We start from the raw sequence: 68,210 nt of genomic DNA, 5'->3' as shown, positions 1-68,210 counted from the left end.
GGGAAGAATAGTCACAGGGGTCAAGGTCCAGGGAGAGCACTTAGAAGGTCAGGGGTCAAGGGGCCAGGGAGGGTCCTGGAATTGGGGGGACATGGAATCATAGGGTTGTATGGCCATGGAATCCAAGGTAAGAGGTCAGAGGATCACACGCTGCCTGTCTGCATCAAAGACAAACTCCATGGCGAGAGCGAGTTGTTGGGTCATAGAGGGGTTGTAGGTCACTGATGAGGTTTCCCTGCCTGGACAGCAGGGCTAGTCCGGGTTCTCTGAGATCTGGTTTCTGAGGAAAAAAAAAAAAAAGAAACACAGGAAAAAAAGCCCTTTGATCTGTGTGTGGGCGGGAGGTAGATGACATTACCCCCAGACTACAGGGAGTACTGAAGGGAGGTGGCCAAGCATCCATAGAACTCCCGCGTCAGGACTGACTCAGTCATTCTGACACAGGAAGTTGGGTGGAACTCGCCCTCTTTACAAGACCCTTGACTCTCCCAACCCAAACCCAAGGTAATAGCCCTTCTCTGGCCAAGCTAGAAGCTTAGCTAGACCTCCATCTTGGTGGAGCTTGGGTTCTCAGGGAGAATGCCGTCTCCTCCCAACAAGGAGACCCAGCTGGGCAGCAGCTGCCCTTGCTGCCTGCGGGGGTGCTTTATGCAGGAAGGCCTGGGCAGAGCCGGTTAATGGGTCTTTGTTTATTTTGTCCTGTTTCTCTTTGTTTTTTCTTTTCCCGGGCCTGAGAGCTCCCTCTGGAATTTCTCTTTAATTAGACACTTCTCCACGGCATTCCTCTCTGAGGGGGTGCACATCTCCGCCCTGCCCATTCGAGTCTGTACTGGACCCTCTGCCTAGGCATCTACACATGTCCCTGCCTGCAAACAGGCACTCACAGGCACTGGGGGTATCTGCCCCCGCCGGCTGCATGAGTGTAATGTCTATGCAGGAGGCTCCAGTGTCCAAGGCCAGTTAACAGACATGAGCAACATGGAAAAGGCAAACAATGGGATCCCTGAGCTCTTGGCCACCTCCCCAGGCATATCTGGGAGACTATTCGCACACCTGGACCCTCCTCCAAGCCAACCAGCTGGGGATGGGATGGGGTAGGTGGCCTCCTCTGAGCCATGTAACAGGCCTGATCTCTGAGGTGGCTCCTGAAGACTTCCTGAGCTGGGCTATGTGTGGAGGAAGCCTGACCCCCACCCCCCCAATCTCATCAGATGCTCACAGACGGGGCCAGAAGGGTCACTGGCCGCTCCTTTCCCTTCCAGGTCAAATATTAACTATGTGGCCTTGAAGAGAGGGGAGGGACCAGGAGCTGGCCAGAGGAAGAACAGGAATTTGGAGCGTTTATTTAAGAGGTAAAGGTCAGCACTGTAGTGGGCAGAGCCCAGAGGGGGAGAATGGCGTATGAATAGAGAGAAGAGGGTCCCTGGACCACAGAAAGGGCATCAACTACTGGTTTAGGGGCTGGGGCAGCAGGAGGCCCCAGGCAAACTGCCCATGCTCCACTCCTCACTGTGGAGGCACACCTATTTACCTTTGGGGCCTCTTATTTGCTTAGTGCAGGAGGGGGGAGCCCTATGGTGAGGAGGAATCAGTCCCTAGGATTGGGCAGGAGGAACACAGCCCAGGTCAGAGGAACCACTCAGAGTGTGATGCATGGCACACTTACACAGGTTTACACAAGAGTCACATGTGTCCAGAGGAGGGTGATGTGCATGCAAACAGGTATATACACATATACATATGCAGAGGAGGGCTGTGAACACATGTACTCAGGAGAGTCATACACACACACACATTCACAGGAAGGTTTGTGCACACATATGTTCACATAAAGGGCCTACCACATGTATTCATATGTATTCACATGTAAGGTTATAATTACATGCCCATTCATTCAGCAGGTCACACAGCCTTAGAGGTTGACAAAGATGCTATAAACCCACATATGTGCATATGAAGAATTGTACACCATTCACAGTGGGTCCTGCACATATACACATATGTGGAGGGACTTGCACACAAACTCATTGATACAGTGGTTCAGGCACTGTCATGTTCACAGAAAGTTCAAGTACATGTATGTTCACAGTCCTCAAACACACAATTACATCTATGCAAATGTACATACAGATGTACAGGCATATGTACATACAGGGGTCTGGTTCTCACGGCAGGCTTGGAGGCTGCAAGTGTCCACGGAGGGTGAGATTAAGAGCAGAACCCCAACTTGCTCTCCAGTGTCCTAATTCTAAGGCCAGACTGTGTGTGTGTGAGATGGGGGGAGGCTTCTGACCTCAGACCTCAAAAGGGATGGGTTCATGAGTCAAGGCTGCTCTGCAAGGGAGGGAAGAGGCCCCTAGTTTAGTCAAGGGAGGATGGGATGGCACAGGGAACTCGGCTCTCCTGCTCCCCTGTATGCTGCCGTTCTAGATATGGGAGTTGGGCCTAAACTGTTGGGAGAGAGGGCGGGGTTAAGGGGCAACAAGGCTTCAAGGTCTCCAGTCCACACCCCACACTCCACGCCTGGTTCCATAGTTTGGGTTGCTCCCCAGGGCCAGCCCCCTTGGACTCTGATCACCTTCCCCCTAAGGCAGATCCTAGGGCAGAGGGAACTGAGGAGGGGAGACCCCTTCCCCGCCCCCCCCCCCCTCCCCCCGGCCCCAACCTCCTGAAAGATCAACGTAGGATCAGCAGGCTCTCAATCTTCATTCCAGAGGTCCACCTGCTTAGGGGGGAGGTATCTCCCTCTGCCCAATGGGATGGTGGTCTCTCCTGGCCTGAGAGCCCCTCCCCCCTGCCTCCTTCCGCCACCATCTCCTCCCGTATCCTCCCCTTTCCTCGGGTCTAACCTCAATCTCTACTGCTGCAGCTCGAGGACAAGCTCTCCCATCCCGCCTGACATCAGGAGACGTGACCCAGATCCCGAGAACACTGTTCGCCAAGCGGCCCCCGCCCTGCACCGATCCCCGACTCCACGTTCGCAGGTCTGCGCCCAGCGCGGCTGGAGGCCTGGCCCGCGCCCCTCTCCAGTCTTTATGAGGGACTGGGGGGCTTGGCGGCGAGAAAGGCCGGGCCCAGCTTGGAGGGCGGAATGGATGTGGGGAAGGCCTGGCCTGGCCCGTGCCCACCTAAGCCCAAGCACCTCCGCCGCCCGCACCCCCTGCCTCTCTCACCTTTGCGCTCGGATCCCTGGCCATAGAGACAGCGACGCACAGCTCCGCGGCCCCAAAGCACCAGCTGCAGGATCAAGGGGCCGCGGTCAGACGCGGGGCGGGGTGGAGGCGGAGCCGGGGGTGGGGCGGGGACCTGGAAGGCGGGGCCGGCCGGGTAGGGTGCCGAGCAGGTGCTGCTGTCTTCTTTCACTCCCCCCACCCTACACAGTTTACAGCCAAGGCTAACGAACAGCTCTCCCGCAACTGGCGCCCCCGCCCCCAAGGCCCGCAGCCCCAATACTGCCCCCTGGTGGTAGCCTCCCTACCTCCAGTGCCGTCAACGGCTTATAGTCCCCCTCTCCCTTCTGGGATTTCCTCCTGCCCCACCTCAATCCCCTCTCTTTAAGCCTCCTCTGGGGGCCTAAAACTCCCCCAAAGCCTGAGAGCCCGAGGCCTGTCCTCACTTCTTGCCCACCCCCCTGTGCCCCCCCCCCCCGGTGCTCTCTGCCTTGGGTGCGGAGGGCCACAGCACGTGGAGACCAAGCATTGGGTCAGCTCTGAACACAGAACTGGGTCTTGATTCTCAGCTCCAGGTCCCCATCGCCTGGTCTGTCAGCCGGACGTCTGGGTGGGTGAAGGTCAGGTCTGGAGGGATGAAGTAATAGCTTGACCAGAAGTGCACTCAGAAAATGCTGTTTTTGGGGATAAATACGCCACAATCATTATTTGTGCCTGTCCACTCAACCAGATCTTAACTGGGGTGCGCCTCCTCGGGACTACTGGGTCAGAGACACCTGCCTTCCCTTTCAGCTCACCTTGGACATCTTTCTCACTCCAGACCTTTCAGTGAACCCCTAGGCAGCAATAGCCTGTCCTTCCTAAGCTCAGTCACCTTCCTCAGCAGCAATCTAGGAGGCTCTCTCAGAATCAACTCCCCAACTCCTTTAATTCGAGGATGGTCCGCCCACACCATCTTGGGCCCTTCAGTTTCCCCTCAATTGAGACCATCCCTTCTTCCCACCACCCACTAAAGGCCTTTCTAGGGTTTGACTCAAACCTGAGCTCTAGCCATGACCTGGCCTGATCCTCTCGCTCTCTCATCCATGACAGTATTGATACGGGCCCAAGAGCGGGACCAAAATGATGAGGGCCACAGGGACATAGGTCACTGACTCTTGCATGTGCCTAGGAGTCTGTGCTCTGGAAGGACAGTGGGTGGGGGAACAGGTGAATGAGCGCTGGCTTGAGAGCGGGTGAAGATTTAAGAGGCTCTGTCATTATTTCACTTAAGGGACCCAGGGAGACACATCATCCTTCTTTTTCTGAACTCCCCAGAGCTCAGTTTGGCACTTCCTCATATGCAATCTCATAGTTCGGGCTGCTGTGTGTGACTAGACAGCAGGGCTCACATCACACTTCCACCTCCCCCAGCACTCTGCAAACAGGATGTGTGTATATGTGGAGGGGGAGGTACCTGGAGAGAAATGCTTAAAGTGTACATACACATTTACATAGAGTGTCCAGCTTAAACAAAATTGTGCATTCATTCTATCCTGAGGGATTAATAGCTTATTTTAAAAATGGGAAAACAGGGTCTAAGAAGTTAAGTAACTTGCCTTGAAATTATTCTTGTGCTCACAGAGGGAGCAATCAGGACTGGGAAAACCAGAGAAGGGAATAGGGTAGCCTGAATGGGGGTTGGGGTATTACCAGAGCAAAGGCAGAAATGTGAAGGTTTGTATTGGGGGAGTAGGCAGAAGAGAAAGAGCATGAGCGAGGAAGATGAGTTTGATTTGATGAGATGGGAGGGTTCCTAGTACTAGTAGGTAATAGAAGGGAAAAGTCAGCAAGTAGTTTGGAAAAGACCACAGAAGAAAATCCTGAAAGCGCTGAGAAAGGAAGTCCACGTTGGGAAGACTGGGAAAGACATGGCTAAGAAAAATAAATCTGCAGTCCTTGTGGGAAAGTGGGTTGGGGGTGACAATGGAGGAGGGGCAGGAAAACTGTGAACCCCATAGGAGAGAAATTAAACTGCAGGGGTGCCCAGTGGGCTAAGGGACTCATCTCCTCGTGGTCTCACAGAACTCAGTGCTGACTTGACCTCAGGAGGTGGCAAGTAGGCCAAAGCGATTTGGTGGTAGGTTCAACATCCCCCTCACCTATTCTACATGAGGCAAGCCTTCCTCCTCGAAGGTGCTCCGATGGCAGACTCAGAACCTCACCCATTTTCATCTGAACAGAACGTATAAATCACAATGCTGAGTTCCAGCGCGGCACTTGCTACACTGTAGCTGGGCAGATACTTCAGTACCTCTGATAATATTCAGGCCACAATGCATTTCTCTCTGCTGTCCTCCCACTTCAATATCTGAATCTAATGAAATGATCAGATGTGATGGCAATTAATGGAACTTTCTATATAGTAAGCCCCTGTGATTGATAATACTCCTTTTTGCAAATCAAGCTGATGAAATATGAATGAAAAGAAGAGGGACCGTGGAAGACTCGAAAGCAAACCAAGAAATTAATCCTAACCTAGCTATGAATGTGTGCCACAGGCAGGGACACAGGAGGTAGGTCATTCTTGCAGCAGGTTGTTACTCATCCTTAGTCACCACCTCGGCTGTCTCACAGGGTGGCTGAGAGGATCCCATTTGAAAACCTGGTGTAGTTCCCAAACAGAACGCAAATGTAGGTTTTGTTTTTGCTAGGCTTTCTTCCCCAGCTCTGTTGAAGGAGAGCGGCTGAGGGTAGTGCGGCACCTACACACCAGCATTTGGCTCCAGGCTTTGCACAGAGCAGTTACTCACTGTAGCAGGGATCCTAGGTGTAAGGGGTAGGTATGAATTCCTGAAACTTGAGCAGAGGTTCCCTGAGGCAAAAAACTAACTCGAGCCTGGTCAAGTTGTTCTGTTTGCTGTTCCCTGTGGCAGCATTTCTGTTCCTGTTTGGTCATCTTCGCCTCTGGTTTGCCCAGTCCTCTCCCTTTAGGTGGTGCGATCTTTATTTTGGCCACATTCCCCCTCAGGTGCTTCTTCAGTAGGGACTGTCACCAGTGCAACAAGGCTGTAGTCTCACTGTTCCCTAGTGCCTCCGAAGCCTGTTTTGCCTGTTAAGTTTTCCTCCCAGCCAGCCGTCTGGGAGTCAGACCCAAAGCTGGGCCTTCTGGTTTGACCTCTCTTGACTCCAGCCTGGGGAATGGTGAGCAAGGAGAAGGGAGTGTCAGCACATGTCCACAGAATGCTGGGAAATCACCACCCACCACCTTTCTCAGCTTTAGCTGGGTTTTAAAAAGTCACCACCTTAATTTTTTACCAGCAGAGACAGAGCTGGACAGAGCAGCCTCTGGGCTCACTGTATCAGAAAGAACAGAGCACACAGAGTTTCAAGAGATATTTGCTCAGATGTCAATGAAGCCCAAGTGCCTTAAGATCAATTTTATCATGAGAAGAGCCTCAACTCAGAGCGAACAATAGCTAGTATTTATTGAGTTCTTGCTATATGCCAAGCACTTTGCTAAATGTTTTTCATGCATTAGCTCATTTAGCCCTCACAAACTCATTACTACTCTTTAGCAGATGAAGAAACTAAGACGCAGAGAAGTTAACTTGCCAAGGATCAAACAACTGTCCTGGTGAGTCTGGGATTTGAGGTCAGGACTGAGGGCAAGGGCAAGGACCTTGAACAAGGCTGTGCTGCCCGTCTCCCCGTTAAGTTCTTAGGCAATGTCTCTGCTTTAGCCTGTGCTGTTACTCCTCCACTGGCAGAGAAAAATGCTTACAGGCTGTCTCCTTTTAACTAGCCTGTCAGAAGGGAGAAATATTGACATGGTTCTGGGACTCAAGGCCCCTGGCAACCATGTTTAGCCCTTCTATGACCTCATAACTCCTGTGAGGTGGTGTCAACCAATGTCCCCACAGCTGGTATATCCAGAGCTGTATCTGCCTGGCAGGTTGGAGGTGATCTTGCCCTGCCTCCACATTGTATGGCTTTTCCTGGACTCTAGAACAGGGGTGTCAGGCCAAGAGTTCTCTTTGCCCGATAACAGAAAGTATTTTCACTTGAATACCAGAAGGTAAGATTCACGAGAGCTCTGTTTGTGTTGTTCATCACTGAATCCTAAGAGTGCCTAGCAGGTAGTAGGTAGGGACTCAACAGTTGTTGAACATAGTGAATGAGATAATGTAAGAATGAGATTACTGAATTCCTAACTGCAAAGTATATAGCAAATTATTAATTGGTTATATAAAAATGAACTGTATACAACTATGGCTTTAAGTATTTATTCCAGAAACAGGAGACATCAAACTAAAAGACTGCCTGGAGAATCCAAATCAAGAGGAATAAAGAAGCCCTAGCCAGTCTGGTTCAGTGGATAGAGTTTTGGCCTGAAAACTGAAGGGTCCCGGGTTCGAGTCTGGTCAAGGGCACATGCCTGGCTTGCGGACTCAATCCCCAGTGGGGGGCGTGCAGGAGGCAGCCGATCAGTGATTCTCATCATTGATGTTTCTATCTCTCTCCCTCTCTAAAATCAATCATATATATATTTTAAAGGAAGAAATCAGTTTAAAAAGCAGGGAATGGGGCAGGTGAAGAAACAGGATATTCCAGATACTTAACCATCCCCATTCCCAAACAAATATTACTGAACACATGTTCAAACTGAGAAAAAGCCATTTTAATAACACACACATACATTCATAGGACTTTAAACAAGATGTAGTATAAATCTTAAAAAAAAAAAAGGAAAGGAAAAGAAAACCTGTATCTCTCTGTAAACTGCCTAGGAGCTGGTGGATTAACTGGCTGACAGGACTGCCCAGGGAAAAGAAACACAGATAATGAGGTGCACCCACACTGGTAAGAAGTAATAAATGACCACAGATCATGCTCTGCACGCCCAGCCACCTGCACCCTAATCTTGCCTTCGTGGAGGCAAATCAGGACAGTCCTTCCCTAATTTTCAAACTCACTTGTTGATGGATCAATTCTTAAAAGTTTTTATTTTAAAATGTAAAAATTATTCTTGGTTTAAAGACTTGACACATTATTACTGGCCAGTCCCCACCAACTATACTTGCTTGACAGAAATAAAAATGCAAATGTTCCAACTGAGCCTGGATGAGAACACACCACTTTCTATCTTTCACATCTGGGGAGATATTTGTGAAGTCAAAAGCAAGCTATTACTTGTACCTCAAAACAAAAACAAAATGCCAACCTTCCAAAAGGTGACAAAGGCACCACTGCCATCAGGAGATAGACAGAAAATGTACAACTGCTGTTACTGCACTGCTACATAGATGCATTTTGTGCATGGAGAGCATCTTCACTTAACATGATACAACTAATAGAATTGTATTTTCGGATAACAAGAAAAGCAGTTTAGAAAAGGCAAACAGTTACACACAAAAGCATAAACACTTACAAATACCTTAAATTTTAGCTTGCAACAAGGGTAATAAGTTTGACATACATATCCAGAAAATTAGACAAGGTGATTTTTGGCACAGTAATACTGCCAAACACACCACCACTCAGTGCAAGCTTTGTTTGCCAAGACCCAAAAGTGGCCTGACATTCTCTGTGCAATGAACAATTTCTCCCCCACTACCATCCCATTCACTGGGTGGGCAACAACAGCAGGAGGGAGACAAAGCAAGGGGACTCAAGAGGGAGAAGGGTAGTACTTGATTTGGGAGAAAAACCATGGGCTACTTGTGCTAAGAGAGAATCACACAATTTTTATGAGAACCTGAATGCAAATACTGACTGAAATATGACCTGGAGACTGAAGACGTCTACCAGGGTCTTAAGTACAAGGGTCCAAACCGATGTTTGGCCATTTATTTTAAAGGGACACATGAAGCATATTTCTGTAATGGAGAAAGACAATTAAAAATAGAGACTTTTCTTATTGGAACTGCTAAATAAAAATGTATCAAAGTGGTTTTAAATTTGATGGGCAGTTACCTGTTGAAACTGCAATACAAAAGGGTCACTTAAAAAAAAAACCTGAATAACCCACTTGTCCCCCCCCCATCAATGTACACATTAGAAAATATTTACACACTGTAATTACAAGCAATATAAGCAGTATTTTATACTTTTGAGATTTTGTACACTTTACACAATGCAAAATGAGAAAAATATGAACACTTATAAAATTACACACAAATAATGTATCTACAAAGTATTAAATTACAGAGTGAAAGCCCCCACTGTTGGGCAGATAGATGCCAGAGTTTCAAGCTTCTGTCAAATATAACTCTTTGTATCTATCTCATTAACCATAAGTGGCATTTTCTAACAATACCCTTAAGAGGTAGTATCAAGTTAATATTCTTACCAGTAAACTCAATACAGAATAAAACTTTTGTTGGTCTGACAGGGTTCTTAGGAACTGAATTTACTTAGTCTTCCCTAGAAAATCTCTAACTGCTCAATGCTTGACATGGGCTCAAAAGTTACTTATGCTATTTTAAATGATAAATTAAAGATAAAATGTTTTTTACTCCTAAGCCTCAATTCAGAGTTAGAAAGCTAATTTTCCAAAATTTATTTTCTCCTCTATCAAACTAGAAACATCAAGTCCAATTCCCTTCCCCATCATCTTTCCCCCCCACAACTGGAGACCTCAGAGTGCTCAGGATAGCTAGCAATGTCATCCAAGTCAATACTGAAAGAAAAAAAAAAAGTTGGCATTTTCTTTTACGAAAGAAACCCTCCTAAAAGGGACGCTCAGTCAACAAAAGAATTTTTCTATTACTACCAAGGGCTTCAAAGGGCCCTTGGGCTAAGACCAGCATGTGCATTTCTACTAACCCTCCACCATTTAAACTAAAGGGTAGCTTTCCAGTGTTTAAGAATTTAGAGCAGCTGTGGTTTTTAAGTGCAACAACTTTAAAATACAAGCACAAACACACGTGTATGTGCACACACACGTGGCAATGTTCTAAAGAATAAACACCATTCAGGTTTCTGCCAAGGTGATATACTCATGAAAATAAGGTTTTGGAAACTTGTTCAGATATTTAAGCTTTTACAATACAGACACCTCTGTAATATGGCTACTAAGGGGCCAGAATTCTACGATTTAGCCAAGATGCTATGTTTTAACCAGTATTTTAAAAAATGCACTGGAAATTAAAAACAAATTGCATATGAATGTTTTGGCATGAAAACAGAGCCACTGTTTTATAGCTTAACCTTTGCCCCTTAAGGGGATCTGACAATATACCTTCTATTTCTCAACCATTTAAATGTATTTAAAAAACCTAACATTTATAATCTTGAATAGTGAAGGAAAATGCGTGGATTGGAACCTCCTATGGTTTGTAGGAGTTACAAAAGAGATTTACCTTTTTTGTTACTAAACTCATTTGTAAGCTTTTCCATTAAGTTTTAAAATAACCAAAAGGGAAAATTAAACCCAACTAGAACTTGGTCTTGGTTTCCATGTACAACTTCTCACATTGGTCCAAATCTTTTCTTACATATTTCATGTGATTATCCAAGTGCCACAAATACAAAAAACAAAACAAAACAAAATAAAAAAAACCAAACACAAACAAACAAACAAAAAAACACACCACTGGCTTATAATTTAACAGAGGAGTTAATAGGGGCGATAAGACATGCAACTATAAGCTGCTTCTACTCTTCCCGCCTGTTATAGGATTCTACTCTTTTAAAAGGCCAATTGCCTTAATTAAGCAGATTGTGTTTCATATCTGCTCCAGAAATGGCAATTTCTTTTATTACCAGCCTCATACTAGATATTCAAGTGGCACACTTGCTGCCCATTTTCTTAGCATTCCACTGGATTTTGTAGTAATCCTTTCTACTCCTCTAGGAAAGGCTCTTATTGAATTTCTCTTGGTTCATATATTTGCTGTTGCATCTCCTGTTAAGAATCTGGAACCCAGAAATCATGAAGTTGCCCCTAGAAAACAGAAGGGAGAAAAAAACAGAATAAAGAAAAACCAAATTATGAATTAATCTTTATAAAACATATCATCATCAGACAATGAGTTTTAATAACAAAAGTAATAAAATCTTTATACTGTATAATTCTCTGAAAATTTATGATAATCAGATTCAAGTTTCATATTTTGTGGTCTAACAATTAAAAAATATAAAGTAAGTACAAGATGATTTCTCTTCACCAACATACACATTTAGAGGGTGATATTTAAGACGATTAAGTAAAATGTTGAGCAGATTAATATAGCTTAAGATTCCTCAAAGACTTCTCTAACAGGGCATGCATATCTTACGAAGAACACCAATAGCAAAAGAGTCAAAATGTCATAAAATAGTGAGACTGCTTCCTAATTAATATTCAGTGTTCCTGTTACTTTGATAAAAAATATAAGCAACTCCTAGGCCCTGGACCAACAGCACTGGCATTAACCTGAGAACCTGGTAGAAATGCAGATATCAGAGGTCCAACTCCAGACAATGAATAAAAATCTGCATTTCAACAAATTCCTTGTTGATGCTTATGCACATTAAAATCTGAGAAGTTTGTTTGTCAACAAGCAGGATGGCAAACTTAATAGCAGGTATTTAAACAATGCCTCTCTCAAATAAAGTCTCCTTAGATATGACACTAAAAACATGACAAAAGGAAAAGAAAACAGATAAAAGGAAAAAGGAGATAAAACTGGACTTCATCACAATTAAAAACTTTTGTTCTACAAACTACACCATCAAGACAATAAAAAGACAAGACACAGAATGGGAGAAAATGTTTACAAATTATACCTACTAAGGAACTTGTATTTAAGACTATAAAGAGCATTCTTACAATTCAATAATAAAAAGATAAAAACTCAATTAAAAAATGGGCAAAGAAGTTGAACAGACATTTCTCCAAAGAAGCTATATGAATGGCTAATAAACACATGAAAAATGCTTATTAGTCATTAGGGAAACGCAAATTAAAACCACAGTGGGATTCTACTTCCCATCCCCTATAATGGCTTTAGTAAAAAACAGATAACAAGTGTTGACAAGAATGGGGAGAAATTAGAAACCTCAAATATTCTAGTGGGAATGTAAAATGGTGCAGCCACTTTGGAAAACAGCCTGGCAGTTCCTCAAAACACTTAACAGAATTACCATATGACTCAGCAATTCTACTCCTAGGTATATGCCCAAGATGGTTTCAGTTGAGAGATATGTCCACATAAAAACCTGTACACAAATATGCATTAAAGCATTATTCATGATAGCAAGGAAGTAGAAACAACTTGAATGCCCACCTAAGAAGTGGGTAAATGTGATATATCCACACAGTGGAATATTATTTGGCAATAGAAGAACATACATGCTGCAACATGAGTTCACTTAACATTATGTTATGTGAAAGAAGCCAGTCATAAAATACTACATAGTATATTATTTCATCTACATGAAATATAAAGAACAGGCAAATCTATACAGACAGAAAGTCTGTAGTTGTCTAGGGCTTCATGGAATGGGGATAGTTGTTGGGGAATGGGAGTGACTGCTAGTGAATATGGGATTTATTTTTTAGTAATAAAAATGTTCTAAAGTTAATTTGTCATGATGGCTGCACAACTCTATATATACTAAAAACTACTGTAAACTTTAAATGGCTGAAATGTATGATATGTGAATTTTGTCTCAATTAAGCTGTTGAGAAAAAAGATTCTTGTGAAATAACCACCACTTGATGCACTTACACTTCTTTAAATAAATTAATGAATACAAAGCAAACAAAAAAAATACAAACTATTATACTGGAGTTTTCAGTTTATCTTAAGATACACAGAAGCAAGTGCTGTCATATTTTTTCAAATAATATGAAGAAATACCAGTTAGCAAAACTATTAAGAATAAATAAGACTGTTTAATAAAATGACACCTGAGTAGGCCGACAGTTCTGGATAATTTCCTGCCATTTTCCATGTATCCTGGCAACCAAGTCTTTTACCTTAAAAATATCAAACAGGGGAAAAAGGATCAGATCAAAACATCCTTACCTAAAATCAATTTAAGGCTTGATACAAAAGATCTGATAACCATGACAGGCCTACACACAACTCAATTTGATTTTGTCAAGAAATGAAAAATAAACTACTCATCTTCTGGAGGTGTTTTAAAATCAGTGATTAATAAGACTTCATCACCATAATCTAAAATAGTGAACACTTAGGACTCCATTTTCCAATTATACAAAAGATCATCCACAAAAACATATTCCCTATCTTCAAGACACACTCATTTTCAACTTGCTGGCTTTTGAACACTCAGATAGAGAAGCTAAAGGGGAGCCTTTGTTATTGGGGTCCAAGGCTTAGGCTGTTACCAGCTTCTATTTGAAAGTCTGAAGGCCACAAAGAATGGTTGTCATTTGTTCCTTTCAACATGATGAAGCTTCTTTACTAGTAAATACATGGTACATTCCTACATTTGGAGGTTTAACAAGTTTTTATGTAAAACTTAAATTTTCCTACCACTCTAGAGATTCTCAATTAGCTCTTGAACATAACAGCCTGAGAAAAAGATTTTAAACAAGTCAGGAATTTTATAGCTACTTTAAGTTTATAAAGTAAATTGCAAGATCTTTATATATATATATATATATATATATATATATATATATATATATATATATACTTTTATTGATTTCAGAGAGGAAGGGAAAGGGAGAGAGAGTAACATCAATGAGGGGAGAGAATCACTGATTGGCTGCCTCCTGCACGCCCCCCACTTGAGCCCGCAACCCGGGCATGTGCCCTTGACTGGAATTGAACCCGGGACCCTTCAGTCTGCAGGCCAACACTCTTATCCACTGAGCCAAACCAGCTAGGGCACAAGGTCTTTCCGCCCCCGCCACCCTCCATTTAGAGTTCAGTAGATTCAGTTTCTCTAAAACAATTACCACCTTTCTACTAGAGGCTTGTGGAGAGGCTCTCAACTATTTTAACTCAACTATTTCAGCAGGGCCATCCCCTAAGCAATTTCCACAGACCTCTATGTTATTCTCCACTTTCAGTAAGAGGAGCCCTGGCACCAATCTATGTCCTGCTCTTGGCTTTAAGAAAGAAAAACCTTGGGTGGTCTCCTTTTACCATGTCTGTCAGCAGTAGCCACTACCACTGATTCTACAGGCCAGTAACTCTAGTTAGTATTCAAAAGAATGTGTGCTTCTGAAACTATAGTTTCCACTCTAGGCCAAAGAGCTATCCCCTACGTGTATTTGAAAATCTGCAACCTGATACAGCTTTCTTAGTTGCTCATTTTTGTATTTAACTTAAATCTATTAAAATAAATACCGATACTAAATCCAAATGGGCTAACCTTTACAGCCAATTAATGTAAGATATAAAGTTACAAAGCTGATAGTCAACATTCAATGACTATTCAAACACAGGGACAAAAGGAATCAGTTTTGCATTATAAAAGCTAAAAGATAATTTGGAATAAAAAAATTCTTAGAAGAAAAAGTTCTTTAAAAACTGTAACTGCCAAATCATTTTATTAATACTAAAGTTGCTTTCCTAACTCTATACTCATATACTTAGCTTTTTTTACTCTTTGAATATACTAAACCTTTAAGGAAAAAGCTTAGCAAGCTTACTGCTAAATCATTTCCATCCTAGAGCTCAGACTGGATGATGTCTAGGACTGAGAAATTTGAAGAGTCCTTCTTCTTTGAACACATTCTCAGATGGAATATTCAAAGAGTAACACCTACCTTACTTCTTCTCTATGAACAAAACAAACTTTTATAACCACCATTTTAAAGCTTATATATTTACTTAAACAATGCTTTAATCCTTCAAGTCTACTTAAACATAAAGGTCTTAACTTGTACATAAGTTTCATTAGTAGTAGAAGAATTTTTCTCCTTATCTGTCAGGAATTTTAGAATAGAAAGCATAGTAAAATTTCTTCCTCAAATATTAATGTAACCAATATTAAACAAACAAAAAAACATGTAAAAAAATGAAATGCACACTTACCTTAGTTCTATAAAACAGTCTTGCATCTTCCCTAATATCACACTTAACGTGCTTTTCCAAAGCCCCACAGAGGTGCACAAAGTGTTTCTGTGCAAAACAAATGCAAGGAATGAAAACAACTCTGAAGCATTACAAATTACTAAAACTCAAAAGCATTTAAAAATTTACCATTCTCCAGTTAGCAATTTCTGATTTAACCATCCAACACAAAACAGTCGTATGAAAGTAATAACTGCCACAATAAGACTGTTATGGTTTATTACTAATGTAAAAAGATATACACAATAATAGCCTGGCCAGTGTGGCTCAGTGTTAACCTATGAACCTGGAGTTCACGGTTCAATTCCTGGTCAGGGCACATTCCTGGGTTGCGGGCTTGATCCCCAGTGTGAGATGTGCAAAAGGCAGCTGATCAATGATTCTCTTTCATCATTGATGTTTCTATCTCTCTCTCCCTCTCCTTTCTTCTCTGAAATCAATAAAAATATATTAAAAAAAGATATACACAAAAATAAAAGTAGTTTTTTTGCTACATATTGAAGCACATTAATGGAAATTAATCCTAGAGCCCAGATTGTGATGTAATGTGTTAAAAGTCCTTCCTTTAACACATTTTTTCATGAAATATTCAAGTAACAGCTAACATTTTTCTCTATAAACTATTCTAATAGTAGTTTCTTGAAAAATTAAGTGTCTTACCACAATGAGGTATCACCTCACACCTGTCAGAACGGCTTTCATGAATAAACCAATAAACAAGTGCTGGTGAGGATGTGGAGAAAGGGAACCCTTGTGCACTGCTGGTGGGAATACAGACTGGTGCAGCCACTGTGGAAAGCAGTATGGAATTACCTCAAAATTAAAAATGAATTTGCCTATCACCCAGTGATTCAACTTCTGGGAATTTATCTGAAAAAACTGGAAACACTAATTCAAAAAAATATATGCACCCCTATGACCATTGCAGCATTCTTTTTTTAAAAAAATATATTTTTATTGATTTCAGAGAGGGAGGGAGAGGGAGAGAGAGATAGAAACATCAATGATGAGAGGGAATCATTGATCGGCTGTCTCCTGTATGCCCCCTACTGGGACCAAGCCCACAACCTGGGCATGTGCCCTTGACCAGAATCGAACCCGGGACCCTTCAGTCCGCAGGCCGACGCTCTATCCACTGAGTCAAACCAGCTAGGGCTCATTGCAGCATTCTTTACAATAGCCAAGATTTGGAAGCAGCCCAAGTGTCCATCAGTAGATGAGTGGATAAAACAGCTATGGTACATTTATACAGTGCACCATACTACTGGACCATAAAAAGGAAGAAAACTTTACCATCGAGACATCATGGATGGACCTAGAGAACATTATGTTAAGTGAAATAAGCCAGTCAGAGAAAGACAAGTACCATATGAGGAAGTTAATAAACAAACTAAACTACCAAGCAAAATAAAGACAGACTCATAGAGAGCAGGCAGGGGTGCTCTGATTGGCAAGGTTGTTGCGGCGGTTGGGGGGAGAGAGAGAAAAGGGTTGAGCAAAAAAGAAAAATTAAATGTCTTTCAAGTTTTAGAAATATATAGTCCAAAACAGTCACTCTCATACATATACTTAGGTTGAATATACTAAGGTAAGAATGCAAACAGACACTTTAAAAAAGGTTTTTATTTTGCCTGGCTGGCACAGCTTAGTGGTTGAGAGTAGACCTGTGAACCAGGAGGTTGAGGTTCAATTCCCAGTCAGGGCACATACAGGGGTTGCAGGCTCGATCCCCAGTGTGGGGCATGCAGGAGGCAGCCAATTGATGACTCTCATCATTGATGTTTCTATCTCTCTCTCTCCTTCTCCTTTCCTCTCTGAAACCAATAAAAAATATATATATATTTTAAAAAATTTTAATTGATTTTTAAAGAGGGAGAGGGAGAGGGAAACATTGATGTGAGAGCAAGACATCAATCAACAGCCTCCTTCCTGCACTCCTCCCAACTAGGGATGGAGCCCAAAACCCCTGCATGTGCGCTGACTAGGAATTGAACTGGCAACCTTTTGGTGCATGGGATGAAGCCCAACCAACTGGGCCACACCAGCCAGGGCTAAATGGTTACTTTTTAGGAGGGAAGTGTGATAACAGCTATTTTAAATAATTAAAATTTGAAAAATTTATAACCTTTGATCTAGCAATTCTACTTCTAGGAATTTACCCTACACAAATGCTTACATAGGCTGGTAGAGATGTATGAATAAGCATATCCGTGTTAGTACTGTGTGTAATCACAAAAATATTCATCAATAAAGGTTTTAAAATTATATAGTTTTTAGACAGAAGTGCTAATATCTTAAAGCAGCGCTTTTTCAACCAGTGTGCCATAAGAATTTTTAAAACATGCAATACTTGACTACTTAGGGGCACTGACCCCCTTTCCCTTAGATTATGAAATAAAAAAAGTGACAATATCGAACACAATAATAGCCATCCAGTGTGAATGAATCAAAATTGTACCCATTTGTTTTGTTAGGCTGGCAAAAATATATATATTTTGGTGTGCTGCAGAATTTTATTAATTAGTTTATATGTGCCATGAAATGAAAAAGGTTAAAAATCACTGTTATACAGCCCTGACCGGTTTGGCTTGGTGGATAGAGCATCGGCCTTCGGACTGAGGGATCCCAGGTTCGATTCCAGTCAAGGGCATGTACCTTGGCTGGGGGCACATCAGCAGGAGGCAGCTGATTGGTGTTTCTCTCTCATCGATGTTTCTAACTCTCTATTCCTCTCCCTTTCTCTCTATGAAAATCGATAAAATAAAATTAAAAAAAAGAAAATCACTGTTATACAGCAAATCCAAAGTTAACTTTTATTAAATTTTCTCCTATATACAGAATTTTCATAAATTGGTACATGGAAAACAGTATGGAGGTCCCCCCGCAACACACACACAAATTAGAATAGAACTAACATATGACTGAGCAATCACTCTTTTGGCTATCTACCCCAAAAATCTGAAAACACTTATTTGTAAAGATATATGAACTCCTATGTTCACATGGTGGCCAAGACATGGGAACAACCTAAGTGTCCTTGGATGAATGACTGGATAAAGATGTGGTACACATATATAATGGAATACTACTCGGCCATGAGAAAAGATGAAATACTGCTATTTGGGACAAAATGGATTGATCTTGAGAGAATCATGCCAAGCAAAATAAGTCACACAGAAAAAGAAACATATGATTTCATTCATGGAGATATAAAACAGAAAGCAACAAATGGACAAACAAAACAAACAAAAAACTCATAGACACAGACAACAGTATGGTGGTTACCAGAGGAGAATGGAGGTGGAGGGAGGTAGAAGGTAAAGAGGGTCAAATATGTGGTGACAGATGATTTGACTTTGAGTGGTGAACACACAATGCAATATACAGATAATGTATTATAGAACTGTACATTTAAAACTTATATAATCTTTTTAAAAAATGTTTTTATTGATTTGGAGAGGGAGAGGGAGAGATAGGAACATCGATGAGAGATAAACATCTACCGGCTGCCTCTTTCACGCTTCCTACTGGGGATCGAGGCCAAAACCTGGGCATGTGGCCCTGACCAGGGATCGAAACTGTAACTTCTTGGTTCATGGGTCAATGCTCAACCTCTGAGCCACACCAGCTGGGCAAAACTTATCTCATTAACCAATGTCATCCTAATTAGTTTAATATAATTAATAAAGAATGTTCATTCATTCATTCCATCAATAGTGACATTTATTAAAAACAAAAACTATTTAAAACTACTTACCCGTTGTCCAGAAGAAAAAGAATGGGAACAACTAACTTCACCAACTAAATGAAGAAGAATGTAGGTCAGGTAATATGCCTATTAGAGAAATGAATAAAATGAACACCCATGAAATTAGCTAGCATAGATATCACTCCAGTTTACACATTGGGAAAGCTGCCCAGGAAGGATTAAGGATTTGCTAAAGTAAATTGAGTCAGTAAGTACGAAAAAGCCATGCATTTAACCCAGGCTTTCTGATTTCTAAGGCAAGTGCATTCATTTTACCTCACAACTGCCCAAGTAAAGGGCTACAAAAAAATATTCCCAGTACTAAATTACCAATAACCATCTTTTTTTTTTACCTCAATCTCAACTCTCAAGTTTACTGAAGAATTTTACTGAAGAATGTTACTGAATGATAGCAACATTCACTTTATAGTACTCTCTAAATGCCTATGCTGTATCAGTCTATGGTTAGGAAGGTGGCATCAGTCATGCTCATATGTACGCTTTTTGAGATGATCTAACTTCAGATACCTGCTTTTCAAGTTCCAAATGAAGACTGTCATCAATGGTGCCATTTGGTTGTTCAGCTCTTTTCTTCAAGACCATTTTCTTCAATAAATCAGAAGGCTTCATTTGTACAAGATACCGATGTAGGACTGATATCTATCAAAAGAAAGACATTGAGTAATATTAAGCAATACAATTGTTCTTTCTCAGGCTATTTTTTTTTTTTAGTGTATCCTCCATTCATTTTGACTTCTCTAATTTTGGCCCTTTAACTGATACCAATTTCTCTTCTATTTTAAAGTCCTCAATTGCTTAAAAGGGATTTTAAAGATTAGTACTTGTAATTGAGGATAAAAGCTTAAGGAGGAGACCAAATGGCATTATAACAGAGATCAAAGAGAGTGTATTTTCTGTGAAATTATTTGAAAGTCAGCAAAATTGAATCTCTCTATGAGTAGAAGTCACTGAATTTTTTAAAGGATTCCCTTTTGATGGCAGTAAATATCACTGAAAGGACTGAGAAATATTTGATAATGACCCTGGTGACTCAGAAGTGGTCCCCAGGTATCTGGAATCAAATCTACCTCAACTCCACCAATGCAGCTGTTTCTTTCAATCTCTCTGTCCCTGAGCACCTTGTGCACACTTCTATCACTGCTCTTACTACACTGTACCACAATGGTGGGTTTTTTTGTTTTTTGTTTCAATGACTTAGGCTATGTTTTCAAGGGCAGAGTCTCTAATTCATCCCCCTCCCCTCCAGATTATCTTGTACCAAACTGCAATTCAAACAAGAGCACTACATCTAAATCCGGTTCTATGTTAGTTTTCAAATATAACTATGAGTAGTCCCATTAGTACTATTAATGTTTGAAAAAAGCCTTCAGGACTTCTCAGAGTAGAACTTTCCTAGGACATGTTTATACACACTCATGTATCTATGTGAATACTTACTACTGAACAAGTACTGAATGAAGGGCAACAACATTTAAGCTCTACAATTTAAAGACTAATATTAAAACAGGTATAAGATGCAGTTAATGTACAAGAGTTTTGCAATTTCTAATCTTGTGATAAAATTGTTAACCTTGAAGAGTTAATTTAATAAATGACATCATATACAGCACATTATGGTTTTCCTAGCAGATTTTTTACACTATTTCATCTAAATTAGCGGTCGTCAACCAGTGGTCCGCGGACCACTGGTGGTCCGTGAGGTCCGAAAGGTTGGTGACTGCTGTTTTAAGGAAACCTTTGGAGCAGCAGTCGCCAACCAGTGGTCTGCAGTGGTCCATAAGGTCCAAAAGGTTGGCGACTGCTGATCTAAATGTCCACAACAATCCTATGGAGATAGTAGAGGGTGTGATACCATCTCCATTTCACAGATGAAGAAACGAAATCTCATTCATTATCATCCTAAAGATTACATAAAGAGTATTATGTCTAAGAGTTGAGATTTAATCCCAGGACTTTTAACTCAGGATCCATCAATTTTCCCTACACTTTACTACTTCTTCCATTTACTAGGAATACAAAAATGTTATTTATACCTGCAGATTATTGGCGTTAGGAATATCTTCACATTTCTCATCCAAAAGCTTTGAAATAATCACTAGGCTGAGGCACTGTCTCAGTTGCCTGAAATTACAATTTTAGAATGTATTTTAATCAATACTATTTGAGAAGCAGATGAATGAGCCAAAAGTTCTTCTAGTCCTGCTAACATATAAGCTTTAATAGAATAATAAAAGTTTCATGTAAAATATTTGTACATAAAGTTAGAGTTGCCTTAGTATCAGAATCAGGCTGTCAATGCATTTTCCCAAAGCTAAATATGAAACAAAAGACTCAGATCTAACACTTAAGGTATGATAAAAGAAAATAAAGGTCCCAAAAGCATTTTGTTAATGTAAACATTATACATTTAAAAATATATTTTTATTGATTTCAGAGAGGAAGGGAGAGGGAGAGAGAGAGAGAGAGACACACACACACACACATCAATGAGAATCATTGATTGGCTGCCTCCTACACACCTTCAACTGGGGGCGAGCCCGAAACCAAGGCAATTCCCCTGACTGGGAATGGAACCGTGATCTCTTGGTTCATAGGTCGATGCTCAACTGCTGAGCCACATCGGCTAGACAACACTATACATTTTAAATGTTTAATTCTCACTTTTCAATACCTTCCACGGGATGTCCAGTTAGGGACCAGCTGTACCAACCACAGAAGGTTGTGGGGATGACTGGAGAGTTCATTTATGGCCAAACAGAGTTCAGGCACCTGAAAACAAAGAATGAGTAAGATTTTTCAAACAGTTCAGTGGAATCAAATATCCAACAGATCATCTACAATGATTTTGCCATAATGGAAGCATTATTATGAAAAGAGCACTCATTTTTAGAAACAGCATGGAGTCTAGTACCTGCTAAAATGTACATAGTACACAGATTCAATTTTATCTTAAACTCTGAAACAGACTGAACAGATACCTATCTATATGTACTTAAATATTCCTTCTTGGAAGAATAAAGTGATTTGAATACAACTACCACTTCCCAAAAGTGTATAATGAGAGTTGTACAAGACCGTATATCTTCCTGGACCTGGATTCCTTGCATTTTAAGGATCCTTCGCTATTCCAGTATTTAAAGTCTAACAGAATTGCTTCAAAATAATCCGAGTAGGGTAAAGAAATATGGGGGGAGGATTCAGATGAGACAAGATAATGTCTTGACAATAACAAAGCTGGGTGATAGGTAGTTAAGGGTTCATTACACTTTCTTCTATTTTTACACTTTGAAATTTTCCACCAAAAAACTTGAAAAACATAATTTTTAAAAGTCTAAAAAAATTATGTTTAGCCTCAATATGGCTGTAGAAGTTAAACTTATATTTTTGTATGTATAACTCACTCCATCATTTCTTTTCGGTCTCTGCTCAAAGGTCACTCTAGAAAGGCATTCCTTGACTGCCTTGCTATTCTCTATACTCATGTCTTGCTTTATTTTTATTTGTAGCCCTATTATAACTTGACATAATATTATATTCTACATTTACTTTTTATTTATTTTTAAAATATTTTTTAAATTGATTTCAGAGAGGAAGGGAGAGGGAGAGATAGAGAGAGAGAGAATCATTGATCAGCTGCTTCCTGCATGTGCCCTTGACTAGAATTGAGCCTGCAACCCTTCAGTCCGCAGGCCGACACTCTATCCACTGAGCCAAACTAGCTAGGGCAACTTTATTATATAACGCTCTGACTAGGGTAAAACTACCATGAGGTCAAGGGCTTTGTCTTTTTTAACAGATGTATCTCTAGCATCTACATTAATGTTTGGCCCACAGTAATTCCCCAATAAACACATTTGGTGTGTGTGTGTAAAAAATAGTTTTAGAGACGATTCAGTTATAATGAATTTAAATAATACAGTCCCAGCAAAGACAGTCCCTTCCTCAGTTTATTTTTCATCTGCCCAAGATCTTTTTTTCTTTTTTTAAAATATATTTTATTGATTTTTTACAGAGAGGAAAGGAGAGGGATAGAGTCAGAAACATCGATGGGAGAGAAACATCGATCAGCTGCCTCTTGCACACCTCCTACTGGGGATGTGCCACAACCAAGATACATGCCCTTGACCGGAATCGAACCTGGGACCTTTCAGTCCACATGCCGACGCTCTATCCACTGAGCCAAACCAGCTAGGGCCTGCCCAAGATCTTAACTGAGCTTAGAAACTGTTCTGCATGCTCTGTGAAAGTCAAATTTTGATGTTACACAAGAAAACCAATACTAAACTTTTAAATAATATTACCTTTGTGTTCCAATCTCTGATGTTTTTCATCAGGTTTATCAGGAGACTTTGAAAGTCCACTAGAGGAATCTGCTTCAGCTGTTTTTCCAAACTCATTTTAAATAACATTAAAATCAGCAACATTATTTCGTGATCCTGGTAACCTTCTGGATGTATTGATGTACATAAGCCTAGAAACTTTGACACAAATGCAGAGACAAAGCTACTTGAGATAATTTTTACTTAAATAGTTTAAAATAACAACTTTTAAATAAAAAATGCAAGAGAATTGTGTAGAAAACAAAACATCAGTTGCCTAGGAAAAAAAATACTCATGTTAGTAGTTGAATTAGGTGATAGGATTAAGTATTTTCTTCCATATTTTCTCATTTTCAAGATTTTCCTTTTTCTTTCTTTTTTTACATATATTTTTATTGATTTCAGAGAGGAAGGGAGAGGGAGCAAGAGATAATAATGACAGAGAATCATTGATTGGCTGCCTCCTGCACGCCCCGCCCCCTACTGGGGATCGAGCCTGCAAGCTGGGCATGTGCCCTTGATCGGAATTGAACCTGGGACACTTCAGTCTGCTGAGCAAACCAGCTAGGGCTCAAGATTTTCTTAATGGTGCAATATCATTGATTTGATCCAACCACTAAAAATGCTTTAACACCGTTATTCTTAGTCACTGAGTTATATTGTAACATTTTTTCTTCATACATCTGAATGCTAAAAAAATTATTGGTTTAAAGATATTAGTTTCAAAAAGCTTCTTGGTAAAGTATTCCTAGAACTATGTTAAATATATACTCTGATCTAAAGATCCCTTTCACTCCTAATATTAAAAACCAAAATAAAAACAGCAAAAATTATCTTTAAAACAAAAATTTCAGAGACTGGAAATCACCTGGTAAAACATTAGTTATTTTGTTTTAAAACCATTAACCACAAAAGTAAAGGGTTCCAGCTCTGATTTAAAGACACACATAAGTGTTTTACCTACCTTAACCACATTTAAAATGTTGGTTTCAGGAAGAGTTGAAAAAATCGGCTTACAAGATGATTCTTCACTTTCTTTTCCCCCCAATGTCATTTGTGTTTCAGAACTATCGAAAATGAATAAAGCAAAAATGAAATTAGGTACAATATAATTATAAGAAATATAACATCAAAAATGTATATTATATTGAGGCATAATTTACATTCAATAAGAGGAATATGCCCATTTTAAGTTTTGATAAATATATATTACTAGTGTAACCCCTATCCGAATCAAGAAACAGGACATTTCCATTACCCCTAAAAGTCCCTTCTTGTCAGATGCAAGTCAATCCACTTTCTCTCACTCCAGGTAAATACTAATTTGATCTCTATCTCTATGCATTAAGTTTTTCCTTGAACTACTACTTATTATAAGGCACTATCCTCATTACTTTTGGTGTCAGAGTTATGTAGATGATGGCTCTGACTACAAAAAGAACTCTTAATATTTAAAAGCCTCCTATGACTTAAAAAAACTGCCACAGCAATATAAAGAAACTGTAAGCCTCCCCATTGAGGTAAGTGAAGAGGAGACATATGAACTTGGCCTTCAAAAGATAGGTAAGATCTGGCTGGGTAGCTCTGTTGATCCTGTACATCAAAAGGTTGTGGCTTTGGCCAAAACCGGTTTGGCTCAGTGGATAGTGTCGGCCTTCGGACTGAAGGGTCCCAGGTTCGGTTCCAGTCAAGGGCATGTACCTTGGTTGAGAGCACATCCCCAGTAGGGGGTGTGCAGGAGGCAGCTGATCGATGTTTCTCTCTCATCGATGTTTCTAACTCTCTATCCCTCTCCCTTCCTCTCTGTAAAAAATCAATAAAATATATTTTAAAAAAAAAAAAGGTTGTGGCTTTGATTTCTGGTCAGAGCATATGCCTAGATTGAGGGTTCCATCCCTGGCAGGGCATGTATTGAGGCAATTGATTGATGTTTCTCTCTCTCTCTCTCAAATCAATAAAAAGCATACACTTAGGTGATTTAAAAAAAGATATTTCCTTGTTTAATCTGATTAAAAAGTCAAGAGGTATCAAGATACAGTATGCTGTGAAGAATTATACTACCAGTCTAGAGTATAAAACAATCACTTCTACTTTTAGTCCTTTTTTTTCACAAGTGTTTTATGCATTTACAAATAAATATGAGTATTTCCCCCCACACACACACCTTTCATACAAATGTTAGCATACTATATACTACTCTGTTGTGCACATCTCTTTTTCACTTAATATATATCATGGAGATACTTGCATATCTGAAGAACTTTTTATTTTTTAAATATCTGCTTGGTAGTCCTGTTTCCCTTGCTAGCTATACACCTTAGGCAAGTTACTTAATATGTTTCTATGCCTGACTTACCAGTAAAATGGGAATGAAAATACTAATAGTTGTAGTGATTATTAAATGAAATACTACATATTACGCCTTAGAACCATGCTTTGCATATACTAAGCAATATGTTTTAGGAGTTGTGATGATTATTATTAATGTACCATAATCAGCCCCCAATAGATGGACTGTCTTTTAAACAGTGTTTCAGTAAGTAAGACAGTTAATATTTTGGCAGAGAAACACTAAGGATGGAACTGAAGGGTCAGTCTGAAGAAGAACTAATGCGATAATGGCTAATGTATAGAAAGAACAAGCAGATATTTTGGCTAGAACAAAGTGAGAGCAAAACAGAAAACAGGTAAAATATTACTACTGTGTTTTTGAATTTTAAAAAAAGTTTCTATTTTTCCCTTGTTAAACATGATGGCTTTAGATGAAGATAGAGGTTAATGTATCTAATTCAAGATCCATTTAAACTTTGAAAGATTTTTTTAAAAAATCAAGAACGGATATTAAAGTTATTAAAAGAATGACTATTAACTATTCTTATATAAAAATTAAGAGAATGTTTTTGGCATTAATTATGAAGAGAAAACTTACACTAGATTGTCTTCATTAAAGTCTGGCTGAAGTTTCTCCAGAGGAAACAAAAATCTAAAATCAATTCCCATATTGAAAAACACAGCTGCTATATCAGACAATGATGGGATCCAAGGCCAAACTGGTGAATCACTGAAGGTATCTAGTAGAAGAAAATATTTTATCTCAAATCCTGAGTTCACAAACTCACAGTTGCAAGGTGATAGTCTGCATGTGAAACATGGATTATTATAGTGATTTTATATGACAACTGGTAATGATATTTTAACAATATAGTTGTATAGAATGATCATATAAAAATTACAAAATTTCAAATAAATATGAAAGAAATGACATTTATGAACAAAGTATCTGAGAGAGGATGGATAAAAGGGTGTAACTCAGGAGGAAGGAACACATTTTTAAAAGGCAGAAATAACAATGGTAAAATACCAACTACTATTCGCACAGGGTGATTTTACCATCACCAGTGTCTATGTGTCACAATCCTCAAAACAAGACAGCTAGATCACAATGCTTGTTTCATTATAAGAGATCGCAAAGGTTTTGAAAAAGCAATTGTCAATTTTGCAGTAGACACTATCAATCACCTCAGTGCACAATCAGTATAATACTGTTGCTCACCAAGAGCCAATTAAAGTTAATTGACTAAATAAATAAGCTTGCAACTATTTCTACTTACCTAGCACAGTAAGCCATGACTTGGTAAATATTAGGTAAGGGCTGCCACTTGCAACATCTTATACAACTAGAAAAATGCAGATACTCATTTTTGATGGCGTTTCATTATTAAAGACTTTAGATTACAAAAATAATTTTTATTCTATATTCCCAAATATCCTACTAGTAATTTTCAGCAATACAAAAAAAGACCATGTACATATCAACCAATAATTCATACTGCTAATTACCATTATATACTCACCATTTCTAATTGTTATTTCCATCAATGTACTTAAAATCTGCACGGACACAATACAGTCTGTATGAACTGACATCATCTAAGTAGATGAATGACAGTATTAAGGAGAAGAAAGAAAACATAAGCATTTACTATTTGCCAGCCACATATACAACAGGTGTTTTATGTGCATTTCATTTAATACTTATAAAAACCTTATGAAGTGGTCATACATCACACATAGGAGCAAATAGGCTCGGAGAGATTAAATACTCTACCCAACGTAATACATGAGCAGCTGGAATTTAAATCCAGGTCTCATTCTGAAGTCAGGGCCTTTTCCATTCTCACATGTTATTTTTAAAACCATTTATAATAAGACAAATACAACATTTGAAACTATAAAATAATTTGAGTTCATATCATGCCACAAAACTCAAAAACCATAAAGGAAAAGGCTGACAGCTTGATCAATTCACAGGCAAAATAATCAAACAAAGAACTAGTAAAAATACTTGAAAAGATACAAATATGCAAATTAACATACCAACGTACTTTTAAAAAGATGTTCAGTATCACCAGTAATCAAAGAAATACAAAGAAAAACAAGATGTCATTAGTTGACTTCAAGATCAGTGAAGACTGAAAATATTGATAATACTCAGTGTTCAAAAGTGTACTAGGAAAGAGGTAGTATGCCCAGTGTGAGTGTACTTTGGGAAAATTAAAAAAATAATTTGGTAATTTATGCAAAGCTATTGTCTTTATAATTATTTTTTTTCAATCCTCACCAGAGGATGCTTATATTGATATTTTAGAGGGCCAGAAACACTGATGTGAGAAACATCGATTGGTTGCCTCCTATATGCGCATTAACCAGGAATTGAACCCATAACCTAAGTATGTGCCCTGACAAGGTATCAAACCTATACGGGACCATGCTCCAACTAACTGGGCCACCCAGCCACGGCTGTCCTTGCACTTGGACCTAGTCGGCCTTTTTACACAGGAATTTATATGCAGAGGCATGTAATTAATAAAATTTCATAAGATAATTCTTTGGAAATAAAAGCATAAGTTTAAAATCCCCCTTTCTCTCTGTCTCTAAAATTAATGAAAACATATTTAAAAAACAAAACAAAAACCCATGTGAATTCCCTCTGAAAACAGTAAAAAAAAAAACCAAGTAAACTGTCTTTCTGGTCTACTACATTTAGATCACAAAGATGTAAAACATTTTCACAATTAAATTTACAAAATATTAATTAGGACTATAGCATTAAAATGAATTCTGAGCCTGGCAAGCGTGGCTCAGTGGTTGGGTGTCGACCTATGAACCTGGAGGTCACAATTCGATTCCCGGATGGGGCACATGCCTGGGTTGTGAGCTCGACCCCCCTGGGAGCTTGTGGGAGAGGCAGCCGATTGATAATTCTAATAATTGATGTTTCTATCTCTCTCTCCCGCTCTCTTAAATAAAAATAATAATTAAAAAAAGACATGTAAAATGAATTCTGACATTTATTTTAAAAAACTTGTAAATTGGTCTCTCCATCATGAAAAATGAATTTGGAATTGGAAAGGAGAAATGAGACACAGAAAAGGTTCTTAAAAATAATTATTAGTTTGGTTTTCAAAGAATAAATATGAAGAATATAAAAAACTGCTTACACAAAGATATGCTTGTATGCAATCATTAGGGTTTTAAAAAGGCCATAATGATGGGCACACATCAAGATGAAAATTAACATAAGCTAAATGCAAAGTCTTACTCCTAAGTTTAAGAAAATATGTATTACATAATTAGAGAATAGAGGCCTGTCATGAGAGCAAATCAAATTCTGAACTGTAATAAATAGAAATATGTGGGTAGAGTAGATAAGTAAAAAGCTTCCTAGAAACTGCTGGTAAGAAGGACCTTATCTGAAGCATAGGTCCATTTATACATGGGGAGGGGGAAAATATACTTTATGAGTGACACTGACAAGCTAAAGGTCTATCAGAAAAACCATCAGTAAAGAGACTTGAAATTTAGTAACTGTAGAATGGTTAGTGTGGGGAGAGAGGACAGTCCTGATAGTTATTTAAAAATAACTTAAGGGCTTTGCTGGGTAGATCAGTTGGTTAGTGTCGTCCCTATACGCCAAGGTTGCCAGTTGGATCCCCAGTCAGGGCACATGTGAGAATCAACCAATGAATGCATAAATAAGTGGAACAACAAATCAATGTTTCTCTTTCTCTCTCCAAAAATCAATAAATAAAAATAAATGAAGTACTGTAATGACAGATGAGGCAAATTCTGGGAAGCTGTAGAAAAGATACTTAGTACCACTAGATAAAAACTGTAGGAAGACAACTTTTTATTTAATTAGGACTGTTAAAGAATTACTGGGGTCCAAGTAGTCAGTTACTGGAAACAAATGCTTCTGCCCCATAGTCTGCCCCACCTGTTCTTCTCTTTGTCTAGAATGCTCTTCTCTCACGTAGTGACAAGGCTCATTTCACCACCTTCTTCAAGTCTTTACTCAGATCTCACCTTATCAGTAAGGCCTTACTGATACCATATACACTGAGTGGCCAGATTATGATCTCTGACACATAATAATCTGGCCACTCAGTGTATGTGTGTGTGTGTGTGTGTGTGTGTGTACACACACACACACACACACACACACACACACACACACACACGGCCCAGTGCATACAATTCGTGCACGTGGGTGGGGTTCCCTCAGCCCAGCCTGCACCCTCTCCAATCTGGAACCCCTTGAGGGATGTCTGACTGCCCGTTTAGGCCCAATCCCAATGGGCAGTCAGATATCCCTCTCACAATACAGGACTACTGGCTCCCAACTGCTCGCCTGCCTGCCTTCCTGATTACCCCTAACCGCTTCTGCCTGCCAGCCTGATTGATGCCTAACTGCTCCTCTGCCAGCCTATTTGCCTCTAACTGCTCTCCCTGCAGGCCTGGGTCCCCCCCAATTGCCCTTCCCTGCAGGCCCGGTCACCCCAAACTTCCCTCCTCTGCCGGCCTGGTCACCCCTAACTGCCCTCCCCTGCAGGCTTGATTGCCCCCAACTGCCCTCCCTTGCAGGCCTGGTCCCTCCCAACTGCCCTCCCCTGCTGGCCTGATCACCCCTAACTGCCCTCCCTTGCAGGTCTGGTCCCTCCCAACTGCCTTCCCCTGCTGGCCATTTTGTGGCAGCCATCTTGTGTCCACATGGGGGCAGGATCTTTGACCACATAGGGGCAGCCATCTTGTATGTTGGAGTGATAAGTCAATTTGCATATTACTCTTTTATTAGATAGGATAGAGACCTGGTGCACAGGTGGGGGCCAGATGGTTTGCCCTGAAGGGTGTCCTGGATCAGGGTGGGGGTTCCTTTGGGGTGTGGGGCGGCCTGAGCGAGGGGCCTGTGGTTGTTTTCAGGCTGGCCATGCCCCCCGGCCACCCAAGCGGAAGCCCTGGTATCTGGGATTTTTTATCTTCTATAATTGAAACTTTGTAGCCTTGAGTGGAGGCCTGAGCCCACCAGAGTGTGTGGAAAGTTTGGCTTCCTCCATTGCCTGGGAAACCCAAGCCTCCTGCTTGCTCTGTGGCCACAGGCATCTTGGTTGGGGTTAATTTGCATACTTGCTCCTAATTGGCTGGTGGGCATAGCGGTATGATGGTTAATTTGCATATTACTCTTTCATTAGATAGGATACATATACACACACACACACACACACACACACACACACACACATATATATATATATATATATATATATATATATATATATATATATATATATATATATGTATGAGCCCAGTGCATGAATTCGTGCATGGGTGGGGTCTGGCCAACCTGGCCAGGGGGAGGGGATATGGGTGGTTGGCCGGCCTGCCTGCTGGTCGAACTCCTGGTCGAGGGGACAATTTGCATATTAGCCTTTTATTATATAGGATATACAGTGAGTGGCCAGATTATTATGCGTTCAGAGATCATAATAACTGGCCACTCAGTGTATATAACATACATAGAAAAATCAAACTTTCTTTAGCCTACTTTTTCTTCATAGTACTTATCATTTGATATACCTACAAATGTGCACACACTCATTTATTGTCTGTCTCCTCTATACTAGAATGTGGGTTTCATAAGATCAGAAACACCTTTTTCATTGTTGTTCTCTCTTTACTATCTGGAAGAGCTGGCACACAAAATTGCCAGCTTTATGAAAAAATGAATAAAAGCCTGTACTGGAGTATCTAGTTCTTGCCAAATATAAGATTCTTTGAAATACTATCTTAAAGCCCAGACTAGAAACTCCATGTTTGTCCCACTTCTCACTTCACATATCATAAAGTTCTCTGATACCACTAAATATTTATAAAGTTACCATATAGATAATACAAAAATTAAGATAATTATTTGAGGTGGATTTAAGAGTTAGATATGAATGAGGAGAAACATTCCATTTGATTTACATTAAAAAGAAATGAATGGGGAAAGATTAGTCAAGTCAAATCCTAAAAATGTATGCAGGCACCCCTATAAAAATGGGGGCAAATACCCCCAGGTTTGTAAGCATTAGATCTTTCTGAAACTAAATATAACAGTGATTTAGCAATGTATGTCCCAGGTACAACATTTTTGACTATCCTACACACTACCTGCATTAGTATTTTCTTTATAATCTTTTTATATTGATTCTTTTTTTTAAATATGTATTTTCTTTATTTTTACAGAGAGGAAGGGAGAAGAATAGAGAGTTAGAAACATCGATGAGAGAGAAACATCGATCAGCTGCCTCCTGCACACCCCCTACTGGGAATGTGCCCGCAACCAAGTACATGCCTTTGACCAGAATAGAACCTGGAACCCTTCAGTCCGCAGGCTGATGCTCTATCCACTGAGCCAAACTGGTTAGAGCTATATTGATTCTTTGGCCTCATTCTAATCCACTGAAATTATGGATTTGATGTGCTATATTAGTTTTTTCTCTAGTAATCATATATAATAAAAGGTTAATATGCAAATAGACCAAACAGCGGAACAACCGGAACCACCAAACAACTGATCGCTATGATGTGCGCTGACCACCAGGGGGCGTGTACGGAACATGGCAGGCGTTGGCCGTGGCAGGATGGTGGAGGTGAGCAGGGGCGCCAGACCAAGGCCAGTCACTGTCATCAGGGCGAGCCTCTGGTGGTTAGTGAAAATTCTTTGTTCCCGCATGCCGCAGTCCTACCCAGCGCTTGCACCCGCTGCCAGTGCCTGGTGCCAGTCCTGATCACTTGGCGCCATCAGCATGTGGGAATGGCAGCTGCCAGCCCTGATTACCCCTGAGGGCTTCTCCTCCTCCCCCTGCTCCTGAGGGGCGACTGGGGCACTGATGGCACTGTTCCTGCTTGCACCTGCTGCTGGAGCTGGCCCCAATCACTTCATGCCACCGTCAGCGGGTGCGAGCGGGGCCTGTCAATACGTGGGAGCTGTGGTGGCGGGAGTGGGGCTGCCAGCAGACAGGGGACCAAGGACTGTGGTAGGAGGGACCGGGAGGGGTCACAGAGGATGGGCCGAGACCCAACCCTGTGCTCACTGCAGCCTCTCGGCCCATAGTTCCTTTCAAGGTGCACGAATTTGTGCACTGGGCCTCTAGTGTTCAAATAAGATTATATTTTAAAAGTTTGCTTTTGACTAGGAAATACAGTTGGAAGCAATACCCCTCAAACATTTTTCTTACCCGAAACAGCCACTTTAACACAGGTACAGGACACTGGACATAGTGATAAGCAGAGGTAAGAAAGCCTTGTGTCGTCAAAAAAATCTGATCGGTTTTTCCTGATCTGAAAAAAATAAAGTAGACTCAATATGACTGGTGACAAGAAACTTCTATCACCATATCTGACATAATCAGGGAAATGAGCAAGCAAACCATCCTTAAGTCCATTCTTGGGTGGATTCCACTCCAATGGATAGATTACTTATAAAAGATATTCAATTGATGGCCTAAAACTGATCCAATCTGTTGGCTTGGCTCTAGATTTATTTATTGGATAAATCTACATTAGCTGGCAGTGTTTATCAACAGGAACAGCCTATCAAGTCTCAGGACATCATCTGCTTTTGCAAGCTTGGGTTTGTACTTTCATAAAACTCAGCACCAGAATTAATGTGATCTCTCTGGATCTGAGATATCATGCACTGAGAGAAATTAGCTTTGTGGTAATTCGAGAGAAAAGCATGGTGATAGAGACTGCTATTTGCCTATCCCAATATCTATCCTTGCCTTTCCTCTTGGTATCCAAACCCTGATTTTTAGCTGGGCACACTGGCTGCCTGAAATAAAAATCATTCCCAGCTTTCCCTATAGGTAGATATGGCCATGTTGACTAAGCTCTACCCAACTAACCATAAGTAGAAATGTTGTGTGGGATTTCTGAAAAATTGAATGCAAAGGCTGGAGCTCCAGGAACACCTAAAGAAACCAATTGCAAAGGATGGTGAAGAAGAAAGATTATATGGTGAAACACCAGCTCTGGACTTCCTATCTTTGAATTCTTTCACATAAAAAAAAAAATTCTTATTTAAGCCCCTGTTAATGTTTCAAATATAATTCTTTATTGTTGAAAATATTACTTATGTCCTCATTTTTCCCCCCACTGACCCCCTCCAGCCCCTCCCCTACCTCCAGCCCCAGGCCCTCACTGAGCCCTTGTCTGTGCCCATGAAGCCCCTATTATTTTAATAGTCACTGTTATTATATACTAACTATAGGCCCGATGCACGAAATTCATGTAAGGGTAGGCCTTCGAAGCCCCAGCCGCCTTGGCTGCCTCTGAGCCCTCATGGCTCCACTCCCCTCCCACTGGTCATTCTGCTGTCCGGTCTAATTAGCATATTAGCTCTTTATTATATAGGAGGATCTTATCCTAACTAATAAAGGCATGTGATGTGCCAAACGACTATATTATACTGCATCCTATCCTCCTATATAATAAAAGCATAATATCCAAATTGACCGAACAGTGGAATGACCGGTGAGTGGGGGGGGTGGGGGGGGTGTCCCCCCGCGGGGCTGGCAAGCAGGTGGCGCCAGGCCAGCCAAGGCACGTGCCAGCAGGCAGATGGAGGGGGCGACGGGCTGGCACCATCACCTGATTGCCTGCCTGATGAGGGAAGCCATGGGTGGTGGCACCAGTGAGGTGATACAGGGCGGGGCCGGCTGCTCGCTGTCCTCAGGCCCGCTGGGGTTGGGGTTGCCTCCCACAGAGGGAGGCTACTGGCAGTGGTGGCACAATGGGGGGCGGGGCCAGCCATTCGTCGCCTGCACAGTCCTGATCGGCCCTCCAATCACCTCCTGCAGAGGGAGGACATGGGGAGTGGACCTAAGCCGTCAGTGGGACATCCCCTGAGGGCTCCTTGTCAGCGATAGGGCACAGGCTGGGCTGAGGGACCCCTTCCCCTTCAGTGCACAAATTTTCGTGCACCAGGCCTTTAGTAATTAAATAATAAAACACAAAGGGCAATAGTAATAAGGAAGAGAATTAAGAAACTGGATAGGTCATTAACAGAAATTAACCTTTTAGAAGGTTACATTAATCAGAATCTTAGAGTAATTTTTATATGTGAAAAAGTAAAATGTTTGTTTTTCTACTTACTTAAGAATAAGCTTTTCTGCAGCACTTTGTCCAATAAAACCAGAGTCTCTTAAATCCAAGGTATACTGATTGAAAATTTTTCCGGAATTGAGTAAATTAAATATTTCTTCACCTGGATGATGATCAGGAATAGCATCAATTGTAATTGAAAATTTCTTTAGAAATTCCCTGAAATTAAAAAAAGTTACTGATTAACAAACAGTTATATTGCATTTAAATTTATATTTAAAAGTTGAGTGTAAAGCAAACTTTTCTTAGGACCAATGTAATCCTAGATTAGAAGACTAGCATGAAAACAGGTGTTTTGCTCCTCACACTTTTTGCTAGTTATTAGTCCAAAGCCACTAAATGTGTGTGAAAAGAAACAATAAACAGGAGAAAAGACAAATGATGTAACGTGGCCTTAACATTTGCCTTTCAAATCCATCACAGATGGATTAGAAACCCATCAGAGATTATCCACCAAGTAAATAACCATCAACTGCCCATTTATTTCATAAAGACAAAACTTAAAAATGTATAAACTTAACAGGGTATATATTATGAAAAAACGGTATACCTGTGCTCTTCTAAGAGGCCATCCTCATCATCTGTACTGTCTTGATCTCCAATTCTGATTGGGGATTTAATGCCTCGGCCCTGCCTAATATCTTCCTGTAGTTGCTTCTGTAGTTCATCTAGCCTGAGAATTGAAAGAATGTTATAATAAATGGTTTGCCCTAAAAATAAAAACACACTTTAGTAAAACTCTTATTAAGTACTAGAGGCCTTGGTGCATGGATTCATGCACTGGTGGGGTCCCTTGGCCTGGCCTGCAGGGATTGGGCAAAACTGGCTCTCCGACATCCCGAGGGGTCCTGGATTACGAGAGGGTGGTTCTCGGGTGACACACCCTGGGATGGGGCTCCCTTCATTCTGGTTCTGGGTGTGTCACCTGAGAACCGCAGCTGCTAATTCACCGCAGCTCCGCAGCTCCTGCGTTGAGCGTCTGTCCCCTGGTGGTCATTGCATGTCATAGCTACCAGCCAGTCGCTTAGGCTTTTATATATAGAGATAGATATATAGTTATAAGACAAACTTTGTTTACACTATGGATTAAATCATGTCTCCCAAATAATTCATGATGTTTAATATAGTATATATTATTTTCATTACATACACATACACAAAAAATCAATTTTAGGTTTTAGGCTTTTATCTAGCTACAATATGGTACTAGAATAGTATTCCATCACATAAAAGACTTGAATGTTACTTTAAAGCGAGGACTTCAAGAATGATGTCCAAATCATTTCGAGAAAGAGAAGGAAAAATGGCAAAGAATAATTCGATGTTTAATCTCTAATGCTCATTTGTCTTCCAGTAGACCAACAACCTGATATTGTTAACTAGGCTTTCTAGCAGCAGTAGTCATTATTATTGGCATCGTCATTATCATCATCACCATCATCATATCACCTAATTCTTACCAAGCACTTGCTATGTGACAGGCACTATACTAACTTTATGTATTGACTTTTTTTAACCCTCACAACAACCCCATGTGGTAGTTCATGATTACCCATTTTATACATGAGGAAACAGACATTATAAAAGCTAACTTAATCAAGTTGACAACGTGAGGAGCTGGAATTCAAAGTCAGAGTCTAGCACTAAAGTCCTTCCTTGCTTATATTACTCACCAAGACTATTTTAACGAGGTCCTTGTTCCCAGCTCCAGCCCCATAGTAGATGAGTTTAATATAACAGTAAATAACCAGTAAATGTACTACTCTATTACCACAGGAAACAGTCAATCATCAGATCAAACTAGCATCTCTAAGTTTGGTATGAGCAATGTTCAATTTAAATAAGCAACATCAGATTTGACATCACAAATAATATGAATTCGTGAAACATTTAAATAATTATATAAAAACAATTCCTCTAATTATACTCAGAAAGGGGAACACTTCTGACCTAGTAAGTAACTGCAATTCCTATATCTAGATACTTAATTATCAGGTTTGAGACACATATATAACATCTTCAAGCCAGTTAAGCTTTTAGTGAAGTTCTCTGAGCTCATTTCAAGGATATACTTTGAACTAATAAGGAACATATTTACCCTCTCTCATTAGCAAAAGTAGTTTGCAATTAGTCACATAAATTTCACTGGGGTTATTATTACCCTCAAACTTTTTTATTTCTTTGTGTTTGCATATTGGAGGTGTCAGTCATAACTAAACTTCTTCCTTACAAGAGTTGCTTGGTATATAAATAACAGGTCTGATTATACTGGTGTCAAAACTTGGACTAGGCAGGCATAAACATTTAAAAAAATTTTACCTATGCTAACAACAAAAACAATCTGATTTTTAAAAAAATGAGTACAGGATCTTAATAGACATTTCTCCAAAGAAGGTACAAAAATGCCAATGAGGACATGAAAAGATGCTCAACCTCATTAGCAAAATGCAAATAAAAACCACAATGAGATAACCACTTCATACTCCTTAGGTTGGCTCTTATAAAAAGAAAACCACAAACAGAAAACACCAAGGCTTGGTAAAGATATACAGAAACTGGAACCCTTGTGCATTGCTGGTGGAAATGTAAAATGGTATATAGCCACTATGTAAAACAGTTCTTCAAAAAATTATGCATATAATTACCATATGATCCAGCAATTGCACTTCTGGGTATATACCCCAAATTGAAAGTGGATACTTGAAGAGACATTTGTATATCCATGTTCATGGCAGTAATATTTATAAGTCAAAAAATAGAAGTGACCTCAGTGCCCATTGATGAATGAACAAAATATGTATCTATATACAATAGATTCAGCCTTACAAAGGAAGGACATTTTGACACATGCTACATGGATAAACCCTGAAGATATGCTAACGGAAATAAGCCAGTCATGAAAGGACAAATGCTTATAATCCTACTTATATGAGGTATATAGTCAATTTCATAGAGACAGAAAGTAGAACAATAGTTATACCAGGGGATGGGAGTTATTGGTTAATGGATATAGAATTTCAATTAGGGATATGAAAAAAAAGTTCTAGGGCTAGATGGTGGTGATGGTTGCATGACAATATAAATGTACTTGATGAACTGTACATTTTAAAGTGATTGAAATAGTAAATTTTGTTATATATATTTTATCATAATAAAAATACACAAAAATTCTAATGGTTTTAAAAAAAAGTTTTTATTGATTTCAGAGAGAGGAAGGAGGGAGAGATAGAAACATCAATTGGCTGCCTCCTGCATGCCCCCTCCTGGGGATCGAATGCAAAACCTGGGCAAGTGCCTTGACGGGGAATAGAACAAGCAATCTCCTGGTGCACGGGCTGACACTCAACCAATTGAGCCACACCAGCTGGGCTCTACTAATGCTTTTGATCAAGAATTTCAGCTATCTGTTAGGTACCAGTTGTGGTAAGCAGAAAGAAATTTATGTTAATGGAGTATACCATAAAAAGCTGGAGCCTCTGATCCACACTATAAACAAGAATACCTTATTTCTGAAACAGCATGTTAAATTTAGCAAGGTAGTCATGATGCTAACTAACCTTTGTGTGTCTTCCATTTCCTTCACTAGACGCTCTAGAGTATTTGTATAAGTTCCACTATGAACATGTTCCTAAAACAAGAAGAAATTTTAGGAATACTTTATAACATATCTTAGTAGAAGAACTGGGATGTTTTAAGTTATTCAGAGTACTAAAGAATATTCTCTCTTCCAATAACCTGGGCCAGGAGAATACCTTTCTTAAAAGAGAATTTTCATCATCATGCTTTAAATCTAGTATTTTGTACTACAGGCAATTTGATTTTTCCATCTACTAGGAAAGGCACTACTTATAGAAAACTCTGCTAGCCTTAGGAACTGACTGCAAACACCCAAAGGCTCCATGGCTACCCTAACTTTATTTTTAAATCCTATTTTAGTGGAATCAAACTGTTAATTTTTAGGTGTTACCATGAACATTAACACCTTCCCCACCAAATTTTACAGACATATTAGAATTTAATTCAGCTTATTCCCAAGATAGAATGAAGCACTTTATAAATAAAATTGCACACCACAATTAACAACATTCTACACTCTACCTTCATTTACAGCAGTGGTCTCCAAAGCAGGGGGTGTGCAAGGTGATCCATTGGGGTGCAGGAAGAAAATAATAGAACTTCTATTTACATGGAACTTCTATAGAAACTCCAGTAGAACTTAGTCTATAGTAACTTCTATATAAAGTCTATAGGAAAATACTTTTTCTTCTTCCTTTAAATTTTTTTTGCATATTCGTTAGAAAGTACATAGTATAGTGATACATGTATTAACCTATAAGTATACATATACATTGGGGTGCATGCTCAAAAATTGTTTTACTAATAGAAGTGTGTGTGATCAAATAAGTTTGGAGACCACTGATTTACAGTAATAAAACTAAAGATATGGGAAACCCATTAACCAAACCAAAACTCTATCAGTTTCAGAGCAATTATGACTCATAACAAATACTGGATTTTAAAAAAGTTCTAACATGCTATCCCTCTTTCATAATCAATCCATCTTTCCCTCTTCAAGTAAAGATAAATGTTATAGAACAACTTACTGTATAGTCTGATGACTGAGATCCAAGCCCCTTGGAAAGAGCAGGAGGCTTTCCAGTAGATGTAGGAGTCTGATTGAAGTTCAAAGCCATTATTTCTTCCAGGGATTTTAATGTTTCCTCTTCCTCATCACTGTCTAGGTTGTAACCTAAACTTTCTTCATCACTATCAAAACCACCCCTTAGTTTTCTTTTCAGTGCATTGCTACCTGCATTAGAATTTCCTGAACTCTCTTTATCTGAAGGGGCTTTATCTGAAAGTGCTGGGGTACATGGCACAACTTCCAAAGCAGCCGGGGGAGACTTTGTAGGAGTGCCATATTCTGAATGCAAAGATCCCCCTGAAGTTTTCCCTGAAGGTACATTAGAATCAGCCTTATTAGTCTTTGCTTTGTGTTCCTTGTGTTTGGAGGACTCTGTAGAATGCCCAGAACATTCTTTAGATGAAGAACGTTCTTTATCTTTTTTAGAATTTAATGGTACCCGAGAGGAACCAGCACTCGGATCATGGGAAAGTAAAGGTAAAAGTTTTGTCTCCTTTGATGCCACGGAGCTAGCCGTTTTATTTTTCTGAAGGTTGCTAGCTTTTTTAACTGTAGACTTTTCCTGAGGTAAAGATAAGTGGGGTTTCTGCATCTTAGTCTCTTTGGTACTTGCCACACGGACTTGGTCACTATTCCTTGAAGAATGGTGGCCAGAATTTGAAGGTGCCAAGCCTGCAGTGGAGCGGTCAGCTTCTTCATTCGGTTCCTTGGCTATATCTTCCAAGCGCAATACATCACCAGGTGTCTTCAGTGCAATGTGTTTTATAAATTTCTCTTTCTTATGTGGTCCATCAGGACGCTTCTCAAGGAAGGACTCTTTTGCTTTTGGCATTATAGATTCTCTTGTGCTTTTCAGATCTGAGTCCAGAGAGTTCCTTTTTCTTTTGTCAGGGAATTTATTCTGCTTAGAGCCTGCTAAAATTTAATTTTTGCCAGATTAGTGAAAACATATTTTCCTATCTTAGTAAAGTTTACTCAATGTATAGAACAACCTGTCAAATGTTTACATTCTAAAAGTTTAGGCTGAGATTATTCACCACATAAGAATGAAGAAAAAGAGTTAATACTATCATTTCTTTTTAACTGATAAACACTGGTCAGTTCAAGAAATATAAAGCTGATGACAAATGCTTATTTTCATTCCAAAACTATAAAAAGTTTACTACCTAAGTAGGATTAAAGGTGTGACTCTCCAAAACATAAAAAACTGTGTATTTGTATCAAGGAAAGGGTCAATAAAATATGTATTTTAAAAAAAATGTGGTTTAATTAATTCACTCTTAAAATTCATCATTCAGAGACTAGCCAGTATGGCTCAGTGAATAGAGTATTGTCCCACAGACTGAAGGGTCCGCGGATTGATTCTTGTCAAGGGCACGTACCTAGGTTGCAGGCTCGATCCTCGGCCCGGTTGGGGTGCATGTGGGAGGCAACCAATCAATGTGTCTTTCTCACATCGTTGTTTCTCTCTCTGTCTCTCCCCCTCTGTCTAAAATTCAATGGAAAAATATCCTCCAGTAAAGATTAACAACAAAAAATTATCATTCATCAAAAATTCACTACTTATATAATCAGTATTCTCAAAAATCAAACTTCCCTAAATCAAGTTTCTTTCTGCACATGGACAGATTCCCCATGTCCCCAAATCCTCAACAAATTAAAAAGAAACAAATAAAAACCTCGAGTTAAGCAATTATTTGTATACCTTGATCAATATATAATCTGGAAAAATTCATCTTATAAAAATAAAATCAATTAAAGAAATGCTTCATTTTTCTACAGATATCTCCTATTACCTGAAGAAATCATTCATGCCCACTAAGTTTTCTGAGGTTAAATGTCCTATAAAAAAGAATAGGGGTCCCTTATAGTGCAGAATAAGAAATCAAATAACTAAGAAAAAGGGAACACTTGAGACAGATGTATATTGATTACCTTAAGTTTGAAGGTTATAAGAAAGATAGCTACAGACCTGCCAGTTTGAGTTTTGTTCCATTTTCCTAGAGAAGTCAGACATTTATTATAGCTAGTAATGAGAAGAAATTCCTGCTTTGTTCATGAACTGAAAACTTATCCAGGAGAAGAGAAAAAGTATTTGTGGGAAAAGTTTAGGAAAAATTAGCTTACTTAGATCTTTAATATCTAGAATTAGAGGAGGGTGAATTGGTACTATAGGTAGGCTCCCTTTTTGCAAGATCTCTAGGGCAATAGATTTATTGCAAAATTTTCATGGTTCTTTTGTTTTAAATAAAAATAGATATTTTTATTGATTTCAAAGAGGAAGGGAGAGATGGAAACATCAGTGATGAGAGGTAATCACTGATTGGTTGCCTCCTACACGCCCTGAGGATGGAGCCCAAAACCCGGGCATATACCCTGAGAATCAAACCATGACCTCCGGGTTCAAAGGTCGACACTCAACCACTGAGCCAGACCAGTCAAGTTCATGATTCTTTATGCACCCCTTGTATAATCTTCATACTGAATGTTTTACAATATTTCAAATATGTATCTATAAATAATAAAAGCGTAATATGCTAATTAGACCGTACAGCCAAACGACCTTCCAGACATCCTTCTGGATGAAGCCGGGGCTGCAAGGGCAGAGGCAAGCCGTTGTGGCTGCAAGGGCTGAGCCCCTGCATGAATTTCGTGCATTGGGCCTCTAACAAGTATATAAAATACTCAGATAAGACAGCGATTGAGTCTGTAAAGAAAAAAGGGAAAAATCCAAATGCTCGATAAGGAATTAGATATTAATAAATTATGGAATAAACTATCAATGGATTAAGCTGGACCTCAGAATTCAGCCAAAGGATGCGGCTCTGGAAGACCAAAGAGCCAAATGCCTACGCTGCCAACATTTCTGAAACCCTTGAACTTGTGTGTGATTATGCATAGCACCATCACAACTGTGTAATAGTAGTAATATGAACAAGACATAACATTTAGATTATTAATCTCTATTCAGATAAAGATAAGCACTCTTCATGTTATTTAGAGTTTGAAAGAAAAATCCCCTAATATCTTTTATATTCTGTTGACAGTCAACTTAAGTATAAATGTATATTTATTAAGAGTATAATACCACAATTGTGAGGATTATGAAAAACATTCAAACATATTAGAAATAAAAATATAAGTGAAGGCAACATCTTAAGTCTGCCTCTGAAAATAGGCAGTGTTCAAAAACATCAGTATGTGGTATTATATAAATAAAACTACAGTCACCACTGAGGAAATCTATAAATCCATGAACTGAAGATAATTTTTATCTTAGTCATTATCAGAGGGGAAAAAAGGCTGACTAATTTGGTGGCATAAACATCATTAGCAGTCTCTTATACTGGCAGAACTAGCCTAAAAATATTTTGTTCTTCCATTCACCTCAGTGCAAAGAGATCATTTATTTATTATTACAAACACTGAATGCAGGAGTAATCCCATACCTAAGAAATTATTGTTCTTGTACTATTAATGTCAAAATTCACTAAAATTAAATCACCAAAATCAACATTATAAAAATTAAATAAATTTTAAAAATCATATGAAACTTCAATCTTATTCCTGATGGTAGAAGCTCATTAATAATGGTAAAGTATGATTTTAGCCTTGGCTGAAGATTAATTTTTTTTTTTGAAGATTAATTTTAACACTTGAGATCACTTGGTCAAAATGCAGTGCACCTCTAGAATATATAAAAAAGTTTTACACAAAACCTGAAGAATGATAAGTCAGAACTGTCTCTATACCTCCATTTTTTTAAGTTTCTAAAAGTAACCATCTTATACAGATATGAGGCTCAAACAAATTAAAAGAATATAGAACAGAGTATGGCACACAGTAAGTGCTCAATAAATGTTTGCTATTATCATTAAGAGTATGGAACTTTGTCAAGTCTATTTTTCAAAGTTTGTAGTCATATCAAATTATTAACAGTTGTTATTTCTGGGGCCTTTCATTTTTTGTTATAAATTTCGGCACTCTTTAAATTTTATACTGTTCTATTTTAAAAAAGAGAAAGATATTTTAAGAATGCTGAATTAACAGCAGCTATTTGCTATTATGTATTTTGTCAACCAATAGATATTAAAAGTACAAACTAGTATCATGTAGGTGCCCTTGAAATTTGATACTAAAAAGGGATCTTTGTATTTGAAATACAGGACACACTATTGTGGATCATCATAACAGTTTCAACCTTATACAAAGCATCTTTAATACACCAAGACTTCAGATAGTCCACAATTCCAGGAATATAAGATTATGCTTCTTAATTGTAGCCAAGGATTCAGAAGAAGAACAATGAATACAAATATGAGAAACTCACTGTTAGGAACTATTGAAGAATGTGGAGAAGAGTGAAGACAAATCACTGGTTACTTATTCTAAATTCTAGGACTATTCCTTTTGAATATAATATTACTAAACCCTAAACTAATGTGACACTCAATTCACCTCTAGGAAGAAACTGCATACTTAAACAGATTTGCTTTAAGAAACAGTGCCATTAAAATGCAAATTTATTTTAAAATTCATAAATTTAATTTTGATTCTACCTGAAGCAGAGTCCCAGGAATCAGAAGATGATCTTTTTCTTGAGAGATGTCCATTTTCCTATTAGCAAAATGAGATAAAATTCATTAGGAGTTGGGGGAAGTAAAGAATGTGAATTTTTATTTATAACATTTAAACGCAGATTTCTAGACTGAATAAAGCAAAAATGTGTATTTGGAGGTTAAATTCAAGCTTCTATAATAAAATATTTTAAATTCTTAAGCTTTATCATAAAAATAAAGGGCATTTATGTCATAAAAATATAAAAAATGCCACAAAATAAAGTCAGTTTTTGTAACACAAATTTAGAAATTTACATTCATACTTCAGGATTAAGATTTTATTAGAGCAGTGTACTATTATTTTGATAAAGAAATAGTAGGCTTAATATCTGCCAATCAAATGGATACAATTCACTTTTCAATACTTTTAAGAACTGATGTAATACCACTGAAATCTTATAAAAATGGACCAAATGTTACTAATCTCTATTGATCATTAGCAAATCTCACTGGTAAAGGCACCAAACTCCTTGCAAACCCTAGAGTTATATATTTTCTTGCAACCATCTCCATTCACTCCCAAAACTTCATAGTTTGGTTTATTTTTGGTCTATCTGGTGTACAAATTTCATAGCAACATTTCATCATAGCACTTAACTGTTACCTAATCTTCCTGTATTTGCTCTGTATGTAGAGAAGCTCTCTGAAATAGATGTATTTAACAACTTGACTTCCCAGGGATGAGGGTCATCTTTTGTGCTGATCTAAGTTTGGTCTAGTCTCAAAAGATAAATCTGATGAGGTTAAGATGTGAAGGGGGATGGATGGAGGTGGAAGAGGGCATAGAGGGGATAAATGGTGATGGAAAAACTAAATTAAATGAAAAATTAAAAAAAAAAATTTATTTGGATAGTTTTCTAAGCTTTCTAAGACTCATACTAAATAAGATCTACACTAATAAGAGAAAGATGCAAATTGACCCTACCTTTTGCAATGCCCACCAGCCAATCAGGAATGAGTATGCAAATTAACCCAACAAAGACAGCAGGTTAATTTGCATACACAGGCACCAAGCTGCAGCTTTGGGACGCAGGTGTTCCATACTGCCCCAGCCGCTCTGGGCTTCTGGGCAGTGTGGGAAGGCGGAAATGCGGCTCTGGGCCGGAGCAAAAGTGGAAAGGCGGCTCCATCCAGAGCGAAAGAAGGCCCATTCTTGCATGAATCTTCGTGCATCGGGCCTCTAGTTTACATATAATCTAAACCAGTGATTCTCAAACTTTAAAGTGCATCAAAATCATTTAGAAGGCTTGTTAATGGCAGACTGCTGAATTCTACCGCCAGTTTCTGGTTCAGTGGTTCTGGAGTGGGGCCTGAGATTTGTATTTCTAACAACTTAAAAAATTAACGGCAGGAAACATTATTTTACTGAGTTTGATCAACAGTTGGAGAAAATCTAATGAAATCAGCTTCTACTACACAATCTGTGTTATCAGTATTTCTTTAATAAGAGATACCAATATGATGTTAACAATTTTAAAATATTTTTAGGTTTAGTATCTAAATATGATAAAGCAGTAGACAAGCTAATTCAGTAATTATTTCACATACCAGGTTTGAAAGATTACTCTTTCCAGGTCTGACATCATTCTGTTTACTTTGTTCCTGCCTTGGTTGGTAATTTCTTTCTATACTAGAGGATTTTAAGGAAAGACTGTTTGCTTCTGAGAAAGAATTTTCTGAGTTGATTCTCTGTTCCATTTGCTCCCTTCTTAACTTCTTTAGTTCTCTTTCTTTGCAGTAAGAAGCCAGTGACAACTGGAACTTAGCTCCAAGTGGGCTTTCTCCTGAGTGATGCCTGGATAGGCTGCTTCTGCTGCTAAGACTTCTGGAGGTGTTCTTGAAGATGTCAGTTTCTGTCACCGTGGTCTGCTTTTTGGAATCTGCATTGGTCTTGCCTCGATCTCTATCATTCTTCTCCCTGCTATTTTCATGAGTGTACAGTGACTTCCTTCTCTCTGGAGATCGATGTTTTTTCTTTAGTGTCTTCATCTCTTTAGACAAGTGACATGAAGGAGGAACATAGACAGTCTTTGTAAGTGTCTTTGGACATTTGGTGGTTAGTGACACACAAGGCCGACATGACTCATGTACACCATGATCTTTAGGGTGCTCTTTAACACCTTTCATTAAAGCCTCTAAAATAGAGCTCTTTTCTGATGACAGCTTTTTGGGTTTAGATATTTTTGGCGAGGATAGTTTCCTTTCAAACTGCTCTGTCCCAGTGATGGATAAACCACTTTCTCCATATTTGATGTTTGATTTTTGTGGAGAATCCAACATATGTCTGTCTAAATAGCCAATTAAAACACACAAATCGCATGTTATTAAAAATATACAAACTATTTTGTATAAATATTTCAAGTATGATAATACTAATCTATCACACAAAAAAATTCACATTGCTTATTTAATGATGATACACATTTTATGGGGGGTGAGATTAAGACACAATTTAATTAACAGCCTTACTTTCATAAGCCTTCCTTTTGCTATATCATGTAAGCTCCTTATGGCTCTATGAAATAAGTTACTATATTAGAAAATCAAAACAGTATGCATTATGAAAATTGGCTAGAATAGTTTTAAAATATAGAAGCAAAAAGTTTCTTCATGATACTTAGAATTGTTTATCTTTGTAAAAAACTGCATTTTAATTTTCAATTTTTAATACTGTTTAATCAAATTAAAGTTTAGAGCAGATTTAAGAACTGAATCCATTTCCCTCTCCAAAAAAATCCCACAAAAAATGCATCAGTAGTATACATACCTGGTTTTGAAGTTGGTTTGAAGAAATCTATAATTGACTGCTTCCTGAAAATAAAAGCATAACTAATATGGAATCACATAAGCAAATACTCAAACCTCAATAATTCAGATAAGTAGAGAACACTAGCAGATTTATAGAATATAGGCTGGATTTCACTATCTAGTTTAATCAAAATCTGACAGGGGCAATAATGCTTTGCTAAGCTGATTATAAACAATTGAAAATATAATTCACCACTTCCTGTAGGAATAAATTTATAAGTACAACTGAGGTTTATATAATCTACAGTACTAAAATGAGAAGATTGGAGTATAGATCCAGAGAATTGGTAGAGTGCTTCCTAGGGCTCAAAAGCTCACTACTACATAGAGTAAAAGATCTTGAGGGGATCTGATCCTATTCTTTGATTAACTTCAGTAATTCGATTCAAAATAATGCTTAATCAATGTTTGCTAAATGAATAATGGATATTGTAAAAACTGAGTAAAACCTTAAGAGACTCATCACAAGAGTAGATGGTAGAATGGGTCGATTTGGCTGGTCTAAGGATGCAGCTGAAGAGTGTGCTGGGCAAAAGACAAAGGATCAAGTATTAACCTTATACTACTTTCTTGTACACTACAGTAAGATGCTAATCTAAGTATCAGCAGAAATTGGAATGAGTTCAAAACTACATAGCGTTTCAAAAACCTTAATTTATCTAAAAGTTCTTTTTAAAAAAAATATTTTTATTGATTTCAGAGAGGAAGGAAGAGGGAGAGAAATATCAATGATGAGAGAGAATCACTGATTGGCTGCCTCCTGCATGGCCCCTACTGGGGATCGAGTCTGCAACCCTGGCATGTGCCTTTGACTGGAATCGAACCCGGGACCCTTCAGTCCGAAGGCTGATACTCCATCCACTGAGCCAAACCAGCCAGGGCTATCTAAGAGTTCTTAAGTTATTTACAAGAATAACACATTACCTGGGGGAAATAAAACAAAGAGAAAAGAATAGCAAAACCCAAATTGTTTTCATTTTTTAAAAGAATTTCTGCACCCTACAGTGGACACAAAGTGAAATAGGACCATATTATCAGAATTCATAGTCTGATTTGTTCATGTCTTTAGAGTTGTCAGCTGCATAAAGAGGGGAATTTTATCTAGAACAAAAAAAAAATCAACCTTCTGGCAAATATGGCTAAAATGTAATTATTTTATTGAAAGAGAATAAGCAATAATCTATGAGTTTCCCTAAACATCCACTAGGAGGTTGGAATGCTCAGAGAAAACAAACAATCCAAGTCCCTTGAAGGTTAAGCTTCTTCATCTTATATACTTTACTGATCACATTACAAGAGCAATGTCCACCTTTAATGGTTTATTGAGAGCCTACAATGTTTGTTTGAGATGCTGGTAGAAAAGTTAAAGAGGTTATGAAATGAATGAGTAATGGAAGAAAGAACCTATGCATTTGTTTTCATAAAATAAATTGGACATGTCACTACATGAGAGTCAAGAAACAAATGCTAGAGGTTCTGTAAAGGGAAGAAGGATGATACCTTCAGTTATTGGTTGAGGAAAGAGAGATGGGACAAGATTAAAAAGCAGTTAATTCAAAACAAGATAATACTAAATGTTTTTCATTAATTACTAAAAGTAACACTATATCTCTTTCCTAAAATATTAGATCCCTGGCTCTTTTTTTCCGATTCTTATACTAGAGAGAAAAATGGTTTTGTAAAACACGCAGGATATTTGCAAAATAACTATGAACGTTCAAGGAATGTCTCCTTAAGTTCACATGCACAGAAATGTCTATTACTTATAACTAGTTAAAAAATTTCTAACAGCTCACAAACCCTTATCTGAAACTTTTGGGGCCAAATGTATTTTAGAATTCTGGATTTTAGAAAAGCAGGTAACTTGGATGCAGTATGTAAAGCCCCCAGTGGGGTCTGATATTGCACCCTGTAGCAGTAAACACATTAATATTTCTCCAGCAAAACTCATGAATACTTACACTTAATGGGATAAAGACCATATACAGCCTTCCATTAGTTCTAGTCAGGTTTGGCTTCCAAGTAAGATGTGGTGCCAAGCTTACTGAATACTTTTGTTTTTCATAGCTTCCTGACTTTCAGAATTAAGATAAGGGATTGTGGACCTGTTCTACAATAGCAGAAGATACATTTACTGTTAAACTTACGTACAAGCTTTTAAACTTAAAATAAAAAAGACAGTACCAAGTGTGTAGAGAATTTAAACATGTTTTATTGTCAGAGGATGTCATTTGAAGAAATTCCCCATCTTTTTACATAGCTCCCACAAAATCTTTACATAAAAACTGGCCTCTTGGACTGGAGAAAACATCACATTCCAAATGTGCATGTTCTTTTAAGTATGAATTATCGTTTATACTGAACTAAAAAGTAATTTGTGGGTTTCCCTTATCACACCTTACATAATTTCTCACCTACAATATAGAAAAAAACGGTTTACACTATTAAACCACTAGGATCAGTAGATCTGGCAAAGTACAGAAAACCACCTAGATGTGCATTAACCGGTTAGGGCCCTGGGTCCAGCTATCGTCAAGGACAAGAATCACATTCTAAGGCGGGATCTCCTTAGCCATCCCGGCGGCGGTCACTAGACCGAGGACAGCGTCCCAACTACAGAAAAGGAAACTCGAACTCCCAGAAGCCGCCGCGCGGAGGCGGGGCGGAGGTTTGCCAGGCCCCAAAACGCTGAGGCCTGAGCTCGCGGAGGATGGCGGGAACTGGAAGAGCGGCCGTCCGCAGTCCTCCCTCATACCCTTGCCCCCGCGACCCGGCCCCTTCTCAAGCCCTCTGCACTGTACCTGTCCCCAGGACTCTCTGTTCTCTTTCCCGCTGCAGCAGGAGCGGTACTACCGGGTCTCAGATGGCAGCGCGGGGGCGACGACCCCGGGGCTGGGGATGAGGGGAAACCTGGCCTAGCGAGCATGCAGCGCCTTGTCATGTCGGCGCCGCTGGCGACGGCGGCATGAGCTGTGGCTGGAGAAGTTGGGTGCGTGGTTGCCGTCTTGTTGCTGGGACTCGGGGAGGCTGTCGGAACAGAGGTGGGCGGCACCCCCTTCTCTCTTCATGGCGGTTCTCTCTTCGGAAGTGACTCTTGTGTGAGCGGGAAGGAACCAGAGGACTATCAGGGGGCGGGCCTTACTTGAAGAGTCGGGCTCTGATTGGCTGATACGGCAATCATTCCCGTAGTGGCGCAATAGAAAGCCGCAGCCTCTCAGGAGGAGGAGGGGTTTTGGAAAGGGGAGGGGAGAAGGAAAACTGCCCCGCGGTCACGTGCGCGGGGCGGGGGCGGGGCGGGGGCGGGGCGTGCTGCCCAGTCCTGCTCGCGTCAGACTGGGCGGGCGCGCGGGGGCGGGAAGACGCGGGCTGCCGTAGGCGCTGCAGCAGCAGGCGACACCAGGCTGGTCGAGAGCGAGGGGCGAGGTTTGCAAAAGCAAACCCGAGCAGCAGCTGCCCTCCTGTGTCACACAATCGCGTCTAAGAAATCCCCAGCTGTTCATTACATCGTCTGTAACATCTAAGGCCAAAGTGCCCTAAAGCTGTCATCACTTCCTCGGTATTCTGCACAGCCAGATCTGAAGACTTGCCCATTCTGTGAGCGTTCTTGTTAAGTGCTGTGGTGGATTTTTTTTTTTTTTTCTTTAAGAAGGAAAAAAACCCATTGAAATAAAGACCGATTTTATTCCACAAAAACATTTTGCTTTTCAGCTGCTGAAATAAGTTGTCCATGAAGGCTCTGCAGCCAGACTCCTTGGAGATTTTGAAAGGAACATAAGGTCAGGTTTCAATTACCCATGTTAAGTGTGGACAGCATAGATTAGTGAAAGCCCCAGCAATCTCCAATCCTTTGTAAATGGCCTGTGCTCTGGAGTCTGCTCTGGAGTCTGTGAGCCAGGGTTTTCCTTACAAACTGAGAGACTGGTCAGAGTATCTGAGCCTCAGTTTCCACATCTATAGAGTGGGTATTCTACTTCTCTTGGTAATTGTAAACTGCCCAGTCCTCCTCGCGTTATAAAATAGATAAGCAATGCAAACTGTACAGTTGAGAGTCTCTCATGTAATAAGCACTGAGTAAATTAGAGTTCATTCTTTAGACAGACTCTTACACTTTAATTTACAAAATCTTCCAGAGACAGGTCACATACTATTATAACTATTAACCAAAATAGCAATCTCAAGGTTGTCTAAGCTTGAATTGGCAGGACTGTTCAATCAGTTGGATGGAATAAAATCTTAAATGACACAAAAGGATTTAGACAGGTCTTTAAAGTTTATTGCACTGAGATTTAACTGCTTCAGTAGCTAAGGATGCCTGACTGACCTGAAATTCACCTCCTTTCTTTCCCAATTAGCCCTCAAGAGGAAGAATTAATGAGGAATAAAGTGGCAAACAAGGTGACAAAGTGGAGGGTAGAAGATCAGCAGTGAATGTACAGGTCTCGCATTCATCCAAAAAGCACATATACACAGCTGTCTATATACTGGGTAGTAGTGATGCAAGAAAGGAAATACTGCCCAGCCAGGTGTGGCTCAGTGGTTGGGGGTTGTTGCAGGAACCAAGAGATCACCGGTTCTATTCCCAGTGAGGGCATATGCTCCAGTTGCGGGCTCGATCTCCAGTTGGGGTGTGGAGGAGGCAGCTGACTGATGATTCTCTCTCATCATTGATGTTTCTATCTATCTCTCCCTCTGCCTTCCTCTCTGAAATCAATAAAAATATTTTTTTTAAAAGAAAGGAAAGACTGAAATGAGGGTCATTTCTAATAACTGAGAAGTTGCTATACCTTGCGTTGTTCCTTATATAAAAAAGAGCATAATAGATGCTCAAAATGTGTTGAATGAATAATGGCATACATTGTTTATTAAGGGTTTTTACATGTGTTATTTCCCACCTCTTGTGTTAGTGCTTTCTGTTGGATGTTTCTACACTAGTAAATCCCTGCTTCTATAGCAGCACATCTACAAAACATTTAATTTGATTCATTTCATTGCATGGTCAGTCCATAAAAAAAGAGTAATGCATAAAAACACGTTCTGCATGATCAATTAGTTGCCTTTCTTGGATTATAGTATTTGAATCATCCAGCTTCCAAGGTATCACTTTAAAGTCTATACTCATGCTACCAAACAATAGTTTTCACATTTTCTTAATCTGAGCAACAGATTATGGCGTTAAGTGAGGCAAGAAATCCCTTGATCAATAAATGGAATGGAATCATAATGAAAACACAATTTAAAAAATCTCTTCTTAACAGGGAAGCAGTTATCTAAATCTTCAATAAGCATCAAGGATCTTCTTTGTTTAAGCTGTGTTTGAAAATGATACAAATTTGGGTTGCAGAGTGAAATATGCTCAACATACTAACCAGAACTGCTGGGAATCTCTAAGGCGCTTATTTCCCCCCAAATAGTGTTGGACAATCTATTTTGTGCTTATACATCTTCTCCCATTTTGAATGTGTATATACTGTGAATGTGTGTGTGTGTGTGTGTGTGTGTGTGTGTGTGTGTGTGTGTGTTGATATAAGGGCTTTTCACACACCCATTTGTAGAAGGCCAGAAATAGATGGCTAGGAAGCTGTACAGTAGGGGAAAGAACTTAAAGAGCTCAGGTATTGGCACTTGAGGAGACAAGGGGAGAGAAAACTTCACGTGGAGCTAGGGGGAGAGGATGATGAATAAAGTAGATAAGACTGAATTAGAGACTTAAGACACAACTTCAGGCAGGGTTGGAAAAATAATTTGAAGATATTAAGCCAGACGACTTGAGATTTAGGGGCATGGGGATAAGGACGCAAAGACCACAGGAATGGAGTGGTTTCTATGCATGAAGCTTCTATGGGGTACTGTTTAGCTCAGTTTAGCACCCGAGTTGTTAAAGACAATAGAAGGAGCTCTGACTTTGGCCTTGATGTGGGGAATGGGGCAGCAGCAGGAACAATGTTTCAGGAACAACAGATCAAGTTTGCTGGGAGCGGCAAGCCCAACGTGGGAGTCCTGAGGAGTAGCCATACAGCTGATGCCAGAGATCACAAGCAGTCACAAAGAAAGAAAACAGCTTGGGCAGACTGTCTCACACAGTACCTTATTCAGCAGGGAGTAAGAGAACAAAAGGTTAGATAAGATACAAAGAATGTCACTAAAAAGCAGGGAACTCTAAAAGTAACTTCTAATGACATATTTTTGCTCTGAGATAGCTGTACTCTGGAATAAACTCTAAGGCTCTTGAGGAGGGGCTAGGGCAGCTGAGAGACAAAGGTGGGTTTGCTGCAGAGCTGCCTGCGGGTGGTCAAGAGAGTGTGCGGAGGAGAGTGTAGAGGTTACCTGGGAAGGGGGATAAGGAATAGACTCAGAGAAACAGGAAATATTTAACTTGAGAGCCTGACAGAGAAAGGAAGACCAAATGGTGATCCGAAGAAGGGCAGGCAGTCCCAGCATCTCAAGATCTATACAAATCATTTTCCAAATAGATGCTGGACTCAAAACTGCCCAACAAGTGCTTGGAAAAAGCCTTGGCTTGGTTTTAAGGGGCTGCTGGGGAAAAGTGAAATGTAATATAATGTCATGTCATGTAACTTAACTTCCTGGGAGTAATTAGTAAAACTCTGAAAAACCAGATCTAATGTTTAGGAAAGTAGGTTTCTTGTTATTTTATAACTAGAAGCCCGGTGCACGAAATTCGTGCACGGCGGGGGGGGGGGGTTGTCCCTCAGCCCAGCCTGTACCCTCTCCAATCTGGGACTCCTGGAGGGATGTCCGACTGCCCGTTTAGGCCCGATCCGGTGGGATCGGGCCTAAACGGGCAGTCGGACATCCCTCTCACAATCCAGGACTGCTGGCTCCCAACTGCTCGCCTGCCTGCCTTCCTGATTGCCCCTAACCGCTTCTGCCTGCCAGCCTGATCACCCCCTAACCACTCCGCTGCCAGCCTGGTTGATGCTTAACTGCTCCCCTGCCAGCCTGTTTGCCCCCAACTTCCCTCCTCTGCCAGCCTGGTCACCCCTAACTGCCCTCTCCTGCAGGGTTGATCACCTCCAACTGCCCTCCCTTGCAAGCCTGGTCCCTCTCAACTGCCCTCCCTTGCAGGCCTGGTCCCTCACAACTGCCCTCTCCTTCTGGCCATCTTGTGGTGGCCATCTTGTGTCCACATGGGGGCAGGATCTTTAACCACATGGGGGCAGCTATGCAGTGATGATCAATCTGTATATTACTCTTTTATTAGACAGGATAGAGGCCTGGTGCACGGGTGGGGGCCAGCTGGTTTGCCCTGAAGGGTGTCACAGATAAGGGTGGGGGTACCCCTGGGGCGTGGGGCGGCCTGAGCGAGGGGCCTGTGGTGGTTTGCAGGCCGGCCGCGCCCCCTGGCAACCCAAGGGGAGGCCCTGGTATCTGGAATTTATTTTCCTTCTACAATTGAAACTTTGTAGCCTGGAGCAGAGCCAAGCCTGCTGCTCCCTCCGGGGCGGCAGCCATTTTTGTGGCAGTTAATTCACCTTCTACAATTGAAACTTTGTAGCCTTAAGTGGGTGAGCCTGGCCAGGGTGTGCGGAAAGCTTTGCTTCCCCTGTTGCCGCCAGCAACCCTGGCCTGCTCTCTCAAACTCCATTCTGCCGCCATTTGTTTGAATTTGTTTACCTTCTATAGTTGAAACTTTGTAGCTTGAGTGGAGGCTTAGGCCTGCAACGGCTATGGAAAGCTTGGCTTACTCTGTTACCTGGGAAACCTTGCTCTCTGTGGCTGTAGCCATCTTGGATTGGGGTTAATTTGCATACTCGCCCTGATTGGCTGATGGGGCGTGGCTTGGCTGGTGGGCGTGGCTTATGTAGCGGAGTGATGGTTAATTTGCATATTACCATTTTATTAGAGAGGATGAAACTAGAGGCCCAGTGCATGAAATTGGTGCATGGGGGGGGGCTGTCCCTCAGCGCAGCCTGCACCCTCTCCAATCTGGGACCCCTCGAGGGATGTCCCGGTAGGATTGGGCCTAAACGGGCAGTCGGACATCCCTCTCACAATCCAGGACTGCTGGCTCCCAACTAATTGCCTGCCTGCCTTCCTGATTGGCCCTAACCACTTCTGCCTGCCAGCCTGATCACCCTTAACCACTCTCCTGCCAGCCTGATTGATGCCTAAATGCTCCCCTGCCAGCCTGATTGCCCCTTAATGCCCTCCCCTGCCTGCCTGGTCACCACTAACTGCCCTCCCCTGCAGGCCTGGTCCCCCCCAACTGCCCTCCCCTGCAGGGCTGGTCCCCCCGCAACTGCCCTTCCCTACAGGCCTGGTCGCCCCCAACTTCCCTCCTCTGCCAGCCTGGTCACCCCTAACTGCCCTCCCCTGCAGGCTTGATCACCCCCAACTGCTCTCCCTTGCAGGCCTGGTCCCTCCCAACTGCCCTCCCCTGCTGGCCATCTTGTGGAAGCCATCTTGTGTCCACATGGGGGCAGCCATCTTTGACACATGGGGGCAGCCATCTTTTGTGTTGGAGTGATGGTCAACTTGCATATTACTCTTATTAGATAGGATGGTGCAAGATAGTGCTTCCCACAATTAAGAACATGAGCAACATGTTTGAGATTTTTGACATGCCTGTTTCCTATACTATAATTTATGTAACATTTTTATTTAAATCACTTTTTAAGCTTAAATACATTTATTTAAAATGAAAACTTAACATCATTTCCATAAGTGGAAAATCAGTATCTCTTGGAAAGTGATAAATTTCCAAATGGAAGCCAACTGTAAAAGCTAATTTGAAATAACAAATATAAATATAAATATCCCCATGTTTTTTCTAGAGTTATCTTGCTTACTAATGGTGGTAGGCATATGTATTACTCATACATCTGAAATAAGAAACTCCTTGGGAAATATTAGTTGTAGGGACTCCAACCTGTAATCAGGTGTTTTTCAGACTTGGTTAGCAACCCATTAGAGGGTTTTGAAATTGATATAATGGGTCACAGATCACACTGAACAAACAAACAAACAAACAGAATTGAGTAGAAAATATCGGTGCACTGCACCTATTTGAGTATGTGTTGTTTTGCAAAATGTTTACTTCTTCTGTTGTATATATAGTGTATATGGCAGTGAAATAAAAAAGTATTTCTGTGGTTCCAACTGTGGGCAGCGGTGGAAACGTTTGAAAGTTGTTGCTATAGTCTGTATTCATATTTCATGCTTCTGTGTATTGGTGGCACTGAACAGCAGAAGCTGCTTGGAGGAAACAAGATGGGCTTCCTTTGGTGACTCTGCTGAAGGGAGGGGTGGGGGGGGGGGCAGGAAACATAACCAGGGCTCTCCTTGTGCCCTTTTAAGGCCATACCCTCCAGGAGTGGGAGGGGTCTTGTAGAAGGAGGCAGATGTCTCTCCAAGAAGCTTGCCTTTACCTTTCCTGTGCTGTCAATAGCTTCGAGATGGGGAGAAGTGGCTAAGGTGGCCCTATCAGGTCCTGCCTTGTCCTCGGTAATCTAGGGACTTCAGATGAGAAATGGGAGAGAAGGGGGGATAGTGCAAAAGATGCAGAAAGATCTCTATCCCTTGTTCAACCTGCCCCTCACATGAAAACCCACCATCCCGGAATTGAAGACAGTCTATAGAGCAGGCGTCCTCAAACTACGGCCCGCGGGCCACATGCGGGTGTTTTTGCCATTTTGTTTTTTTACTTTAACATAAGATATGTGCAGTGTGCATAGGAATTTGTTCATAGTTTTTTTTTTAAACTATAGTCCGGCCCTCCAACGGTCTGAGGGACAGCGAACTGGCCCCCTGTTTAAAAAGTTTGAGGACCCCTGCTATAGAGGATAATAAATTTGATCTCACACCTTCACAACGCTCTTCTCAGAATTCAACACACCTGTCCTGACCCATAGGGCCTTTCTTTATCAGGCCCTGACCTGCCTCTTCAGAGCCATTGCTATCAGCACCATCCTTAAACTGTAATCTCCACAACACCAAAATATTGAACTCTTTATGCCATGCATGATAATATGGCCTCCTGAAGATGTTCTTTTAGTTCCCAAAGAGTTTTTTAAAGGTGATGCTCAACATTTGAAAACCAAGAGATTTCCCAGGAAATTCTAAATTTCTGGCTTCAAGAAGTACAAAGGGGGCGGGGGGGGGGGGGTCCTCACACATAGCTACAGGGGCTAGCTAGGTAATATAAGTATATGAACCAGGTCCATTTCCCCAACTTTTATAGAGTTGGGATCAGAAAAATAATTTTTGACAACAGTGAAGACAATGATGGCAAACACTTAATGGTCCTTACTGGGTCAAGCACTATTCTAAGCACTTTATGATTACTGACCTTTTTAACCACGTTCCTACAATTTAGGAAATGGTGGTGTTTGACCAATGTTTGCACAAGCATGATGATAAATGGCACCTGGAACTCAGCCTTAGTGAGTAACGAGGTGGAACTGTGAGAGAGCCAGAGGGCGTATTCCCCACTAAATGGGGACAGCTTCTCCAGGCCACAGCTTCCGTGTGGGAATGTAGGTGCCATGTTTTCTCCTCTTCTCTCAGCATCACACCCTGGGAGTGGTGGGGTGAGACATGACATAGACCTGCAGTAAAAGCCTGCAGCACCCTATTTCAGCTGCCCTAGATGTCTTGATATATACTCTAACATTTGTCTCTCTAGTTCGATGAGATCATGCTCTCTTAAAGCAAATGTCACTCGGCTGGCGTGGCTCAGTGGTTGAGCATTGACCTATGATTCAGGTCATGGTTTGATCCCAGGTCAGGGCATCTGCCCGAGTTGTGGGCTCAATCCCCAGTAAGGGGTGTGCAAGAGGCAGCCGATGAATGATTCTCACTCATCATTGATGTTTCTATCTCTCACTCCCTCTCCCTTCCTCTTGGAAATCATAAAAACAAAACCAAACAAATAAATGTCTCTTGGAGCTGAAAGGGCAGGAAATAGTGAGTACTTTTGGTGCCCAGAGGAGTGTTAAAGGGAGTTGGCAGGATTCTCACTCAGGGATTCTTACTTGAAGAAATTGCCATACTTTACCTATAATCAATACCTAGGGGCATAAAGAAATTGCCACACTTTACCTATGACAATACCTAGGGGCATTTGTTTTATGTTTTCATTTTCAATAACATGGCTGATAACTATAAAAAATAAAACCCATATGTCTTGATCCAGCAATTTACCCTTCTAACGTATCTTCAAAATATACTTCTATATTCAAAGTTGGCTCTATAAAAGTATTCATTATAGCACTGCCAGTAGCAATAGACTGAAAGAGAACTTACTAGTCTAGCAATAGGAATAGTTAGACAAATTATGGTACATAATAGAATACTATGCTGTAGTTAGGAAGTCTGAGTTACATATACAGGATGTGTTATGGTTAAATGTGTATTTAACAACTATTTCTGTTAGCTGCTACTCATTTCTTCATCTCCCTTCCATAGAACCTCAACACTGACACTCCTGTTTCTACTTTTTTTTTTTTTAACCAAGGACATATAGGAGGACCTGAACTGTCTGGCATCAGGGCAACTCGGCTTCTACTTTGTGGGCAGGGTGGATGCCACTAAATTATATTACCTGACAGAGATTTGGTAGCACATTTGTTGCTGAATTCTCAAACTCTACCTGTCTTAAAAAGAACGTATCTTTCCCCCCTAACCTCCAAATTTGATGCTCTCTTCTCCTGTATTTCTTTTAATATATATATATATATATATATATATATATATATATATATATATATATATATATATCCCAGAGAGGAAGGAAGAGGATGAGAGAGATAAGAGACATCAACGATGAGAGAGAATCATTGATCAGCTGCCTCCTGCACGCCCTGCACTGGGGGTTGAGCCTGATATGCCCTGATCAGGAATCTAACCGTGACATCCTGGTTGATAGGTCAACACTCAACCACTGAGCCATGCTGGCTGGGCTTCTCCTGTATTTCTTATCTCAGCGAATCTCTCCTCACCTGTAACTCAAGCCAGAAACCTGGGAATCCTACTAACCCCTCCCCTCTGTTACCCTTAGCCTCCACCTATTATCAGTCACTAAGTCGTCGTGATTTTGCACCTTAAATATCATTTGTATCCTCTCTTCTCTCTAAAAATGCACATATACACATACATATTTGATTATTTTAAAAATGTAAAAGATATAGACAAATACAAAGAATACAATTATAAACATATATTCACCACTCTGAACTCACAAGTGTTAACATTTTAACCAGTTACTTCTCCTCTTTCTTGGTCTTCTTGTTTTTATAATAAAGCATTACAGAAATAGCTGAATCCTTTTTAACTGACATCCCTAGTTTAATTCCCCTCCCCCTACTATTACAGTTTTCAAGTCCATAAGTTCTCCATGCCTCAGATTTATTTTTTAACACACATATATATTTAGTTATAAAGAATGTATAGGATTATTTTGTATATGTTTTTAAAGATATGCGCACATATACATTTTACTTATGTATGCAGTTCATATGCCACATTTTATCTGTCCATTACAAACAATGCTGTCATAAACATCTCTGTGCATGTTTATTTGTGCCCATGTGCAAGAATTTCTGTGGGTTATATAATCAGAAGGGAAATTGCTGGGTCATAGGGTATTTGCATTATCAAGTTTATTGTATACTGCCAAATTGTTTTCCATAAATGGCTGAATTAATTTACAGTCCCACTAGCAATATGAGAGCACTTTTTCTCGTGTTCACTCCATTATTTGATATTGTAATCTTTTTTTATTTTTGCTAATCTGAAGTGTGAAAATCGTTTCTCATTTATTTTTATTTTGTATTTCCTTCATTATTAGGTTGAATATCTTTATACATTTTTTGGAAGGGCATTTTTTTTTAATTTTGTTAATTGCCTATTTGTATATTTCACCCAATTTCTAAGCTGTTTGTATTTTTCTTATAGGTTTGTAGAATTTTAAAAAATACGTATTTTGCGTACTCAAATTTTTTTCCATCCCTCCTACTGCACCCCAATCCAGGCCCTAATCATCCATTGTAAAGTCTCTTGCAACAGCTTCCAAAAGTCTCTCTTTCTTCACTTTGCCCTTCTCCAATTCATCTTTCACACTGCAGCGTGAGCTGTCTACCTAGCAAGCAAATCTGAACATGCTATTCCCAAATTCATTGCTATCAGGGAAGCAAAATGACAAAAACATCATAATCGACAACAACAAAATCCCTAAACAAATTTTAAAGTCCTAAATCTACAACTAAATCTTTGGTGTACTATATCAGGTACTCCATGATCTGATCCCTTTTTACCTGAGTGAGGCTATCTCACTATGTTCCTTCTGTGCATCTTACATCCAGTCATTCAGAACAAAGAATGGCCTGGCCATTCTTTGAACACATAGCCTCACTCATGCTTCTGGTTTTTTTGTGCACCCACGTGTACTGCTATCTTGTCCTCCTACTAGAAATTTCCCTAACATCCCAGAAGAGATCTGGTTGCTCCTTGCTCAACCCATGTGTACACTATGATGCCACTATACTATTTATGACCTTGAACTGAAATGATTTCTTGTATATATGTCTTCTCTGTGGATTGAAAGCTTCACTTGGCAAGGGCTCTGTCTGTTTGTCTCAAGAGGCAGTATAGTGAGTGGTTAGGAGTGTGGGCTCTGAAGCCAGACCGTCTGGTTTAAATGAGCTCTGTTACTGTTTAAGAAGTTGCTTAGCTTCTCGATGCCTCAGATTCCTCATTTGAAAAATAGGAGATAATAATAGTATCTACCTCACTGGCTTGTATTAAATCAGTTAACATATATAGTAAAATGCATATAATAGTGTCCATCATAAAATAGGTGCTCAATAAAGATTAATTTTGATTATTCCTGTTTATTAATCATTATTCATAACTATTATTTATTCATGGTAGGCACTTGGTATATATGCATAAATTAATGCTTATCCATATCCATATATATATATAAAATGGAATATTACTCAGCAAAAAAAAATAGAATGAAACCTTGTCATTTTCGACAACATGGATGAACCTAGAGGGTATTATGCTAAATGGAAAAGTCAGAGAAAGAAATACCATGTGATTTCACTTATATGTGGAATCCATAAAAAAACAAAACAAATGAAGAAACAAAACAGAAACAGATTCATAGATATAGAGAACAAACTGATGGTTGCCAAAGGGGAGAGGAAATAAATAACAAAAACTAAAAATAAATAGATAAATAAAGTCAAACTCCTTTAAAAAAACACACAGGAGGGAGTTAAGAGAAGATAGATGTGGGTAAGATTGTAGGCTTTGGTGGCAAGAAGTTGAAAAATATATATATCAGGAGATACTGTAAAAGAAAAATAAGTGAAAGCATGATTATTAAAACCAATGTACACCAGCTTCTTTTTATTTGTATGTTTCATCTTAGAATCCTAGAACTTGTGGAAGCAGAAGCAAGCAAAGCTTAATGATCTTATTAACAGAGATTCTCAATCCTGCCATACTCAACATTCTGTGCTTACAACAAAAATTTACCACCACTTTAATTCTCCTGGAATTAAATTCATAGATAATGTAAACTACACAAATAATTTCAAGAAAATTCCAATAATAATATAAAGGTGAAAAAGGAAAAGTAGGTTACTCTGAAGTACTATACTAATATCAATAAAAATAATGAAATAATAGGTTTCTCACAATGTATGTGAGAACTAAGGGACAAAAACTGTCCCTGCAAAATGTCAGTGCGCCCCCTAGGGGACAGTACTGTGCCCACTGAGAACAAAAAAACAAAAACAAAAAGAATTAGTAATGAGAATAAAAGAATAATTATTCAACTAATGCTTATTGTGGTAAGCATATTCCTTTTTAATTTGTAAATCTAGATAGGTCAGTTAAAATTTGCAGGGTTTGTTTTATGTTTTCATTTTCAAGAAAGCAAAATTCTCTTATATTAACATGTAAAGTAAAAAGAAAAAAAAGAATTTGTACTGAGAATGTTGAAACATCTGTCCATTGTCCGTAGGGTGTTACATCCTCCACGGGGGCAGGCCTCTACAGCTCAGTCAGTTCCCCCAGTTCATCTCCTGCCTGGACTTCCTCTGATTTCCAGACATAAGGCACATTCTTCAAAAAGAGATTCTAGGGCAAGAGTATGTACTTGGAGCAGTGCTAGCCATTGTGACACTTGAACATTCCCAACTAAAAATTTCAGGGGTAATCCCCTGTTCACTTAGTCCTGGCGTGGGTCTTGGTCAGTTGTGCCCCGCTCCTTATCCCATGCACTTAGCTACCATACCAAAAATAGCGAGAGGCCTTAGAAAAACGCATTGCATTAAATGAATCTGAGAATGTTCTTTGCATTTGAAAAACCTCAGCTAGCCACTCTGTGCTACCCCAGTCCTCTCAAGCCACTCACCAAATCAGCCTTTTCCCTCTTCTCTTCACCCTTGAAGTAGCCTTCCGTCTGAGGTCTCAACATGTGATAAACCCAAACCATCTGTCCTAGGACTCCCCCAGAAACCACAATTTCCCATGTTGGCACCTCAGATGGTCTTTACCATAATGTTCTGAACTCTCCCAAGCACAAAGTTCTCATTTTATGTTCTTATGACCAGAGAAGAAACAAACCTTTCTTGGGTAGTTGGCAGCAAGAAAATATGCTTTGTTTTTGTTCTGCAGAGCAGAGCCTAGAAATGCCATGCCTGATTTTCCAGAGGCCCTTAAGAGTGCTGCTGGCTTAGATCACAAATGAAAAATTCAGATGTGGACAGGTGTGAAAGTCAAGGGATCAGCCTGGGGGATTCTGGGTGTCTCCAATTCAGCAGAACAAATGGCAAAACAACAGGTGGCCACAGATGTACCGACCCATGAGGCTCTCATACCCAAAGCTCACTTTGGCATTGAATTCTCTCATGAAATCTGCCCCTTCTATGTGCGGCCATATCACCCAGTCTCTCCAGGGCTTGGGAAATTATGCATTTTGCTGGCCTTATGTTATAGGTACCAGAAGGTTATGTGTGACTCATCCAAGATTAGCTGGCTTTAGGACTCAAAGTTCTGACATTTTCAGGCTGTTTATTAGTCATAGAACATTGCAGCCTACCTACAGATGTTGCATAATAATTAAAAACTATGGTTGAAGCAGATGCTCAGGGGCAACCACAATTGACAGGACAGAGACCTGTTGAATTGCAAACCCAGTCTAGGGCCCTCAGAGCCATGAAGTGCTCTTTTGAAATAAGAAGACATTTTCAGGCAGGGGAAGGTGTAGTACTATGGAAAAAAGAATCAATAAAACTTTCCTTAATTTGGGAATCAGAAATGGAGCTGGTGAATTTTGAAAATTCGGCATTCCATAGAAACCAAAGCCAGGGACTATGAACACATAAACCTTGTAAGTTTTTTACCACCCCACATACCACCTCCTGCTCTCTAGCCAGTGTGGATAGTGGTGTCACAGGCTTCAAAGAGAGGAAGTGGGTTAAGTACCTGGGTCTGCAACAAAGAAGGATGAGGAGAGTTTTGGGTGAAATACACAGTAGGAAGGAACAGTAGGTCCTGAGAAAGACTGACTCAAGCAGCAGCAATCTCTTGTGTGAACAAGGTGGCTTATAACAGCATTATCTGTAATAGAAAATTGCAAACAACCTAAGTGGCCATCCATAAGGAATTGCTAAATAAATTATGGAACAGCTTTGCTATGGAATACCATACAGCCATTAAAAAGAATGGAGAGGATATAAATGTGCTGATATGAAAAGATACCTTCACTATGCTTAGTGAAAAAAGCCAAGCACATAACAGTATGTATATAGTAAAATCCCATTTCTATATGGTGTTTCCTTTTAAGGTTAGGCATATAATATGTATTTACATATTCTTGTATATACATAGACAATGTCTGGAAGGAAATACATAAAACTTTTAACAGTGTCCCACTTCCACCATCTGGGATTGGGAGTTAGGGGAAATATCAGGGAATTTTTGCTTTCAACTTTATCATTCTTATTCTGTTTGAAAGTCTTAAAATCATTTATAATTTTAAAAATTCTTTGTTTATAAAGCTTTGGAGAGTTTTAGTCAGGCAAATTTCAGGATTTACAATATTTGGAAGCCTGTCCCTCTGCTCATTTCAAATAGGAATATGGACTTCAGTTTTCTGATTTCTTCCTTTATCCAGGATGGTGGACAAAATCACTGTATTATTATATGTTTCTTTATGCACATGAAAAATATTTACTGGCCATGTTTGAGGCACACCAAGATTCAAAAAGATGACAAAGAACTGATAGCATATAAATAATATTCTCTGTGCACAATGTAATAAAATTAGAAATCAGTAAAAAAAAAGTACTGTATTTAAGCAGTAGTTAAATAACCAGTTTAATACATAGTCCAATTCTAAATTCCCTAACAGTTATAACATAAAGGGAAAACTTATATTAATGAATTTTCTCTGATTTTTATCTCCACCCTTAATTATGATGAGGATATTCGCTGCTCCTAAGTTGAACTAGCTGTGACTAAATGAACAAGCCCGTTTACTTATTTATATCTCATCTCTTTCCTTAAAAGTTTGAAAGTAGTGCAGTTGCTTGTGAACTCAATTCTGAATTCAGGAGGAACCTTCCTTGTCCGTGGCTGTAAAGCTAATCTATTAAAGCCATGAAATTCCTCCTAGATCCTAACCCTGCAAACAGGCACGAGCATGGGAAGGATACTGTTTTTCTTTGGAGAGGAATCCACACCTGCTAGTCACAATAATGTTTAGACACTGACATGAACAGATGCCCAAGATATCTCATGTGGAAGGAAAAGGTTGCAAGGCACTGCGTGTTGTATATAGTGTTCGGTGACTTAATTTGCAAACCAGGCATATATGTGGGGTACCAAGAAAGAAAAGTTTTGAAAGAATGTATATATTTTTTTTGAAGTACTGCAATAATAATTAAAGGAAAAATAAAAACTTTGACTCCCATGTACTTGTTTTACTGTTTAGTATTTTTATTTTGAATGAGACATGAGCGGGGTAGAGGGACACCATAACCATTCTCAGACTTAGGCTTGCTTAAGTTCTAATTCTGGCCATGATTTTATGGTACTAATTTTATGGAACTCTACAACATACAGGGTATCCCAAAAAATGTATACACACTTTAACAGCTGATAGCTCAATTTTGAAAATGAAATGTATTTTAATAAACACTGCTTTTATATTTATTCAAAGTGTGTATGTACATTTTTGGGATACCCTAAATATTAAATGTTTATGGAGAAAGCAATATGGATACATAAACTTCAACTTAAAAGTGGTTATCACTGAAGGATAGAATTTAAATTCCTACCGTATATATTTCTGTAACTTTTGACATTTTTAGAATGGGTGTAATTTTTGTAATCAGAAAACAATGAAATTTAAAAACAAATGAAAACAAATTTATTGTAGGCAGTGGGCAGTTGGGCCTTGTCTGGGAATATCACTCATTATTTGTGTGGTTGTAGGGTCTTAACACCTGTTTTCATCTACAGAGATATTGCTGCCAAACTCAGGGACAAAATCTTCCCCACAAGCCCAGCCTGAAGGCAGTTTCTGATGATTTCTTTGTATTGTCTGCTTCCACCTCTGACCTCTGACCACACTCTACCTGTCCCTTGTGCAGCTGGACTTGATGGACATTCATCTGACTATTAAGATTCCCAGCTTTGTTTTTGTCTTTTCCAGCTTGGCTTGAGCCCCTGGAATTCACATTACTGCAGACCTTCTAATAAAACCTGGCCTCTTTTTTCCATATAAACAGGCCTTCTGGCCATTTTCTTGCGTGATTCAGAACTCTATGTAAACGCTCTGGATGGATGTAAAATGTGGGCACGATCAATTAAAGATATCGAGCACAGGAAGTTCTTAGAGCTATGTTTGAATGGGAGGTGGCAATGATGCCAGGTGAAGGATGCTCCCCAGTTTCCTGACAGGCTAGGGATGTAGGCTAAACCACTGGAGCATGACAAAAGGTAGCTGGTTGGCAGTGAGGAGATTGCAGAGTTTGGGAGGTGGGGTATCGGGTAGCGATGAGGGGCTTTGACAAAGATTTTTTCTGGATGGAGAATTCATCAGGGTCTGGAGCTTCCTGAAGACAAAGGCTGTTGAGGCCAACTGGGATTAACTGGGCTTTAACTAATCCTTGTCTTGGAGACACACAGATTACCTGTCTGGCCTATTTGTTGGTGTGTTACCCAGAGAACAAAACCCAGTGAAAGAAAGGCCTGGGAGAGCAGAACTCCTCTGAGGTGGAAGGACTTGGCCCCAAGGTAAAGCTGATGGCAATTGAGAATAGGTCTTCCTTAATGAATAGTTGGCCCCCAAGGAGAGAGAGAGGCTCTGAGAGAGACAACAAAAAGGGAGATGGCAGCCAGTTAGCACTTGCAGTTACCATAGTAGAAAGGAGCCAAGAGCCAGGACTGGGAACCCAACCTTGCGGCACCTGTATGCTTCTTAACTGTGTGTGGCTCCCGCGTTTGTGTTGTTTCTGCTTTTTCATGTTTGTTTCCATGGTGATTAGCAGTAAAGCAGCAAAAACTTTAAAAGGAAATGTGTTTAAACATCTTTAAGGGTAGCAAGGAAGGAGAAAGGAGGTGGTCAAGGCACAGCTCCAAGGGGACAAAAACAGGCTGGTCCTCAGGGCCTATTTCTAAAAGGTGAAGATCCAGACCTGACAGCTAACGTGGGCCAAGGAGGGTCTTGGGGGCTTAGTTAAAAAATAAAAATAAAAAAACTCTCCACTGTGGTGGGATTTTCTCAATCCTACCCCATTTACTTATTCCTCTGTTGTGGCACTTATTTCACCCCTAATAGGAGATAATAAATTTCCCTGTGACTATTTGCTTTTATAGTTCCGGTAGATGTTAGAATGAACCATGTCTCACATGCTCCTATATTCCCAAGAGCCTGATACAGAACTGGGCATTTATCAGAGGCCCAATATAGTTTTATTTATTTTAATGAAAAAGAATCTTACCTTTATATACACATAGGTAATGCATAAATGTGCCCTTTTTGTTTACTCTTTTTCCTTTGCTCTCTCCCCTCCTCTCTTCTCATCTTATATAATAAAAGGGTAATATGCAAATTGACCCTAACAGCAGAAAGACCAGTCGCTAGGACGCACACTGACCACTAGGGGGAAGACACTCAATACAGGAGCTGTACCCTGGTGGTCAGTGCGCTCCGACAGGGGGAGCTCCGTTCAGCCATAAGCTGGGCTGACGGCTGCAAGCGCAGCAGTGGTGGTGGGAGCCTCTCCCGCCTCCTCGGCAGTGCTAAGAATGTCCGACTGCGGTGGACATCTCCCAAGTGCTCCTGGGCAGCCAAAGGGATGTCTGACTGCCAGCTTAGGCCTGATGCCCCTGGAGGAGCAGACCTAAGACGGCAGGTGGACATTCCCCGAGGGGTCCCAGACTGCGAGAGGGCGCAGGCCGGGCTGAGGGCCCCCCTGCTGAGTGCATGAATTTTTGTGCACCAGGCCTCTAGTAGTCATATAATCATCTATCTATATAAAAGCCTAAGCGACCTAATGGTCAAAAGACTGGTCGACCAGTTGATATGATGTGCACTGACCACCAGGGGGCATATGCTCAACGCAGGAGCTGTCCCCTGGTGGTCAGTGTGCTCCCACAGCCAACTTCCCGCCGCCAGCCAACCTCCCGCAGTCCAGGAGTCCCTCCCCCCGGCTGGCCAGCTTCCCCCCACCTCCCCTGATCGGCCCCAATTGCCAGCCAGACCGAGGGACCCCACCTGTGCACCAATTTGTGTACCGGGCCTCTAGTATATAAATAGAATACACACATGCATAGTTTTTTGTCAGTTTTATGCTTTACAAAAATATAATTATCTCATCTTAACCATTTTTCTACTTCTTGCTTTTCTTCCTCCACAATACCTCGTGGAAATCTACCAAGTGAACTCTATAGAACATTCAGATTCTTTCTAATGGCTGCATAATAGTCCAAGGTTATGCTGTAACTTATTCAAGATGTGGTTGTGCCGGAGCCCCTGGCTTTCTAGGGCTGATTGTTTACGTCTCTTGCCAGCCCGGCATCCAGTGACACCTGGCTGGTAGCTTGAAACTGGGCATGCTGGGGTAGTGGATTCGGGGTCACTGGGGCAAAAAAGGAGACATCTGTAATACTTTCAATAATAAAGATAAATTTTAAAAAAGATATTGGGCATGGTGAGACTATGTACACCATAGGAATCTGCAAAAGCTACAAACTGGTGCTTTTTCCTGATTTTAACTGGCATATTACTGATCCCTATTAATGGGTTTTAGTTTGTTTGTTTTTTCCTAGGGTGGGATAGAGGTGGGGGGAGAATGGCCAGGATGAATAAACAATGCTTACACACATT

General features: G+C 40.0%; 1 protein-coding gene across 3 annotated transcripts; it reads right to left on the bottom strand.

The window, feature by feature from the left end:
* Positions 1 to 7,498: 7,498 nt before the first annotated feature.
* On the bottom strand, positions 7,499 to 49,914 carry SLF2 (SMC5-SMC6 complex localization factor 2). 3 transcript variants are annotated; one of them, XM_079793059.1, is made up of 20 exons: positions 49,639 to 49,914; positions 46,797 to 46,840; positions 45,578 to 46,020; positions 43,970 to 44,027; positions 39,370 to 40,325; positions 38,323 to 38,393; positions 35,316 to 35,438; positions 34,757 to 34,924; positions 32,839 to 32,941; positions 27,133 to 27,208; positions 26,208 to 26,349; positions 24,243 to 24,345; positions 23,261 to 23,437; positions 21,631 to 21,728; positions 20,993 to 21,080; positions 19,467 to 19,598; positions 18,948 to 19,025; positions 15,152 to 15,238; positions 13,048 to 13,116; positions 7,499 to 11,097 (listed from the first exon to the last, which is right to left on the bottom strand). In XM_079793059.1, the coding sequence occupies exons 1-20, from the start codon at positions 49,776 to 49,778 to the stop codon at positions 11,062 to 11,064; spliced, it is 3,192 nt and encodes a 1,063-aa protein (XP_079649185.1). In that variant the 5' UTR covers positions 49,779 to 49,914; the 3' UTR covers positions 7,499 to 11,061. The 3 variants fall into 3 exon arrangements, with proteins under 3 accessions (XP_079649185.1, XP_079649184.1, XP_079649183.1); XM_079793058.1 differs by having other exon boundaries at positions 7,500 to 11,097; positions 39,370 to 40,322; positions 45,578 to 46,317; XM_079793057.1 differs by having other exon boundaries at positions 7,501 to 11,097; positions 45,578 to 46,317.
* Positions 49,915 to 68,210: the final 18,296 nt, after the last annotated feature.

Source organism: Cnephaeus nilssonii (genome assembly GCF_951640355.1).
Source record: "Cnephaeus nilssonii genome assembly, chromosome: 16".
NCBI classification, from domain to species: domain Eukaryota; kingdom Metazoa; phylum Chordata; class Mammalia; order Chiroptera; family Vespertilionidae; genus Cnephaeus; species Cnephaeus nilssonii.
The sequence above is the reverse complement of the archived record's forward strand: the minus strand, read 5'-3'. Positions and strand labels throughout refer to the sequence as shown.

Excerpts from the sequence above, each read along its gene's own strand:
- SLF2 (XM_079793057.1), bottom strand. The coding sequence starts at position 49,778 with ATGACAAGGCGCTGCATGCTCGCTAGGCCAGGTTTCCCCTCATCCCCA. Across the intron at positions 19,026-19,466 it reads ATTTGGAACTTGAAAAGCAG|GCATATTACCTGACCTACAT; the intron begins GTATCTGAAGTT and ends TTTCTCTAATAG. Across the intron at positions 11,098-13,047 it reads AGAACTGTCGGCCTACTCAG|GGGCAACTTCATGATTTCTG; the intron begins GTGTCATTTTAT and ends TCTGTTTTCTAG.